General features: G+C 47.0%; 3 protein-coding genes across 9 annotated transcripts; 2 read left to right on the top strand and 1 right to left on the bottom strand.

The window, feature by feature from the left end:
* Positions 1–32384: 32384 nt before the first annotated feature.
* Positions 32385–39152, top strand: CD37 (CD37 molecule). Of its 3 annotated transcripts, none has more exons than XM_064293990.1 (8): positions 32385–32610; positions 32718–32790; positions 34052–34176; positions 34313–34387; positions 35171–35275; positions 36184–36420; positions 37431–37514; positions 37988–38350. In XM_064293990.1, exons 1-8 carry the CDS (start codon positions 32542–32544, stop codon positions 38333–38335), a joined length of 1116 nt encoding a protein of 371 aa, XP_064150060.1. In that variant the 5' UTR covers positions 32385–32541; the 3' UTR covers positions 38336–38350. The 3 variants fall into 3 exon arrangements, with proteins under 3 accessions (XP_064150060.1, XP_064150061.1, XP_023399013.2); XM_064293991.1 differs by lacking the exon at positions 37988–38350 and adding an exon at positions 38952–39152 and having other exon boundaries at positions 32391–32610; XM_023543245.2 differs by lacking the exon at positions 37988–38350 and adding an exon at positions 38917–39111 and having other exon boundaries at positions 32394–32610.
* A 276-nt stretch (positions 39153–39428) lies between these two features.
* TEAD2 (TEA domain transcription factor 2) lies at positions 39429–60897 on the bottom strand. The gene is made up of 11 exons (XM_064293989.1): positions 57268–60897; positions 56036–56100; positions 54763–54825; positions 52943–53050; positions 52784–52842; positions 51541–51605; positions 50150–50298; positions 45921–46094; positions 42179–42340; positions 41130–41282; positions 39429–40177 (listed from the first exon to the last, which is right to left on the bottom strand). The coding sequence occupies exons 1-11, from the start codon at positions 57497–57499 to the stop codon at positions 40064–40066; spliced, it is 1344 nt and encodes a 447-aa protein (XP_064150059.1). The 5' UTR covers positions 57500–60897; the 3' UTR covers positions 39429–40063.
* Positions 60459–69354, top strand: DKKL1 (dickkopf like acrosomal protein 1). 5 transcript variants are annotated; one of them, XM_023543250.2, is made up of 5 exons: positions 60941–61000; positions 61627–61801; positions 62544–62684; positions 62817–62909; positions 68967–69354. In XM_023543250.2, exons 2-5 carry the CDS (start codon positions 61646–61648, stop codon positions 69276–69278), a joined length of 702 nt encoding a protein of 233 aa, XP_023399018.1. In that variant the 5' UTR covers positions 60941–61000; positions 61627–61645; the 3' UTR covers positions 69279–69354. The 5 variants fall into 5 exon arrangements, with proteins under 5 accessions (XP_023399014.2, XP_023399018.1, XP_023399016.1 ...); XM_023543248.2 differs by lacking the exon at positions 60941–61000 and adding an exon at positions 61210–61332; XM_023543249.2 differs by lacking the exon at positions 60941–61000 and adding an exon at positions 61219–61352.
* The last annotated feature ends 1256 nt before the right edge of the window (positions 69355–70610 follow it).

Here is a 70610-nt window from a genome sequence, read left to right as displayed (position 1 = left end):
CTTGTGAGGTGTGGAACCTCTTTGCAGTAAACAATTTGGCCTGTGAGTCCTGGTTCCTGAGAGCAGAACAACACATGAGGCCAATGTGTACGGTCGACCCCACTAAGAGGAATAAATAATCAGTGGGCCCAACACTACTGAGCCTCAGGAAGCCACATGGCGAGGACAGTAAAGGCCTTGGAAGACAGAGGTACACTGGAGCTTCCGGTTTGAGGGTAAGCATGTACCCTGACGACATGGAACCTCTGTACTGAAGACCCCTTGCAGATGTCGTCCTTCCTGTTTGCATTCTTTTCCTGTTTATATGAAAGCTGTTATTACAGGTGGGTCTTTCTGTGAGTTCTCTGTGACTGTTGCAATGAATTAAACCCAGTAGAGAAAGTACCTGTGGTGGGGGGTGACCGGTGTCAGAAATAATGGAGAAGTTGGGAAGTTGGGATATATTTGATCTCTACCTCACATGAATCAGATGATTCTTATATTCAGTTATTTATTCAACACTGCACATTCTGTTCAATGCATTTCTCCATATATATGTAATGCTAGGAAAATACCATTACACACATGACAAACGTTTTAAAATTTTACCATATCAAATATTGTACAGAAAGTGGAAAAAAACGCAATTCTCACTCATTATTGGCAAATTAGAAAGGTAATGGACTAAAACCACTTTGAAAATCAAACATTAAAGGGTAAAACTGAAGATTAAATTAAAGGGTAGATACTCTATCCAGCAATTCCGTTCCTGAGTATACACCCTAGATATCTATAGCACATATATATCAGAAGACATGTATATGTCCAGGCTGCACCTGGAAAAAACTGGTGGTTATTGTGGGGATATCAATACTGGCAACAAATTCAGCTTAGGTTTGCCTTCTCTAGGAAGTCTTCAATGACTAGCCCAGGCAGAATTAATCAGTCTGTCCTCTGTCCTACCCCTTCATTCCTGCTACAGTTATCAAAAACTTATGACTGTCTGATACCATGTCTAATTCCTTTCTCCTCCTCCTTTCCTAAGCTGAAAATTCAGTGAAGGCAAGAACTGTGGTCTGTTTCATCTGTCCAAGTCTCTGTGGTACATAAACGGTATTTTTTTAATGTGTGATGAATGCTTTTGAAATTAATGCCTGAAGAATACAAATTAGGAATGGACACATGATAAATGCCCTAGTAATGAAGGTCTTATTGGGGTACAAGTATGCTAGATTGACAGAAGCATTGAAATTTAGGGGTCAACATTTAAGAATGGGGCATTCAGGTAGTCAAGGGCCTCGGAAGGTTCTCTATACTATCTATCTAGAACTAGGATAACCTTGAATATTGTCTACCTTTTCCACATCTCTGTGGTGATTCTCTGAAGTGGATACATAGTAATATATGAATTTCAAGATTACTATGGTTAAAAAAAGGGCCCTGAGAAGGATAATACATAACAGGGGATTCTACTTGCCCAATTTTAGCTACACGGGGGAATACAGGCTTGCAAGAGCACCTGAAGTTCAGATGTGTGAATGTGGGTCTTTCCAGGACCCTTATGGCTAGGGTTTCTGGGTCTTATAGTTGCCTGAAGCTGGGATCCTCAACGAAGGGGCTGGCCTTACTTCTCGCTGCAGCGATGTGCGATGACGGTGGCCCAGAAGCCCATGACAGCGAAGATGACTGGTGTAGCAATCAGCGAGGTACCCAGGTTGACAAGAGCCATGAGAAAGGCATCAGTGAGACAATTGTTGGACGGGTGCATGTATGTTGCGAAGGAGGCAATGATGCCAAGGCCTAAGCCCAGGGAAAGCAAAACGTACATCCCTACTTGGAAAAAAATACTTATGGAATCCTCAATCGATACCTAAAACAGAGAAGACAAGTATAAGGGAATATATAAATGAAGAAGGAGAAGAAAATTAGAACAGAAATGTACAGGACAGGGGACACAGAGGGAGATAATGGATAATGAGGAAAGGAGGCCCTAAGAATAGGCTGCTATGGTGTCTCCTAAAGGTTGATGGAGGAATGGGCAAGGTATACCTTCTTGAAAACCAACATATGCTGAAGGCCAAATGATGCACCTTCCAGCAGTGGACTCCGAATCAGGAAACACAAGAGGATGAGATAGGGAAGCAGCACCAAGACATATAATGCCTAAATTGAGAGTGGGACATATTAGCAACCTTATATTAGTAGGCATCAACTGTCAGCAAGAATCGGAAGCTCTGAGTCAGAAATTGGCAGAAGTTGGAAGACAGCTTTCAGCAGGGGTTAGGGGCTAGTGGGAGTAAAAGGCTAGAGGTAGTGAGAAATTAGGAGATCAATGACTAACAGAGTCAGGTGAGGGCCAGAGCATCTGAGAATGTCAAGGAAAAAAAAAGTAGAGGCTCACCTTCCCAGTGGACTTGAGCCCATTGATCATGATAAGACCAGTAAGAAACCAGATCAGTAAGAGGGACAGGGTCACACTGGGGATTAATACTCCACCATCCTCGATTGTGTCTGAGGCCTTCAAGGTCTTCCGGTACCAGAAGTACATGGAGGGTGTCGTCCGGGCACACTCAGGATCTAGAGATACCTGGCTTTGAACACGTCTGCTAAACAGGGTTACCCCTCCCCTCTTCTTTATTCCCTTCACTACCTCTTCTCTCTTCTTTCCACCTCCCATTTCTTCTTCCTTCTACTACCCTCCTCTTCCTTATCCCTTCACACCCCCTCCTCCTCCTCCTAATTCCCTTCCACCTTTCAGTTTTCCCCTTCTCCTCCTCTTTCTCTTCCATCTCACCAAATTCACTGGAGTTCTTCACTAAGGGACATGTCTCCCATGGAACAGGAAACTGGAAGGACTGGCTCAAATAGAGGAGGCTCCAGCAATTGACCAAATTGAAGACTAAGCCCTCGATGAAGCACACCTGGGGGCCAAGGAGGAGGCAGCTGGGGAGGAATAAAGTGGGCAGGAAAAAGGAAGGTATTTGACAGAGGATGGGGAACTGAAGGGACTTGACCCATGGAAGAAAAGTTATAGGACCCATTCCAGGAAAAGGGTTGGGATGGGGTTAGGTGTAAAGGGTAGGGCTGGGCAGCTCAGAGCTCCTTACCAAGAAGGTGGTATAACCCAAACCAGTCATCCAGGGGCTGGTGAGCTTCCATACACCAAGGCTACCCTGACGCAGCCTCTGACCAGATGCCATCTCCATGAAGAGGAGAGGAACTCCAATCAGGAACAGCATGAGGATGTAGAAGACGAGAAAAACGCCTGTGCAGGGGATTCGGGGAGGGGTTCTGAGAACCATCTTGCCTTTCAGAGTCTGGACTTCTCAGGGGTCCAGGAAAACATGTTTCCCACCAGTTACCTCCCTCAGGGCCACAGACATCAGAGTTCAACTGCTTCCTCATCCCTCACAGTCCTAGGTGTCCAGTCCCCTGGCCCCCAATTCCTAGAAGACACATATTCCTACTTTCCACCCCTGCCCCTGACTTAGGCCTCCAGCCCCACCACCTCATAAATATAAGTGTTCGGATACCCTGTTCCTAAGTGTTCAAGCACCTGGCTCCTTTCCTGCTCCGAGTACCAAGTCCAGCCTTGACATTTCTCAGAGGTCTTAGAGTTTGAACATGGACAGGCCACTATCCTGCCATCTCCTGGTGGACCCATGAGTACTGGCCCCCAGCATTAATACCTCCGTTTTGAATCCACAGGTTGGGAAAACTCCAGATGTTCATCGACCCCACAGAGTAGCCCACCTGGGCCAGGATGTACTCAACCTTGTTGGACCAGAGTGGACGTGTACTGTCTTCATTCTGTTTCTTCTTTGTCACCTGCATCTTCAGAGATGAAGCTCTGTGTCTCCGGGCTGAGACAGACTCCATCTTGGACAGAAAGTCTTGCTTAAGTTGGCTGCTCCTGGACTGAGCCTCCCAAGCCTGGGTCTCCCAGGCCCGGGCCTTTGCAACCTGGGTCTCCGAAACGAAGGTCACTGTAGACCAGGTCTCTGGACAACTCAATTCACAAGTTTGGATTTCTGAGATACACTGAGAAGGATTTGTCTCTGTAAATGAAGATTTTGCCAGTGAGGTTTCTGAAGCCTTGGCCTCTGTACTCATTCCAGGGAGATTGTCTTGAGAAGCTCCAGTTTCTTCAAGTGAAAGGTCAGACTTCTGAATAGACCTTAAGGACATCAAAAACTGTAGATTTTAGATGTTAGAGCCAAGTAATGACTGAGTTCCAAAGCAATCCCCAACACCTTCTTAAAGAAAACCTTTCATTTCTGTCCCTACTACTGAAATTCAAACACAGAAAAATCTCTTGCAAAGATTTATTTCTTAGAAATGCTTTGACACAGGGAATAGAGGTAGAGATAGACAATGCCTGTTAACATTCAGGAAGCCCACTTGCTGAGAGTATTGACGTGTACTCGCCAGAGGGAAAAAAAAAAAATTTTTTTTTTTTTTTTGAGAGGGAGGTACAATTTACAGTGGGCTTTTTTTTTTTGGAGTCAAAGGAACTAACTTAATCCTGAATCTGCGTTATAACCATAAGGAACCTGTTGTACCTCTCTGTACTTCAGTTTCTCATCTTCAAAACATTCAGGTCTCTGCTCAAGTATTATCTCATCAGAAATGCCTTCCTTGCTCATTTATCTAACATAGCAGCTATCTACCCGCCACTCTTTCCATCCTACCCACTTTTCTTTTTCTTCATAGCATTTCTCACCACCTGACATTACTATGTATTAGTTTTTCATGTATCATTGTCTATCTACCCCCACTGCTCTATTCAAAGCAAGAGGACAGTGCTCTACCTCATATCTGGGTCACTCTTTTCTCTGCTGTCTGTGCTCCCAGCAAACCAATCCTTTGTTGGATCCTCAAAAACTGTACAAGCGAATGGGCAAGGAGTGTGCTGAAAAACAAAAGAGAAAAAAAATCTGGTTGTAGAAGATGGGGAAGATAGAGAAATGAAGTTTTCTTTCAGAGGGGGTGGGGCTATGCTATCCAAAAGCAGAGGCAGCAGGTGGGCCTCAAGGCAGCAGGTGGGCCTCAAGGCAGCATGGTCACATCTAGGTCACATGTGGCCACACACAGTGTGAAACACACTGTTTCCAAAGAGTTCTTAATAGTGCAGAAAAATGCTTGTAATTCAATGATAGGTGCAAAAAAAAAAACTAAGATGAAATGCTCTCCTACAGTTCTATCTCTACTACATTTAAAAATGTAATGAAAGGAAAGGCTGAAAGGGAATACATCAATATACAGAAGATAATATGATTACATGATTTTTATATCCTCTCTGCTTTTTGGAAACCCTGGTGGTGTAGTGGTTGCGATCTATGGCTGGTAACCAAAAGGGTGGCAGTTCAAATCCACCAGATGCTCCTTGGAAACCCTATGGGGCAGTTCTAGTCTGTCCTATGAGGTAGCTATGAGTCAGAATCAACTCAACGGCAACAGGCTTGGGTTTTTTTTTGTTTGTTTGTTTTCTCTGCTTTTTGAAAATTTCTATAAAAATAAATGTATTACATTAATAAGAAAAATATGTATAAGTAAAAATAAAAAATAAAAGGACAATACTGAAGACGGTCAGATTTAGGGGATCCCATCAGCCAAATATGGGATAATCAGAGCATCAAAATACATAATAGTAGTAACAGATGGGAATACATAGAATAAAATAAGAATTCATTAATTCATACTGACATAAATATGAAGAAAAAGATCTTCATTACAGTAGCATGCAAACTGGTAAATGCACAGAGTGGTGAAAAAACCACTCTGTGGAAACAGAAAATCATCATTTAGAAACTATCAGTAATAACTGATTCAGGCAAAAATCATCAATGGTTGCTAACAGGAGAAGGTGGAAGTTTGATGGGGAATATATGTAATTACACAGTATTAATGTAGCTCCCCACTACTTTATTAATCACAAATGGAAAAGCAGTATCTTTACAGCATTAGATACTATCTTAACTAAATCATAAAAGTGAGGTGATAGCATGTGCCTCCTGATATGATGAACAGAGAAGAACGTAACATCACCCTGTGGGCCTCCTGCCATAAATGTATAATCAGAATCTAATCATGAAGAAACATCAGACAAACCCAAACTGAGGAACATTCTATAAAATCACTGGCCTGTACTCATTAAAAATGTCATAGTCATGAACATAAAAAAGATGGGAGAATTGTAAGTCTGAAATGACAACTGTAATTCTGAAGTTATATACACAGTTTAAAAATATTAGAACATTCCCTGCCACTTCTACTATTCACCGTCAAAACAAAGGAAGCATCTTCTAGTAAACATGGCCATGTGAACATCGACTTCCAAACTGACCCATAATCTCCCTTCCCCCACCAAGAAAAAAACAATTAAATGAATTTAAAATATTAAAAATATGGGGATTTCAGCATGATTTCTGAAAAAAAGGCTTCATCCTCAGATCAAAACAGAAAATTCGGCTACATACAACAAAAACAAAAACACCAAACCTGTTGCTGTCAACTTGATTTCAACTATAGTGGCCCCATAGAACAGAGTAGAACTGTCCCGTAGGGTTCCCAAGGAGCTGCTGGTGGATTCAAGCTGCTGGCCTTTTGGTTAACAGTTGAGCTCTTGACCACTGTGCCGCCAGGGCTCCAGCTACATACACAGTAACCAGAAAACCAAACCAGCTGCCACTGTGCCAATTCCAGGTTATGGCAGCCCCACGTGTGTCAGAGGAGAACTGTGCTCCACAGAGTTTGTAACGGCTATGACCTTTTGTCAGTAGATCACCAGGCCTTTCTTCTGAAGTGCCTCTGGGTAGATTTGAACCACCAACCTTTTAGTTAATAGCTGAGCACATAACTGTTTGCACCACCCATGGATTCCACATACACGGTAGACAGAAAAAGCTGTATTTACTGAGGGGTCAATTCACATCGCTACTCCTAATAAAGCTGTTCAATGTTTCAGGAAGTAAGTTAAAATTTTCCAGGCAGCTGGTGGGAGAGACAGAAACAACACTGCCAAAGCCCTTCTCCTCCAGTGAACCAACAGCATCCAGAAACTGTGCCAGAGGGTTCAGAGACATGTGGGCTACTCTAAAGAGAAAATCAGCAGGTGGATGGATCTGTCCCTGAGACAAACTGTGCCACTACAGCATTAAGAGGAAGGTATTCAAACCACAAATGTGCAGGAGAAACAAGGCTGAAAAAAAATTAAACACAGAAATACAGCTTTGGCAGTCTCTTTAGTTAAAAAGAAAAAAAGGGAGAACTCTACAGAGATAATGAGTTAAGTCTACTCATGGAACCAGCTCCTTCTCCTCTCCATCATGGAGTCGAAATCACTGAACAGGTCATATAAACCTAGTTACTGAGCCTTCAAGCTTAAGATACGTAAAGCGCATTCTACGCCAATAATCAGAGACCTATAAGGTACAAAAGGGAATTTAATGCCAAACAATTTTGGGAAAGTAGCAAGCTAGGACTAATCTTTCCTTATTCAAGGATAAATAAAAAGAGAAACAAAATAATAATAATAATCTGTATCCTAGTACATATGTACTCTCCTCTGGAAAAAAAAAGTCAAGGTCAACTAACACAGAAAACAAAGTAATAATTGGAATATAAATGGCCTGGTAATAAGCATAGGGGAATAATAGCAATCATTTATGAAGTGTCTACTATGCTTTCAACAATAAATAGAACATTTTTAAAAAACCTGTTCAAAGTAGTTACAAAAAAATTTATGTAATTAACTTCCTAAAAATATACAAGGCTCATATTAAAAAATACAAAAATGTATGGGGGAAACAAAATAAAACTTGAATAAATAAGGAGATACACAATATTCCTAACTTCGCCTCCAGTCTTCACTTCTCCCAGCTACTGGGTGGTAAAAAGTGTCCATCCAGTATTAGCCACCATCTCCCCAACCCCAAACAAATTAAATAATTTAGAAAATAAAAATATGCAGAAAATCTGCATCTTTTCTGTATACTAAGGTCCTACCATCACGTCAAAAACTAAATACGTTCTGATAGAACGAAACTGAACTCACTGAGGAACAATTCACAACTCACATTCCTAATAAAGTGGCTCAGTGTTTCAGAAAATAAATTTTCAAGCAGAACTGTATTAAAATTCTCTGGATGGTCTTAACAGCGTAATGGAGATGACAGAGCTAAGAGTTAGTAAACTTGAAGATGGACTGATAAATATCATCCAGTTTCTGAAGGGAAAAAACATGAGAAAAATGAACAGAGCCTTAGGGACCTGGGAAACAAAAGGTCTAACAATGCATAACTGGAGTATCAGAAGGAGAGGAAAGAAAATAGGGCTGAAAATATTTGAAGAAATAATGACAGAAACCCTCCAAAATTTGGTGAAAGGCATAGGCTTACAAGTTAAAGACATTCAGAGAATACCAAGTTGTAGCCTGTTACTTCCCTCAGTTAAATACGAACAGAAACATGTCTACACGTAGCAGTCAATCTGATAAAAAAACAAAAAGAAAGAGAAAATCTTGAAAGCAGAGAGAGAAAACCAGCATATATAAAAAAAAAAAAACTGATAAAAAACAAAAAGAAAGAGAAAATCTTGAAAGCAGAGAGAGAAAACCAGCATATATAGAGGGGAACAATATCATATATTGCATACTACTCATCAGAAACTATAAATGCCAGAAGACAGTGGAGCAACATATTTAAAGTGCTGAAAGAAAAAATCGAAAACAAAAAACTGTTAACCAGAATTCTATAATGAAAAAAAAAATCTTTCAATAAACACAGTGAAATAAAGACATTTTCATATAAAAAAACAACAAAGAAAACTATCACCAGCAGACCCACACTACAAAAAATGATAAAGGAAGTTCTTGAGTCTGAAGGGTAATAGTATCAGAAGGAAACTGAGACCTTCAGAAACAAATAAGGAGTATTAGAAATACCAAACATGTAGATAAATATAAAAAACTATATTTTTGCAGTGCAATGGATTTCTCTTTATATGTGGCTTTCTGGCCCTGGGTTTGTAGCTCTGCCAAGATGATTTACTAGGCCACAATCTTGCATGGGTTGGACAGTTCGCTATGCAAATAAGGTGTGTAAAACCCCTGATGGCAGAAAATGTCAGTTATTACACATAGAACCACTTGCAGTCCAGTGAACTGATTGGTCATTTTAGTCCAGTGAGAGGATTGGTCAGTTATTATGCAAATCACTATTTGTGGCTTGAAAATCCACTCAATAGAATCGAGCCACTTGCTTATCTAAGGAGCCAACACCACAGAGATGGTCAGAGGCAAGAAAAAGAGGCAAGGACAGAGGAGAAGAGAGAAGAAACAAAGAGTAAAAGAAAGCTGAGCGCCTTTGGGCAGAAGGCTTGCCAGTGGAGCTAAAAGTGCTACAAAACGACTCAAGCGTTGTAACACTGAAGATACCTATAAGGCCAAGAGAGAGAGTCCAGGGCTTGCACGTCGAGAGGGCATGCACTGCCAAGAGGAGGCCTGCACAGCAGAGAAGGGGGTGTGCATAGACAAGAGGAGATATGCAGGCCAAGGGGAGGACTGTTCTGAGGAGGCCGAAAAGAGGCCTGTCCCGAGGCGGTGTGCATGGCTAAGAGCGGGTACGCATGGCTAAGAGAGAACTGAGAAAGCTGTCCTTTACTGAAGGGAAGGATGTACTCTTCACTTTGGGGGAGCCTTCCAGACCTTGCCTGTGTACTTCCTAATGCAGATCCTGAGTTGTAGCCAGTTACTTCCAAGTTGATCCTGATCCTAATTTGTAGCCTGTTACTTCCCTAATAAACCATATAACTGGGAGTATGGTTTCTGAGTTCTGTGTGACTATTGCAACTAATTATCAAACCCAGCAGAGAAGTAGAAAGTGCCATGGGAGATGAGCAGTGTCAGAAATGCTGAAAAAGTTGGAGATTGGGGGTATGTCTGACCTCTACCTGACAGGAATCAGCTTTGTGATGGCTGATTCTCTCTCTTCTCTCTGAAGTTAGTTTACGATTTTCCTCTTTCTTTAAAATGCGCATGAAAGTTTAAAGCAAAAATTGTAACGTTAAATCAAAGATTTTACAATGCATGTAGATGTAACATAAAAAATGTATAGTATAAAGGAGAGTGAGAGGGCACAAATATTGGACCTATGAAGTTGCAAAATTTCTACATTTTACATGAAATGATAAGGATCCCTAGTGATGCAATGCTTAAGTGTTTGGCTGCTGACGAAAAGACTGGCAGTTCTAACCCATCCAATGGCTCCATGGGAGGAAGCCCTGGTGATCTGCTTCCATAAGGAGTATAATCAAGAAAACCCTATGGAGTTCTACTCTGTCACATGGGGTTGCTATGAGGTGAAAATGAACTGGTGGCCCCTAACAACAATAACATATGAAATGTTAAAATTTTAACTCTAAACAGATTATAAAAAGTTAAGGAACCACAATGAGATACCACTTCACTCCCACTAGGATGGCTAAGTTTAAAAAAATGGAAAATAAAAAAATGTTGGCAAGGATGTGGGAAAACTGCAACCCCTATCCATTGTTGGTGAGAATGTAAAATGGTACAGCCATTATAGAAAACAGTGCGGTGGTTCCTCAAAAAATTACACATAGAACTACCATATGACCCAGTAACTCCACTCCTAGATATATGCCCAAGGGACTTGAAAGCCGTGACAAACAGACACATGTACACCCATGTTCATTACAGCACTATTCACAATAGCCAATGGATAGAAACAATCTAAATGTCCATCAGTGGATGAATGGATAAACAAAATGCTGTACATACACACAATGGAATACTATTCATCCATAAAGAGAAATGAAATTCTGATACTGGTAATCCTGACTTACTAAAGTATTCAAGTGACCAAGAACCACACTTACAACCGTCCATTTTTTTTTTCTTTTGTACATCTTATGTTAGTGATATGTTGCAGTGCATAATCTGTATATCTGTAAGTTTACATAAAATGTTTCCAACCCCAAAAAACAAATAAAGATCAGGTTTATACAGACGTTAATAATAAAAGACAACAATAATGAATTTTTTTTTTTTAATTAGATATTCAATTTACATCAGGACCAACTCAAGATGGAGTCGTTGGAATGGAACCACAACATAAGCTGGGTACTACCTGTACTTGCTACAACACAGACCAACCTTGAAAACATTATGCTGAGTGACATAAATCAATCACAAAGGCACAAATGTTGTATGATCTCACTAATATGAAAGGATAAGAATAGACAAATGTATAGAGACTGAAGTTTATTAGTGACTATCAGGGGTGGAAGGGAGGAGGAAAGAGGGAGCCATTGTTGGGAAGCACCGAGCGTCTGTTTATCGCGATGGGAAACCTGGCATTGATTAAGGGTAATGGTTGCACAACATGATTAATGTAACTGATATCACTAGATACGGTAACATCTAACACATGTTGAATTGGCAACTGTTGTATTATATATATTTTTACAATTAAGAGAAACTAAAAAAAGGAAATGAATTGTAATCCCTAGAAAAACTGCTAATTTAATGTTGCAAGGAGCTATAGCCACAAAGACAATAGATAAATCAAAATGTAATACTAAAACTTATTCAAGCAATCAAAAGAAGACAGGAACAGAGAAATAAAGGAAGGGGGGGAAAAAAGCAAAATCGACAAACAGATAATAAAGTGGGGCACCAAAATCCAACCATATCAATCATTATATTACATGTTATTGCATTAGTCCTTCCAGATAAAAGGCAAACATTGTCAAAACAAGTAAAAAAAAAAAAAGCAAGATCCCACCACATGTTTCTCTAAGAGATACACTTTAAGTTCAAAGACACAGATAGATGAAAGTAAATTAATAGAAAAAGATGCACCATGCAAACAGTAAGCATAAGAAGGTTGGAGTGGCTGTATCAGTATCACATAAAATAAACACACCTCTCTCAGTAACTGATTACAAAAAAAAATGAAAAGACCAAAAAGCAGTAAAGATATAGAGGATCTGAAAAACACTATCAGCCACTTTGACCTACTTGATATCTACAGAACCAAAACCTACAGAAAACACATTCCTTACAAATGCCATACGCTAAGCCATTAAACAAAAAAAAAAGTCTCAATAAATCCACAAGGGCTCAAATCACACAGTGTCTTCTCTGACTACCATTAATTAAATTGAATATCAGTAACAGGATATTTAATGGAAATTCAGATATTTGGAAATTAAAGAGTATACTACTAAATAATCCAAAGATCAAAGTGGAACAAAGGTATTATAAAATATATTAAACTGAAGGATAATGAAGCTATAATATATCACAATTTGTGGAATGAAACTAAAGCAATGTTTACCAAAAAATGTATGGCTTTATATGCTTATATTTAAAAAAAAAAAAAAAAGAAGGTTTAAAACCAATGACCTGTAAGAAGCTAGAAAAAGAGGAGCAAATTAAATCCAAAGCAAAATAAAGGAAAGAATAAGTGTAGAACAAAAATTAATAGAATGGAAAACAGACAATAGAGAAAACTAACAAAATCAAAGCTGGTTCTTTGAAATATCAACAAAAGTGGTAAACCTCTAGATAGACTGATCAAGAGAGAAAAGATAGACAAATCACCAATATCAGGAATGAAAGAAGGGTCATGACTACATATCATACAGGCATTTTAACAAATCAAAACAAAAAGAAATTACATGGCTTTCCTAAGATTATGCTGCTAATGAGTGATAGAGTTAGAATTTAACTAAGTTGAGTTTCAGAAACAAAGCACTTACCAACTACATAATTCTGCCTATCACAGAATGTTGTCAGCAGCACTATTCATAATTGCCAAAATGGAGAAAAAACACAAATATCCATCAACAGTAATATTAATAAATTGTACAATAATCAAAGAAAGGAATGCTATAAAGATGTGAAGAAAATAAAGGAACTACAGCTACACTCAACAATATAAATTCACAGGAAACAACAAATGTTGGTGAGGTTGTGGGGAGACTGGAACTCTCATACACTACTTGTGGGAACATAAAATGGTACAACCACTATGGAAAACAGTATGGCACTTCCTCAAAAAGCTAGAAATAGAAATATCTTGTGATTCAACAATCCCACTCCTAAGTATATACCCGTCTTAGGCTGGGTTCTCTAGGGAAGCAAAACCAGTAAAGAGTACAGATATATAGAGAGAGCTTTATAACAAGGAAATGGCTCACGCGGTTGTAGTAGCTTCAAAGTCCCAAGTCCATGGGTCAGACAGGAGGCTTCTCCTGGCTCACAGGCTTTGAAGACTGACAAATTCTAAGACTGGCAGACAAGATGACGGGTAAGTTGCTAGCTCGAGTCCCAAGAACCGAGGTCAGTCAAACAGGAGCCAGCTACAGGATCCAGAGTGAGCAAAAGTCCACAAGACTTGCCAGAAAGTTCACCTATATTGGACGCAAGCCACACCTCCCAAGGAAACTCCCTTTCAACTGACTGGCTACTCACAGCAGATCCCATCATGAAGGTGATCATATATCAAATCTCATCATAGAGGTGATCACATCATTATGTAACTGCCAAACTACATCATAACTGCCAAACCACTGAGAATTATGGCCCAGCCAAGTTGACGCACAATCTTAACGATCACAATACCCTAAAGAACAGAAAGCCATGACACAGATAGACATATGCACACCCATGTTCACTGCAGCATTATTTACAACAGCGAAAAGGTGAAAGCAACCTAAATGCCTGTCATGGATTGAACTGTGTCTCCCAAAAATATGTCAACTTGGCTAGGCCATGATTTCCAGTATTGTGTGGCTGTCCACTATTTCGTCATCTGATGTGATTTTCCCATATGCTGTAAATCCTATCTCTATGATGTTAATGAGGTTGGAGCAGAACTCATCCTTTGGACTTGACGTTCCTATGCAAGGAAGCTCCGAGACCAGGAGAAGAATGATGACAAGGACCTTCCTACAGAGCTGACACAGAAAGCCTTCCCCTGGAGCTGACACCCTGAATTCAGACTTCTAGCCTATTAGACTGTGAGAGAATGAACTTCTGTTTGTTGAAACCATCCACTTGTGGTATTTTTGTTATAACAGCTCTAGATGACTAGGACAATGACATCAACAGATGAATGGATTAACAAACTGTGGTATGTACACACAGTGGAATACTATGCAACGATAAAGAATAATGACAAATCTGCAAAACATCTCACAGCATGGGTGAATTTAGAGGGCACTATGCTGAGTGAAAAAAGTCAAGAGTAAAAGCACAAATATTGTATGAGACCAGTATCATAAAGTAACGACAAACGGAGGGAAGGAAAATTACCAAAGAGATAGTAGACAAGTGTTAACGTTGGTAAAGGGAACAGCAATACATAGTATGAGAGAAGTAAACACAACATGACCAAGGCAAGAGAGGACACTGAGAAGAACACAGGAATAAAGGTCAACTATGGTAACTACTTTTTTTTTTTTTTTTATGGTAACTACTTTAGCGTCAACAATCCTGCAACAATAGTATTAACAAACAATAATCCACAAATGGATACACAGATAGATATGCCAAGGGGGGGTGGGTGAGGGAGCACACCCACCAGCAGATACAGGTTTGGTGGTGAAAATTTCTAATACATGACTGTAGGTGCTCCTCAAATATTAATACAGATAATACAGCACAAAAGTAGCAAAAGCAGGGAAGCCTCTTCGAGATAACTAAACACCTCACAGGATGAAGTTCCCAGGCTTGAAGGCAAAGGATCATAGGCTCTGGGAACATCTACGTCAATTGGCACAACATAGTTCCACTTCGGTGAATAGCATCTGGGGTCTTAAAAGCTTGCTAGGGGCCATCTAGGATACAGCTATTGATCTCTTTTAGTCTGGAGCAAAGGAGAGTGAAAAAATTAAAGACTCAAGGGAGCAATTAATCCAGAAGACTAATGGACTACATGAACCATAGCCTACACAACCCTGAGACCAGAAGAACTAGATGGTGCCCGGATACCACTACCGACTACTCTGACTGGGATTACAACAGAGGATCCCGGACAGAGCAGGAGAAAAACATAGAACAAAAGATCAAATTCACAAAAAAGACCAGACTTACTGGTCTGACAGAGACTGGAGGAAACCCTGAGATTATGGCCCCAGGACATCCTTCTAACTCAGAATTGAAGTCACTCCCAAAGTTCACCTTTCAGCCAAAGATTAGGCCTCCCTATAAAACAAACAATAACACACGTGAGGAATGTGCTTTTCTTAGATCAATCAAGTATACGAGACCAAACAGGCAACGCTTGTCCAAAAACAAAGACAAGAAGATGAGAAGGGACAGGAAAACTGGACAAACAGAACCAGAGAAACCGGGGTGGAAAGTGAAAGGGGGAGAGTGCTGTCACAATGCAGGGATTGCAACCAATGTCACAAACAATTTGTGTATAAATTTTTGAATGAGAAACTAATTTGCTCTATAAACTTTCACCTAAAGCACAATAAAAAAAGGAAAAAAACCAATATAAATTAATCTTACAAGCAATGTTGAACAAATGAATCATAACAAAATATCCCGTACAGAATAAGCCCATATATCAAAGTTCAAAAAGAAGTAAAACTTATTCGCATAGTTTAGGGATGCATAAATACTTGGTAAAACTCTAAAGAAAAGCAAGGAAATTATTATTGCACAAGTTAGAATATAGGTTATTTCTAGAAGAGTGAAGGGGGTACTGAAGTGGTAAGAGAAAGTCTTCTAGTGATGGCAACGTTCTATTTCTTGATCTGGGTGGCAGCTACACAGATACAAGCATTATAATTATTTGTTAAACACTCTATATGTTTTATTCACTTTTTTGGATGCACATTATATTTCACACTTTAATCTGTTGAAAATAAAATACAAATGCTGAGCAAAAGAAGCTGGACACACATACACAAACATGATATATAAATAACCCTATGAATAGCAGCAGTCCATGTGTATGTATATATACACACATACACACACACACATATACAACCTCCATGTATGTCTGTCACTTTGTTGTACTGTGGTGGTTTGCATGTTGCTGGGATGTTGGAAGCTATGCCATGGGTATTTCAAATACCAGCAGGATCACCCATAGTGGACAAGTTTCAACAAAGCTTCCAGACAAAGAAAGACTAGGAAGAAGAACTTGGCAGTCTACTTTAGAAAAAATTGGCCAGTGAAAGCCTTACAAATAGCAGTGCAACATTATCTGATATAGTGCCGGAAGATGAGCCCCTCAGGTTGGAAGGCACTTAAAATACCATTGAGTAAGAACTGCCTTCTCAAAGTAGAGTCAACCTTAATGACATAGATGAAGTAAAGCTTCCAAGACCTTCATTTGCTGACATGGCACGACTCAAAATGAGAAGAAACAGCTCCAAACATCCATTAATAATAGCAACATGGAATGTACGAAGTATGAATCTAGGAAAATTAGAAGTCATCAAAAATGAAATGGAATACATAAAGATTGATATCCTAGGCATTAGTGAGCTGAACGACATGTGCGAAGACCAGGAGTTACACAACCAAAAGGAAAGAACATGCTTGGCATTTCTCAAACTGAAAGAACTGAAGAGAAAATTCAAGCTACGAGTCACAATATTGAAAGGTCGCTATGAGTCGGAACCGACTCAATGGCAATGGGTTTGGTTTTGTTTTAGTATTTATGGACAAAATACTGAACAGCACAGGAAGCATCAAAAGAAGATGGAAGGAATATACAGAGTCACTGTTCCAAAAAGGATTGGTCGATGTTCTACCATTTCAGGAGGTAGCATATGATCAAGAACCAGTGGTACTTAAGGAAGAAGTCTAAGCTGCACTGAAGGCATTGGCAAAAAACAAGGCTTCAGGAATTGACGGAATACCAACTGAGATGTTTCAACAAACAGATGCAGCGCTGGAAGAGCTCACTTTGTGTATGCCAAGAAATTTGGAAGACAGCTACCAGGCCAACTGATTGGAAGAGATCCATATTTATGCCTATTCCAAAGAAAGATGATCCAGCCGAGTGCAGAAATTATCGAACAATATCATTAATATCAAATGCAAGTAAAATTTTGCTGAAGATCATTCCAAAGAGGCTGCAGCAGTACACTGACAGGAAACTGCCAGAAATTCAAGCCGGATTCAGAAGAGGGTGTGGCACCAGGGATATCATTGCTGATGTCAGATGGATCCTGGCTGAAAGAATACCAGAAGGATGTTTACCTGTGTTTCATTGATTATGCAAAGGCATTTGACTGTGTGGATCATAACAAATTATAGATAACATTGTGAAGAATGGGAATTCCAGAACACTTAATTGTGCTCGTGAGGAACCTGTACATACGCAATGAAGAGGCAGTCATTCGAACAGAACAGGGGGATACTGCATGATTTAAAGTCAGGAAAGGTGTAGGTCAGGGCTGTATCTTTTAACCATACTTATTCAATCTGTATGCTGAGCAAATAATCTGAGAAGCTGGACTACATGAAGAAGAACGCGGCATCAAGACTGGAGAAAGACTCATTAACCATCTTTGTTATGTAGATGACACAACTTTGCTTTCTGAAAGTGAAGAGGACTTGAAGCACTTACTGATGAAGATCAAAGACTACAGCCTTCAGTATAGATTACACCTCAACATAAAAAAAAAAAAAATCCTCACAGCTGGACTAATAAGCAACATCATGATTATCGGAGAAAAGATTGACGTTGTCAAGGATTTCATTTTACTTGGATTCACAATCAAAACTCATGGAAGCAGTAGTCAAGAAATCAAATGATGCATTGCATTGGGCAAATCTGCTACAAAAGACCTCTTTAAAGTATTAAAAAGCAAAGATGTCACTTTAAGGACTAGGTGTGTCTGATCCAAGCCACAGTGTTTTCAATCACTTCACATGCATGCAAAAGCTGGACAATGAATAAGTAAGACAGAAGAAAAGCTGACACCTTTGAGTTGTGGTGTTCGTGAAGAATACGGAATATACCATGGACTGCCAAAAGAACAAACAAATCTGCCTTGGAAAAAGTACAGCCAAAATGCTCCTCAGAAGTGAGGATGACGAGACTTCTTCTCACACACTTTGGGCATGTTATCAGGATGGACCAGTCCCTGGAGAAGAACATCTTGCTTGGTAAAGTAGAAGGTCAGCAAAAAAAACAAAGACCCTCAATGAGACAAACTGACACGGTGGATGCAACAATGGGCTCAAGGGTAACAATGATCACGAAGATGGAACAGGATTGGGCAGCGTTTCGTTCTGTTGTACACAGGGTCACTATGAGTCGGAACCAACTCAACGGTACCTAGCAACATTAGCAACAGTGAGCTGAAATGGACTAGTATTAGGCATTTTAAATCAGACAATCATATGGTCAGCTATGCCAGGAATAACAAATTGAAGAGGAATGGCATCTCATTCATAGTCAAAAATATTTCAAGATTTATCCTGAAGTACAACGATATCAGTGATAGTATAATATCCTTACACCTACAAGAAAAACCAATTAATGCAACTACTATTTAAATTTACAAAACAACCACTAAAGCCAAAGATAAGGAAATTGACTATTTTTGCCAACTTCTGCAGTCTGAAATTGATCAAACATGCAATCAAGATGCATTGAAAAATACTAGTGATAGGAATGCAAAAGCTGGAAACAAAGAAGGCTCTGTACTTGGAAAATATGGCCTCGGTAATAGAAATGACGCAGGAGATCACGTAACAGAATTCTTCAAGACCAACGACTTATTCATTGCAAATACCTTTTTGCAACAACATAAACAGCAACTATACACGTGGACCTCACAAGATGAAAAACACAGGAATCAAATCTGTGAAGGAAAAGCTCAATATCATCAGTCAGAGTAAGGCCAGGGGCCAACTGTGAAACACCATCAGTTGTTCATATGAAAGTTCAAGCTAAAGCTGAAGAAAATTAAAGCAAATCTTAAAGAACCAAAATATGACTTTGAGGATATCCCACCTGAATATGGAGACCATCTCAAGACTAGATTTGATGCACTGAACACTAATGACTTAAGACCAGACAAGTTGTGCAAGGACATCATACATGAAGAAAGCAAAAGGTCATTAAAAAGACAGGAAAGAAAGACCAAAATGGATGTCAGAAGAGACTCTGAAACTTGCTTTGGAACACAGAGTAGCTAAAGCAAATGGAAGAATAATGAAGTAAAAGAGCAGAACAGAAGATTTCAAAGGGCGGCTTGAGAAGACAAAGTAAAGTATTATAATGAAATGTGCAAAGATCTAGAGTTAGAAAACCAAAAGGGAAGAACACACTTGACATTTCTCAAGCTGAAAGAACTGAAAAAAAATTCAAGCCTCGAGTTGCAATTCTGAAGGATTCTATGGGCAAAATATTGAATGGTGCACAAAGCATCAAAAGAAAATGGAAGGAATATACAAAGTCGCTGTACCCAAAAGAATTGGTTGACATCCAACCATTTCAGGAGATAACATATGATCAAGAACCGATAGTACTTAAGGAAGAAGTCCAAGCTGCACTGAAGGCATTAGAGAAAAACACGACTCCAGGAATTGATGGAATACTGATTGAGATGTTTCAACAAACAGATACTGAGCTGGAGGTGCTCACTCGTCAATGCCAAGAAATCTGGAAGACAGCTACCTGGCCAACCAACTGGAAGAGATCCATATTTGTGCCCATTCCAAAGAAAAGTGATCCAACAGAATATGGAAATAATCAAACAACATCATTAATATCACGCTTAAGTAAAATTTTGCTGAAGATCATTCAAAAACAATTGCAGCAGTACATCTACAGAGAACTGTCAGAGGTTTAGGCCAGATTCAGAAGAGGATGTGGAACTAGGGATATCATTGCAGATATAGGATGGATCCTGGCTGAAAGGAGAGAATACCAGAAAGATGCTGTCTTAGTCATATAGTGCTGCTATAACAGAAATACCAAAAGTAAATGGCTTTGACAAAGAGAAGTTTATTCTCTTACAGTCCAGTAGGCTAGAAGTCTGAATTCAGGGTGCTGGGTCCAGGGGAAGGCTTTCTCTCTCCGTTGGCTCTGAAGGAAAGTCCTTGTCATCAATCTTGACTTGGTCTGGAAGCATCTCAGCGCAGGAACCTCAGGTCCAAAAAATGCGCTGTGCTCCCAGCACTGCTTTCTTGGTGGTATGAGGTCCCCTGTCTCTCTGTTTGCTTCTCTCTTTTATATCTCAAAAGATATTGGCTTAAGACACTACCAAAACTTGTAGACTTCATCGATATAACTGTCACTAATCCATCTTACTACATCATAGTGATAGGACTTACAACATATAGGAAAAGTACATTAAATGGTGGACAATCACATAACATGGTGGACAATCACGCAATACTGAGAATCATGGCCCAGCTAAATAGACAGATATTTTGGGAGGACACAATTCAATCCATGACAGATGTTTACCTGTGTTTTATTGATTATGCAAAGGCACTCAACTGGGTGGATCATGCACTCATGCAGAACTTATACACAGACCAAGAGGCTGTCGTTCGAACAGAACAAGGGGACACTGCGCGGTTTAAAATCAGAAAAGAGGTCTGTCAGTGTTGTATCCTTTCACCATACTTTTCAATCTGTATGCTAAGCAAGTAATCCGAGAAGCTATACTATATGAAGAAGAATATAGCATCAGGATCGGTGGATATGCAGATGACTCAACCTTGCTTGCTGAAAGTGAAGAGGATTTGAAACACTTACTGATAAAGATAAAAAACCACAGCCTTCAGTATGGATTACATCTCAATGCAAAAACACAAATCCTCACAGCTGGACAAATAGGCAACATCCTGAATGGAGAAAATATTGAAGTTGTAAAGGATTTCATTTTACTTGGATCCACAATCAATGCCCATGGAAGCAGCAGTCAAGAAATCAAACAACCTATTGCACTGGGCAAATCTGCTGCAAAACGCCTATTTTTAAGTGTTGAAAAGCAAAGATGTCACTTTGAGGACTAAGATGCACCTGACCCAAGCCATTGTGTTTTCAATCACCTCACATGCATGTGAAAGCTGGACAACGAATAAGGAAAATCAAAGAAGAATGATGTTGGCAAAGAATACTGAATATACTATGGACTGCCAAAGGAATGAACAAATCTGTCTTGGTAGAAGTACAGCCAGAATGCTCCTTAGATGGGAGCACGGTGAGACTTCATCTCACGTGCTCTGGACATGTTATCAGGAGGGACCAGTCTCTGGAGAAGGACATCATGCTTGGTAAAGTAGAGGATCAATCAAAAAGAGGACCCTTAAAGAGATACATTGACACAGTGGCTGCAACACTGGGCTCAAACATGGCAACGTTTGTGAGAATGGCACAAGACGGGGCAGGGTTTCGTTCTGTTGTACATAGATTCACTGTGAGTTGGAACCGACTCAACAGCACCTAACAACAACATACCTATACACGTATATATAGGAGCCCTGGTGGCACAATCGTCTGCTAATCGAAATGTCTGAATTTACCAGGTACTCCACAGAAGAAAAGACCTGGCCATCTGCTCTCATAAAGGCTACAGCCTGGGAAGCCAAATGAGTAGCTCTACTCTGTTACATAAGGTCACTATGAGTACAAATCAAATAGACTGCAGATGATAGATAAAAAAAACCCAAAACCAAACTCATAGTGACCCTATAGGACAGAGTAGAACTGCCCCGTAGAGTTTCCAAGGAGCGCCCGGTGGATTTGAACTGCTGACCTTTTGGTCACAGCCATAGGACTTAACCACAACGCCTCTAGGGTTTCTATATTCAATTTGTTCAAGAGTTAACCACATTGAGGAAGCTGAGACATATGTCTAATAGTTGTCACCTTATGTAAGAAGCACAAATCTTCACTACTACTGGATATCTTGTCAGCCACTGAGCAGTAGCATACCTCAAAATAAAAAAGAATACTTCGCTGATTCTCATACTGAACACTGACCCTGACTCTGTTCCACTAAAAAAACGGAAATTGTATTCATGAAAAATATAGTCACCTTTCATGAGCACATTCAGGAATACTCCTTCAAACAACTTTTCCGGTGAAGTGATAAATCTGATCCTTTGTTGTTAGATCTGAGTTTTGGCAAATAGATTCTGCAAAGTGGCCACCTCTGATTCCTACAAAGGCCCTGGAAGCCCTTAGAGCCTTCCTCCCAGGCTAGGAGTGCTGGTGGGGCCCACCCTGAGAACCCCACAACCTCACATCACCTGGGGCACGTCTCTATTTACCTCCTTCCCTGGAACTGGGGTCCAGATCCTCCAGGACCGGGCACAGCTGTCCCTAAAAGGCTGGAGAGGAGTCCCCGCCGACAGAGAGCTAACGCCTGCTTTCCCCAATGGCAGGGGCTGAAGGCTGGGTCCCTGTGAGAGCCGGGCTGACAGACTTGTTCAAAGTCAGATTCGGTGGATGAAGGGACTGGAGCCAGTTTCCAGGATCCTAAAGCAAAAAACCGGAAGGACCCCAAAGACCTATTTGATCCCTCAGCTCCACGGCGCTGGCGGCCTGAAGCCTCGGGCTTCCCGGTATGCCGCCCAGCCTCACATACCCCAGATTTATTAACACTCTGGGCTCCTCAGAGTCACAGCTACCCTGGACTCGAGGCCCTTACAGGGCTCTTCAATCAGGTCAGTCGAGCGAAAAGGACGGTGAAGAAGCCTCAGCCGCGAAGCCTACCAACCTTCTCGGGCCCCTTCAGGCCTCGCGGGACGCCAGCGGCGCTCCTCGCCCTGCCCCGCCTCGCGCTCCTCCTTTCCCGCCATTTCTTCGCGCATGCGCTGCTGCTTCTCTCGCGCGCGCTCTACTGACCAGCGGGCGATTCCCTCTCCCGACCCTCCCCCGCAAGAAGCCCTGGTGGTGTAGTAGTAAAGAGTCTGGCTGGAACCCAAAAGGTCAACAGTTGGACTACACCAGAAGCTCATTGCAAACCCTATGGGGCAGTTCTGCTGTCCTATAGGGTCGCTGAGTCGAAATGGACTGACAACAACGGGTTTGGTTTGGGTTTTTTTGTTTTTGCCCTCCCCCACGTAGACATAGACTGGCTCCACTATACCCTGCTGTGCATGCGCCATTGCTCCCCTCTGCCTCCTTTCTGACCATTTTAATGCTCCACTTTCTCCTCAGCCCTCTCTCACTTCGTACAAGTTCTAAGCAAAGGCGATGGTCAGGCACCTGGGCTTTGCTTGCGCTCTCCCTAGCGAGATGAGGGTGGGGAAGGAGAGGTATAGCCAGGGTAAGGAGCGCCCAGGCGCAGTCTCTAAATTGCGCCCACCCCCTCCAATTTCAAGAAGAATACCCATTGAAAGCGGGGATGCGTCGGCAGAAACGCCTTCTCCCCTCTTGTCAGGCTGCCTTAGTCAGGTGTCTTTCGTATTTGTGGCGCCTCAGAATGTCATTCATTCTGCATCTCTCTGGCACCCCCTTGGACTTGAGGGGGAAGGAGGTGCCCCTTATTGCCCCCTTCACCCCCCCCATCGCTAACCCTCTGTGGGAAAGAGGTGGAAGGCTTGATCTTCTGACACATTCTTTCTTGCCTTCAAACCTTTGACACTTACATGAGGATCCCTTAAACCCGTTGCCGTCCAAGCGATTCTGACACGTAGCGACCCTATACGACAGAGGAAAACTGCCCCATAGGGTTTCCAAGGAGCAGCTGGTGGATTTGAACTGCCCACCTTTTGGTTAGCAGCTGAGCTCTTAACCACTGCACCACCAGGGCCAGTACTAGACCACACAAATATGCATCCAACAAGGTAGACAGGCACCTTGCCTTCACAGAGGTCTCAGAAATCTACTGTAGTTGCAGATAGATAGACAGGTAGATGATTCATAGATAGATAGATAGATAGATATAAAGTTTGTATATCTATAAGATGCATTGATAATCACTGGTGATTAGAATGCAAAAGTTGGAAACAAAGAAGAAGGATCGGTAGTTGGAAAATATGGCCTTGGCCTTGGTGATACAAATGAAGCCAGAGATCGCATGATTGAATTTTGCAAGACCAACGACTTCTTCATTGCAAATACCTTTTTCCACCAACATAAACAGCAACTATACACATGGACCTTGACAAGCAGAATACACAGGAATCAAATCGACTACATCTGTGGAAGAAGATGGAAAAACTCAATATTATCAGTCGGAACAATGCCAAAGGCTGACTTCGAACCAGACCATCAATTGCTCATATGCAAGTTCAAGTGGAAGCTGAAGAAAATTAGAATAAGTCCACAAGAGCCAAAGTATGACCTTGATTATATCCCACCTGAATTTAGAGACCATCTAAAGAATAGATTTGATGTGTTGAACACTAATGACCTAAGACCAGATGAGTAGCTGGACAATGGATAAGAAAAGACTGAAGAAGAACTGATGCCTTTGAATTATGGTGTTGGTGAAAAATATTGAATATACCATGGACTATAAAAGAACAAACAAATCTGTCTTGGGAAAAATACAACCAAAATGTTCCTTAGAAGCAAGGATGGCGAGACTATGCCTCACATACTTTCGACATGTTATCAGGAGGGACCAGGCCTTGGAGAAGGCCGTCATGCTTGGTAGAGGGTCAGCAAAAAAGCAGAAGACCTTCAATGAGGTGGGTTGACACAGTGGCTGCAACAGTGGGCTCAACTATAACAATGATTGTGAGGATGGCACAGGACCGGGCAGTATTTCATTCTGTTGTACATAGGATAGCTATGATCAGAACCAACTCGACGGCACCTAACAACAATAACAGTGAGAATGTAAACTGATATAGCCACTTCAAAAAACTGCTGGCTGCATCCACTGACGGTGAACAAATGCGTATCCTGTGTGTGACCCAAATATTCTGCTCCTGGACATAGCCCCCAAAGAAACAAGTGCTTACGTTCAACAAAAGATACATAGGAGAGCATTTGTAGTCATGTTACATGTAATAGCCAAAAACTGGAAACAATCCAATTGTCCATCAACAGTTAAATGGATAAATTGTGGTATATTCAGACAATAGAATACTATACAGTGGTGAGATACAAAAGCTATTGTTATTCTATTGATGAATCTCACAAACACAATGCTGAACAAGAAAATACATACTGAATGATTCCATTTAAATAAAGTTAAAAAAAAATAGGTCATGCCAAACTATAGTGCTGTAAGTCAGGATAGTGGTTACCTTCTAGAGGACGAAAGGGCTAGCGATTTGGGAGGAGGTAAAAGGTAGGTTTCTGGACTAATGGTAAGATTGATCTTGGTGGTAACTACATGGGTATTTGTCTTCTGATATTCGTTAAACTGTACATTTTTGTTTCATTAACATTACTGTATTCAACAAATACAGTATTCAACAAATCATGGAGAAACCACATGGGTTAGGAGATATGCTTAGTGCTGGAGGAAAGAAAAAAATGATTAATAAGACATGATCTCTGTCTTCAAGGAGTTCACAGGCTAGTGCGGCACATAAACAGATCATTCTAAGTTACATTTCCCGGGTTTCCCTGCAGTGAGGTTGGGGCCTGTGACTGGTCTTGGACCAATGGGGTGCATGCAGAAATTATGTCACTTCCAAATAAAATGTATAAGCCTCACCCTTTCTCTATGAAATGTGAAAAGACACAACAGAGCGCCATGAGAGGAAATAGTAAGTCCTGAGAAGAAGGCGAGGGGCAGAGGGTGGAGAGACCTCAAGAGGTCTTGAGACCGAGAGGGTGCTTGAGCTGAATCTTAGAGATAAGTAGGATGTAGCCCCACAGTGAAGAGAGGATGTCCCTGGTAAAGATAATAGCATGACTAAAGAGTGGGGGAAGGAGCTTAAAAAGTTAAAAATAATAATAATTTTACACATTCAAAACTACTAAAGGAAAATTAAAAAGCACTGATCTGAATTTTGGTGCTGGCTTCTGAAAAATCATCCAAAAGGCAGTCACAAGTATTCTACCTGTAGTAGTCAGGATTAGTAAAGCTACCTGCTGTAACGACCCTAAAATCTCTGCAGCTTAATGGAATAGGTGTTACTTACATAAAGTCTGAAAGGCTCTCCTCTAAGAAGAGATGGGGGACAAAGCCAATGAGGGAAGGGCAAGAGAAAGGGTGAGGCTTACATCATTTCTGCAGTCACTCCATTGGTCCAAGACCAGTCATGTGGCCCCAACTTCAATGAAAGGAAGCCTGGTGTCTTATTTATTTGGTACTGCTATAATAGAAATAACACAAGTCGGTGGCTTTAACAAACAGACATTTATTTTTCCACAGTTTAGAAGGTTACAAGTCCAAATTCAGGGTGCTGGCTCTAGGGGAAGGCTCTCTTTCTCTGTTGGCGCTTGAGGAAAGTCCCTGTCTCTTCAGTTTCTGCTTCCTGGTTCCTTGGAGATCTCCATGTATCTTGACATCTATTTTACCCCATCTCTCTCATTAATCCTGCCTCATTAACATAAAAAAGACAAGCCATTCCCAAATGGGATTAAAACCACTGGCAGAGGTTAGGATTTACAGCACATATTTGAGGGGGATATAATTCAATTCATAACACCTGGGACATGTAGTCTTGCTGTATGTCTGGGAAAGAGGAAACCAGATTGATGAGCATCTAACAAATCTTTGCCACCTACTCTTGGACATCCAGTTACTTGCGTACACATCTCTGAGGAAGGGATCAGAGGGTAGAAAAAGAGAGATCAGCCAGGAGGCAGCTGTAATTACTTTTATGGAAAATAATGGCAGCTTGGATTATGATGGAAGCTTTAGAGTTGGAGAAAAGTGGATGGATTTGAAATGTATTTTAGTGGTAGAACATAGAGGAGTTTGTGATGGTTTAGAAGTGGAAGCTGAGCCATTATTCACAATGAGTATGGAAACAACCTAAATGCCCATCAATGGATGAATGGGTAGACAAAACGTGGTATATACATACAATGGAATATTACTCAGCCATAAACAGAAATGAAGTCCTGATACATGCTACAACATGGAAAAACCTTGATAACAGTATGCTGAGTGAAACAAGTCAACCACAAAAGAATAAATATTGTATGATCTCACTTATATGAAATAACAAGAATAGGCCAATGTTTAGGGACCAAAGTTTATTAGTGGTTACCACGGGCAGGAGTAAGAAGGAAGGGAGTGGTCATTGTTTAGGAAACAATGAGTTTCTGTTGATGGTGATGGGAAATATAGCAACAATTATGAAAATGGTTGCACAACATGATTCATGTAATTGATGTCACTAAATTGTACACCTGAAAAATGCTGACCTGGCAAATGTTATTATATATCTTTTTACAACAATTTTTAAACAAAAGTGGAAGCTGAGGAAGTAGGACGGGGCTGGGTGGTGTTAAGAATTTAGTTGTCTATTTCCTTTCCTAAGGTCAAAGACTGGAGTCAGTATCTGTCTTAGTTATCTAGTGCTGCTATAACAGAAATTAACAAAGGGAACTTTATTGCCTCACCGTTTAGGAGGCTTAAAGTCCAAATACGGGGCACCAGCTCCAGGTGAAGTCTCTCTTTTTCTGTTGGTTCTGGGAGAAAGTCCTTGTTATCAGTCTTCCCCTGGTCTAGGAGCATCTCAGCGCAGGGACTCTGGGTCCCAGAGGAAGTGCTCTACTCCAGGCTCTGCTTTATCCATAGTAGGAGGTCCCTTCTCTTTTCTGCTGCATTCTCTCTTTTATATCTCAAAAGAGATTAACTCAAGATACAACTTAATCCTGTAGATTGAGTCCTGCCTCATTAACATAACTGCCTCTAATCCTGCCTCATTAACATCACGGAGGTAGGATTTACAACAAATAGGAAAATCACATCAGATCACAAAATGGTGGACGACAACACAATACTGGGAACCATGGCCTAGCCAAGTTAACATACATTCTGGGGGGGCACGATTCAATCCCTAACAGTATCCAAACTGGGCTTTGGACCTAGGACTATATGACCCAGGTCAGGATTTCAAAAAGATCCTTCTGGGACATGTTAGGGATGGGCTGCAGGGAGAGACTAGAGGGCAGGAGGCTGTGGTGAGGGTTGAGGTATAAGAGGATGAGTCCTGAGCCATGAAGGACAGAGAGGAGAGGACCAAGTAGAGAATCAGGGCACAGGAAAGACAGGGCTTGAGCACTGACGAAAGCAGCCCCGGTGGTGCAATGGTTAAAGTACTCAATTCCAAAGGTCAGCGGTTCAAACACACCAGCAGCTCCGTGGGAGAAAAGACCAGGCAATCTGCTCCCATAAAGATTACAGCCTTGGAAACATTATGGGGCAATTCTACTTTGTCCTATAGGGTTGCTGGAGTAGGAATCAATCCCGCAGTGTGATGGTTGAGGTTGTGTGTCATCTTGGCTGGGTGATAATTCTCAGTGGTTTGGCAGTTACGATGTAGTTTGGCAGTTGTATAATGATGTAATCACCTCCATGATGAGATTTGATATGTGATCACCTCCATGATGGGAACTCCCATGAGTAGCCAATCAGTTGAAAGGGAGTTTTCTTGGGGTTGTGGTCTGCATCCAATATAGGTGGATGCCATGGATTGTATTGTGTCCTGAAAAAATATGTGTCAATTTGGTTAGGCCATGATTCCCAGTATTGTCCTCCATTTTGTGATTTTCCTATGTGTTATAAATCATAATCTCTGCCTGTGGTTAAAGAGGATGAGGGTGGGATGTAACATCCTTGCTCAGGTCACATCCCTGGTCCAATATAAAGGGAGTTTCCCTGGGGTGTGGCCTGCACCACCTTTTATTTTACAAGTCAAAAATAAATTAATTTCTCTTTGTTAAAGCCATCCTCTTGTGGTATTTCTGTTACAGCAGCACTAGATAACCAAGACAGAATTTGGTACTGAGAGAGTGGGATGCTGCTCTAACAGATACCTAAAATGTGGAAGCAGCTTTGAAACTGTGAATGGACAGAAGACTCAGAAGGAAGTGAGGAGAGCTGTCAACATCGGAGAAGGGGCAGATGGTGAGAAATAGCATCAGAGGACTGGCAGCAGCAGCAAACTGGTAGCAACAGAACCAGGAGACCAGCACCAGACACTGCTAAAGCCAACCCACAGAGCTAGAGAGCTGAGTGCCTGCGTGCAGAAAGCTTCCTGGCGGAGTGGGGTGCCGCCGGGCACTTAACGGTGGAGCTAAGCTTGCCAACCCATGGAGCAAGAGAGCTGAGTGCCTCCCAGCCGAAGTTATTGGTGGAGCTACATAGCTTTGGAACACTCGCCCCAGCAAGGCAGATGTAGGTATGAGGCCCGGGGGCCAAGAGGCCAAGGAAACAGGAAGCAGAAGCTGAAGAGACAAGGAACACAGGAAGCCAAGCTGCCTCAGTCTGAAAAGATATGGCTACAACCTCTGGGGTTTCAAAGGGTAGAGTCATGGCCTCTGGTGTTTCTAAGGGTGGAGTCACCACTCAGATGGACTAGCAGAATGATGCGCCTAAAGCTGAGGGAGAAGAGTTACCATCCCAGTGGGACTGGAATGTGGAGCTGAAGCCCAGTGCTGAGGGGCCTCCATTCAGAACCCAGTGTGGCCAATACGTGCCGTCTGGAGGGCAGGGCCATTGTGTAAGCAGTCTCAGAGAAGAGAGGATTATTATCAGAGCCTTGAAGGCTAATGTAATGTGTTCTGCTAACTTGCTTGGTGCCTGTTATGCCTTCTTTCCCTTCAATTTCTCCCATTTGTAATGGAAATGTGCCGGTTTTGCTATTGTACTTTGGAAGCAGATAACTTGTATTCTAGATTTCACAGATGAAGAGAAATTTTTGGATTTTGGACCTGGAGTTGATTTAAGACTTTTGCTGGGGTGAATATGTTTTATGTGGCAAGGACATGAATTTTGGGGGGCCAAAGGGTGGAATGTCATGGATTGAATCGTGTTCCCCCCAAAATACGTGTCAGCTTGGTTAGGCCATGATTCTCAGTACTGTGTGCTTGTCTCCATTTTGTGATTTTCATCATAATCGCAGTCCATGGTTAAAGAGGATTAGGGTGGGATGTAACACCCTTGCTCAGGTCACATCCCTGATCCAATGCAAAGAAAGTTTCCCTGGGGTGTGGCCTGCACCACCTTTAATCTTACAAGAGATAAAAGGGAAGCTATCAGAGAGTTGGGGGGACCTCACACCACCAAGAAAGCAGTGCCAGGAGCACAGTGCATCCTTTGGACCCAGGGTTCCTGCCCAGAGAAGCTCCTAGTCCAGGGAAAGATTGATGACAAGGACCTTCCTCCATGGAGACCTGGCAGGAGCTGCCTCCTGTGTCTTTGCTGCCCACCAATGCCAAGAGACAGAAAACCTTCCCCTGGAGCTGATGCCCTGAATTTGGACTACTAGACTGTGAGAAAATTAATTTCTCTTTGTTAAAGCCATCTACTTGTGGTATTTCTGTTACAGCATTACTAAATAACTAAGACAGTGGACTTTCTGGCAAGGCTTGTAGGCTTTTGCTCGCTCTGGATCCTGCAGCCAGCTCCTATTCCTCTGACCTCCAGTTCTTGGGACTTGAGCTAGCTGCTTACCTGCTGTCTGGCCTGACAATCTTGGGATTCATCTGTCTCTGCAGCCTGTGAGCCAGAGCCCTGCTGTCCAACCTGCTGATCTTAGGTTCACCTGCCCCTGCAGCTACATGAGTCAGGAGAAGCCTCCAGTCTGACCCATGGACCTGGGGCTTTCCAGCCTCTACAACACGATGAGCCATTTCCTTGATATAAATCTCTCTCTAGTATATACGACTTTATTGGTTTTGCTTCTCTAGAGAACTCAGCCCAAGACAGACAGCAGTGGGGGCTCAGATAGGTGGTGGGGAAAGGGGAGGAGAAAGGGAACCAAAACATCATCTGGGTATCTGGCCCAGTGACTGGTTAGACCGTGGGGCTGCCCCACATGAAAAAAACCAGAAGAGGGAGTGAGTTTGGGGGTCCCAGTGGGGGGTGGGGGGAGCATCCAGGGGACAATTGACTGCACAAGACTAGAGCTCAGAAGACAGATTTAGATAGTGGATGAGATTTCCCAGAAGAGGGTGGGGCGCTGGGTCTCTGAGAGAGGCCAGTTTCCTAGGATTTCCCAAGGTCTGGGCAGACGACTAGATAGTGGGAACGTCCCTGAAGTTGGGAATCTGTGAGGAATTTGAGATTTGGCAAGAATGGTGTACCTGTAGTGGACATCAGGAGAGACTTTAGAAGCTGCTGGGTACACAGGTCTGGCCTAAAAAGAATCAGGTACTGAAGACCCAGATCTAACTGCCAAGGTGTCAGGCTCAATCCTGGCACCTTATAACCCGAGGCAGAGGGTGGAGAGACCTTCCCGGAGTAGAGGGTACTTGAGCTGAATCTTATAGATAAGTAGGATGTAGCCCCACAGGGCAGAGACAGGAAGTGCTGCCGGGGCTCAGCTTCCGCTGGGTGTGCAGTTACTGCCCAGATACCCTCCACCCCCAGGGACCTTCCCACTTCCCACCTACAGCACTTTCACTTCCCCAAGATGTCCACCTCAGCCCCAGCACGTGGGAACACCTTGATACAGCACTGAGACTCAGAAAGAGGGGCAAAAATGGGGGAGGGGGAGACAGAGCCCCAGAGAGAGGGAGACAGATTCAGAGGGTCAGAGTCCCAGAAAGAGGGGGACAGAGACACAGAGGGAAAGAGATACAGAGAGAGGGGACAGAGACTCAGAGAAAGGGGGACAGAGACACAGAGGGAGAAACATAGAGACCTGGGGGGTCAGGGACCCAGAGACCCAGAAAGAGGGGGAGAGACAGAGATAAAGGGGAACAAAGACTTGGGGGGGACAGAGATCAGAAAAGGGGGGACAGAGACCCAGAGAGAGAAGGGGACACAGACCCGGGAGGGGACAGAGACCCAGAAAGAGAGGGGGACAGATCAGAAAAAGGGGGACAAAGACCCAGAGGGAGAGAGGGACAGAGACCCAGGAGGGTGGGGGATGGAGACCCAGAGAAAGAGGTGGACAGAGATGCAGAGAGAGGGGACAGAGACACAGAGGTGGGGGACAGGGACCCGGGGCCAGGCCAGGTAGGGGAACAGAGCTGGAAGCAGAAATGGCAGAGCTTAGCAGGCCATGAGGTCAGAGTGTCTGTGAGGTCGACTGCTGTCCAGGGCCAGTCCTGGGGTCCCAGTGACCAGAGTAGGCAAGTGCAGGTAGACCTGGAATGCCCCAGGCTGAGCCATGGAGACCTGGCAGGAGCTGCCTCCTGTGTCCTTGCTGCCCACCAATGCCAAGGCCCCGCAGGTACTGGCGTGTGTGTTGCAGTGGCCTAGGTGAGGGGCCAGGGACAAAGATACAGACAGGGAGAGAGAGTCACTGCTTGTGAGGAAGGAGGGGGTGGGGCCCAACCCTGGAACTTCCTCTTTCTTGGTGTTCTTCCTTTCTCTCGCTCCCTCTCAGCCTCCCCTGTCTCTTTTTCAGACTCGGCCTCTGTCTTTCACCCTGTCTGCCCCCCACAGCCAACACCTTTCTGTCGTGTCTCTTGTGTTGGTCTCTCCCTCCTCTAGGAGAAGATGTCGGCTCAGAACAGCTGCCTCAGCCTCGTCAAGTACTTCCTCTTCGTTTTCAACCTCTTCTTCTTTGTGAGTTCCCTCATGGCTACCCAGCCTGGGCCCCAGCCCCTGCTACAGCACCCCCGTACCTCACCTCCACCCTGCCCACCCACCATCTTCTCATCTCCTCTCCCCAGGTCCTAGGCAGCCTTATCTTCTGCTTCGGCATCTGGATTCTCATCGACAAGACCAGCTTTGTGTCCTTTGTGGGTGAGGGGGGCCGGGGCAGTCTGGGAGGGCCTTTCTGGAACAGCCATGGACCTGTCTTCCCCCCCGCCAAGTGACCTCCTGAGGGTCACCCCAGGAAGGGTCCCACGTTGCCTAACTCTCTAGGCAGGCCCCAGGCTGCACTCCTCTGCTCACCACTGCCGCCGCTCTCTGAACCTCAGTGTCTTCCTCTGGCAAATGGGGTTGTGCATATGGATCATAACAACTATAGCAGTAATAACAGCAGTCATTTCTCCAGCACTTCCTATGTGTCTGTTCTGGTGCCGGAACCCATCAGATCCTCCCACAATCCTTCCCCTCTCCTGAGGTTCTCAGAAGGAAAGTCACTTGCCAGTTGTCACAAAGCCAAAGAAGTAGAAGTGCAGAAATAATACTAATTGTAGGAAAATCATAATGGGGTAATAATGAAAATCATAATAGCTCATACTTAATAAGCATTTACCCTGTGTTAAGGAGCCCTGGTGGCACAGTGGTTAAGTACTAGCTGCTAAATGAAAGGTCAGTGGTTTGAACCCACCAGCTACTATGCAGGAGAAAGATGTGGCAGTCTGCTTCTGTGAAGATTACAGCCTTGGAAACCCTATGGGGCAGTTCTAATCTATCCTATACAGTTGTTATGAGTTGGAATCAACTTGACGGCAGTGTTTTTTTGTTTGTTTGTTTTTTACCGTGTGTTGAGGACTGGATTGAACACATTTGTCCCTCAAAACAACCCTAGGAAACAGGTATTATTCCCTAGGCCTCAGAGAGGTTAAGTGACGAATTGAATGCCACAGAAAAAGTGATGGAGCTGGAACTATTAGGGGTGAGGAGGAGCAGAAGGAGGAAAGAAGGACTGACAGCCAGAGAGATGGACAGAAACTCAGGGGAAAAGAAGGACAGAGACCCAGAGAGAGGGGGACAGAAACTCAAGGGGAAAGAGGGACAGAGATCCAGAGAGGGGGCAGAGACCTAGAAAGAGGGGAACAGAGACCCAGGGAAGGGGGATAGTGACCCAGAGGAAGGGGGAAAGAGACCCAAGGACAGGGGGACAGAGGCCCAAAGAGAGGAGAAGAGAGATCCAGAGAGGGAAGGATAGAGATCCAGAGAGAGGGGGTACAGAGACCCAGAGACAGGGGGACCAGGAGCCCAGAAAGAAGACCCAGGATGCTGCTCCCTACTTAGGTGGCTGTGTGAGTGGGGGCATGGGCATCTGGGAGTCATGTACCCCTGGACTCACCATCACTGCCCCTCGCCTCCCCAGGTTTGTCCTTCATATCCCTGCAGATCTGGTCCAAGGCCCTGGCCGTCTCAGGAATCCTCACTATGGGCCTCGCCCTCTTAGGCTGTGTAGGCGCCCTCAAGGAGCTCCGCTGTCTCCTGGGTTTGGTGAGTGGCCCACCCCTTGGCCTCCCTGGAACCTCATTCCCATAGGTCTCTCCATTCCCAGGACCATGCCCCTAAGTGGCCCCAAATAGGGACACCAGCAGTCCCCGCAGCCTGACCTCTCCACTCTGCCCGCCAGTATTTTGGGATGTTGCTGCTCCTGTTTGCCACGCAGATCACCCTGGGAATCCTTATCTCCACACAAAGGACCCTGGTAAGTGGGACTGGACAGCTGGTGGTGGTGCAGAAGGAGGTGGAGAGAGACGGAGACAAAAACAGGAGCTGACAGGGACAAAGAAAAATAACAGAGACAGGAAGGCAGAGAGGAACAGAGAGACAAAAAGTGGTACATAGATAAAAAGACTGACAGAGAGAGACAGAGGCAGAAACAGACACAGAGAATCAAAGAAAGACAAACCAACAGGAACACAGCGGGAGAGAGACATAGGAAGAGAGAAGATACTGGAATTCAAAGGGAAGTAAACAGAAAAATGAGAGAAAAACATCTGGAGAAACAGAAAGTCCTCAGGAAGTTAGAGACCTAATAATATGACCCCTAGAGATAATGAAAAAAAAACTAGAAAAGAGATAATGAAAGGAGCCTGGATGGGGTAAGCAGTTTGTGACAGGCTGCTAACCCAAAAGCTGGTGGTTCCAACCCGTCCAGTGGTTCCACGGAAGAAAAGACCTGGCCACGTGTTCCCAAAACGTCACAGCCTTTGAAACCCTATAGAGCAGTTCTACTCTGCACACGTGCAGTCGCCATGAGTCAGAATCCACTGGAAGGCAACTAACAACAACAGAGATAGTGACAGAATCAGAGACAAACCGGCAGAAAGATTTTTAGGAGCAGTGAGACATTCAGAGGGGAACCGAGGCAGACGCCAAGATGCACGGGGGCTGAGAAGGCCGGGAAGGGCTTGAGCGGGCGGGGCAGGTGTGAACGGAGAGGCGGGGGTGGGGTGGGATAAGGTCGGGCCTCACCCCTGCCTCTCAGCTGGAGCGGAAGGTGCAGGAAATGGTGCTGAAGACGATCCAAAACTACCGCGCCGACCCGGAGGAGATGGCGGCCGAGGAGAGCTGGGATTACGTGCAGTTCCAGGTGCATGAGCCCCAGCACACCCTCGAGGTGGACCACTCCACTAGCTCCCACGCCCTGACCGGCCCCGCCCCCGCCTCCACCAGACTCGGCTCCCTACACCGAGGAGACTCCGCCTCGCTTCCGCCCTCCCCCGGCCTCAGGACTCTAACGTAACCCCCCCCAATCCCTGTATCACCCCACATGGCCTCAAGCCTAGATAACAACCTCGCCCTGATGTGGCCCCCTCCCTCAGGCTCCCATACCAGGACTGGCCCCTTCTCTGCCTCGATCAGGCTCCGTCCCCTACACCGAGGAAACTCCGCCTCGCTTCCACCCCCAGCCCCAGCCCCAGGATCCTAACGTGACTTCCCCACCCCCAGGACCCTAACGTGACCTCCCGAACCCCGCCTCACTCGATGCTGCCCCAATCCTGCGTAAATAACCTGCCGTAGCCCCAATGCGGCCCGGCCCCTTACTCAATCAGACTCCACACCCGCCCCACGTGGGCCCATCCCCCAACTCCAGGACCCAAACGTGATCCCACCCCTAATTCCCAAACCCCGGCAAGGCCCTATCCCCTACCCTGAAGAAGCCTGCAAGAAGCCGCCCTCGACGAGACTCTCCTCAAGTGGCCCTGCCCTACCATCCACCTGTCCCCTACCTGAGGCTAGACTGCATCACCCATTCGACTTCCCGTCCACAGCGTGATTCTGCGGCTCCTCTCCCAGCCCCAGGTCCCCATGTGACTTGTGTCTCTCTCAACCCCAAGTTCGCTTAATGTCCCCTGCACCCATGGTGTCCCCGCCCCAGCTCACCGCTCCCCGCGTAACCCCGCACCCACCACTTACACCGATAAGATCTTACACCCATCGCCCCGTCCCCTTGCATCCCACCAGACCCAGCCCCTCTGACTCGCGTCTCTTTCCCAGCTGCGCTGCTGCGGCTGGAACTCTCCGCAGGATTGGCTCCAGGTCCTCAGCCTGAAAGGCAACGATTCGGAGGAATCCCGCGTCCCCTGCTCCTGCTACAACTCGTCGTCGACCAACGACTCCGCCATCTTCGATAAGGTCTTCTCTCCCCAGCTCAGCCGGCTGGGGCCGCTGGCGCGACCCAGACACAATACCGACATATGCGTGGTACCTGCGAACAGCCACATCTACGGAGAGGTGGGGAGGGGTGTGGAGCGGCTCCGTTGAGGCGGGGTCTGCGGGAGGGACTCTGCTGCGGGAGAGGGGCGGAGTCTCCAGAGGGCGGGGCCATTTGGGAGGTGGGCGTGGTATAAAAGAGGGATGGGGCTGCATGAGAGGGAGGGGCAGGGTCTGCCTGCTAAAGAAATGACAAGGGCTGAAAGGGCAGGACCTGCATAAGCCAAACCAAACCCACTGCCTTTGAGTTAATTCCAACTCACAGCAACCCTATAGGACTGAGTGGAACTGCCCTATATGATTTCCAAGAAGGAGCTGGTGGATTCAAGCTGCCGACTTTTTGGTTAGCAGCCATAGCTCTTAACCACCACACCAGCAGAGTTTCCAGGACCTGGATGATGACATCTAAAACCCTTTGCAGTCCAGTTGATTCCAGGTCATGGCGACCCTATAGGACACAGTAGAACTGCCCCATGTGGCTTCCAAGAAGCAGCTGGTGGATTTGAAATGCTGACCTTTTGGTTAGCAACCAAGCTCTTAACCACTGTGCCACCAGGGCTCCAAAGGCTGGGGTGGGGAAACATCCTTCTCCCATGGAGCACCTGGAGGGTTTGAACCACTGACCTTTCAGTTAGCAGCCAAGCGCTTAATCACTGCACAAACAGGGCTGACATCTAGGGAGGTGCAAAACTTGGGAGAGGTGAGTCCGAGGCACAGAACCAAAGAAACTAGAGCCAGTTGCCCCGGAGTGTGTGGCCAGAGTAGAACTGTGCTCCACAGGGTTTTCAATGGCTGGTTTTTCAGAAGTAGGTTGCCAGGCCTTTCTTCCAAGGTGCCTCTGGGTGGACTTGAATCTTCAACCTTTCAGTTAGCACCCCACCGACTGCACCACCCGGAAACTCAGATTAGGAAGATCTGGTAATTAGGGACGCAGCACGGCAAGGTCCAGGCCTGAAATAAAGGAGTGAGGACTAGACTAGAGGGCGAGTCCTATAACGAGCCCTATCTTTAACCGTTCTCTACACCCACAGGGCTGTAAGCGGAGCCTCCAGAACTGGCTGCACAACAACCTCATCTCTATAGTGGGCATTTGTCTGGGCGTCGGCCTGCTAGAGGTAATGTTGCTCCTTCCCCATTTGCTCTTGGCCCCATAATCCCTAGATGGCCCTGCCCCAATTGTGCGTGTTTTCCCACTGACGGGGAACGGCACATGCGTAAAGGGAATTTCAGTGTATCCTACCGCCTCCGCCGATCTACCTGGGTTAGGAACCAAACCAAAAACCTGTTGCTGTCCAGCCAATTCCGATTCATAGCGACTCCATACGACAGAGTAGAGCTGCTCCATAGAGTTTCCAAGGAGCGCCTGGTGGATTTGAACTGCTAACCTTTTGGTGAACAGCCATAACTCTTAACCACTGTGCCCCTAGTGTTTCCGGGATGGGAGGGAAAAATCTAGCCTCTGTGAACTCTTATTGGCCTAAAGCAGAAAGCAGGCGTTCCCGCCCTTTGACGCGTATCCCATTGGCCCCACTCGGTGTACCAGGGTCCTGCTATTGGCCGCTATGTCCCCCACCCTGTTTCGCCGCAGGTTAGTGTGGTGGGGCTAAGCCTGCTGCTACCGCGCAGCGCGCTCCATCGGGAACCTCAGGCTCAGGTGCCTGGTACCAACGGTTCGAGCCCCGGGCCCGGCCTGAGCGCTGACGGCGGCGGCGGGCGCAGTGGCATGCTAAGCAGCAGCGGACGCAGCAGCAGTCTGTGGGGTGGCTGGGGCATGGCGGGTGCCTGTCCCAACTGGGGAGACAAAGCCCCGCAGGGCAAGCTACCTATGGCCCTGGGCCCCTGGCCGCTGTGGGACCAAGACGAGGAGCAGCGCGAGACGGGGAGCGTAGGCGCAGAGGGGGAGGCCGAGGGGGAGGCAGACGAGCATCTGGAATAAAGGAGGGCGCTTTGCACAACTGTGGCTCCACACTTGCTCCACCTCACTCCCCAGGCTATATACCGCAGTCCCTCCGCTCCCAGATTACCTCACCCCACCTGTTCCACCTCCAGCTCCCACCCTTTCCAGGCCCGCCCCATGCCTTTGGTACTCTTAACCGCACCACATTCTCTTTGGGCTTAATTTCCCCAAAAGCTGTCCCTTTCAGGCTCCCCTGGGAGGCACAAACGGTTCAGCGCTCAACCACTAACCAAAAGGTTGACAGTTTGAACCCACTCAGAGGCACCTCAGAAGACAGGTCCACAGCCTTGAAAACCCTATGGAGCAGTTCTGCTCTGCACACATGGAGTCAGAATTGACTAAACAACTGCCCTTTCTGACACCTCCCTCTCCCTTTCACAATTTAGCCCGGTTCTAATCTCCCCCCGCCCCGCCCCCCTCCCCTCTCCCTAATTTCCTGCAAGTTTCACCCCGCCCAATTCGCCCAGTGCCTTCTTTTCTAACCCTGCCTCTTCCCCAGGCTTCAGCCCCCTGACTAGTCTCCCTGGCGCCCGCTCTGACCGCATCTCCTTTCTCTGTAGCTCGCCTTCATGACGCTCTCAATATTCCTGTGCAGGAACTTGGACCACGTCTACGACCGGATCAATCAATACCGCTAGGCCCAGCCCCGTCTCAAAGCCCCGCCCCACCCGCTGACCCTTTCAGGTGTCCTGGGCACTCCCCTGAGAGCTGTAAATACTTGTTTATTCCCAATATACAAGCACTGAGTCCTCCGCCTCCTCATTCCCCTGGGGACCCAGGTGTCTGCCTGCCCTAGGCTGTGGCCTCTCTCACGGGGCTTCTGACCACCAGCTTTCTGTCCCCAAAGATAATCTTCGTTCCTTGCCACATCTGGTGGCCTACCACCTCCCCGCAAGATTATTTTCCGCCCAAACCCCAAATAAATTCCCTGCGTTTTGGTAAAATAGCTTTATATTCTATCAAAACACAACCAACATACTTTTTGGGGGGAGGGAGCGGGCAATACAGCCTAGCCCGCGGCTCACTTATAAGAAGGGGGGATGAGATTAGAAAGCCTAACCCAACCCCTTGCCCAGCTGAGATAAAGTCAAGACCCTAACACCCATTTATAAATATCTCTTGTTATATTAAAAAAAAAAAAAAAAAAACTATTTTCAGGGCCCACCTGGCTGTGCACCTGCACAGAAAGGGTTAACCTTCGATTTGGCCTATCACACATCATGGGGTGGAGGGGAGAGATGGGGGAGGTAGACGATGGTTGGGGGCTGGAAAATGGGCACGGGGTGACAAGCCAATGTGTAACTGTTGTTGTTGTTAGGTACCGTTGAGTCAATTTCAACTCATAGCAACTTCAAAACAGATTGGGGGTCCCTGTCAAGAGGCTGGGGGTTGTCTCACTCCTGTGCCCAATTCCTGATGCTCTGGAGTGATCTGTCCTTTCAGATGCTCCTAGTGAGATAGATCCCAATACTGGAGGCCTATCCATTCCTCCCAATCCCAGCCTATTCCATCAAGACAATGGAGCATAAATTAAGCTCCCAGGTTTTGGGGTCCCCTTTAACTTCAAGTTCAGCCCCAGTCACTTAGGCCTCTGAGGCCAGCCCCCTTTCATCACAGCCCCCTCCCCAAATAAGGAGCCTGGGAGAGCTGAAGGGTCCTTCCTGGGAGGGGGATGCTTTGGGGGTGAGCCAGTTTTGGGGTCCCCCTTCATTCCCTGACCAGGCGGTAAATGTGGTGCTGGGCCCCACGCTCACTCGTAGAGACCTCGAAAACGTAGGCAGTGCACAGCAGCAGCTCCTGGGTGTCCCTGTTTGTCACCACCTGCCAGGGAGATCAGAAGAACAGGCTTATGCTTGGAAGGGAGGGCAGGGAGGGGCTGCTGTGCCCTCCCAGTATATCTTAGGAGATCTAGGCGGCCTCTTTAGAACCTGCTAGGAAAGGAGTTGGTCCCCACCATGTCATGGTCCCCACGTAAAGGGGATGCCCACCATTTCACATTCCCTGGGCAATGGGGTTTAGAGTCTGCCATAGGGGACTCAGAGCAGACAGTGGTCCCAACTGTATCATGTTTCAGGGTCCAGGGAGTCCAGAGTCCCCACCACATCCCATTCCTCAGATAAATGGGGTCCCCACCATGTCCCAGGTAAAAGGAGTACTCATCACCTCAGGTTCCCCAGTAAAGTGATCCCCATCTCAGTACATTCTCCAAAGTTCAAGGGGCTCCTACTATGTCATGTTCCCTGGACCAAGGGGATACCCATCAGGTAGGTTCCCTGAAGGGAGTCCCCTGAGGATCTGCTGTAGAGTGTCCAGAAGGGGTCCCCAAGGCTAAGGGTCCACTCTGGGGTCCCCACTCAGTCAATTCCCTGGGTAAAGGATCCCCTAGCCTGAGGATCCACCCTGGGGTCTTCATCCTGTCAGTTCCCCAGTTGAAGAGGTCCCTTAAGCTGAGGTCCACTGTGGGGCCTTCATCATGTTAGTTTTTGGATGAAGGGGTCCCTGAGGCCGAGGGTCTTCAGTGGGGTCTTCGCCACATCAGTTCTGGATGAAGGGGTCCCTGAGGCCGAAGGTCCTCTGTGGAGTCCTCATCATTTCAGTTTCTGGGTGAAAGGGTCCCTGAGGCTGAGGGTCTGCTATGGGGTCTCCATCATGTCAGTTCCAGAAAAAGGGGTCCCCAAGGCTAAGAGTCCACTCTGCAGTCCCCACACGCCAGTTTCCACATGAAGGGGCCCCTGAGATTGACGTCTGCTCTGGGCACTGCCCAGCCCCTTACCTGGAGGATGGTGAAGTTCTCCAGGACGCTGTTCATCATGTACCGCTCGGGCAGCTGCCGCAGCTTGTGCAAGAAATTCACCAGGTACTCGCACATGGGCGAGCGCAGCAGGCGGTACACGAACCGCCCATCCTCCAGCTGTGCACGCTCCGTCTACACCGGCGGGGGGTTGGGGGGGAAGGACGGTGGCTGAGACACAGGGTCACCCAGGGAACCAACCCTCACTCCATGCCTCTCAGATGCCACACCCATACCCACTGCCATCTCCCTTCCATCACCCCACCCACAGCAACCAGAGATGTGACCCTGTTTCGCTGGGGTATCCAGCTCATGATCACCAAACCTATAAACCTGGAACCCCTCCAGCCCTCAAAGCCGTGCTCAGAACCCTTAATAACCTCTTCATCTGATCTCTGACTTCCAGAGCAATGACCTTCAAGTCCTCAGATATTCTCCAAGCCCTCCAGAGCCTCTATGAACCTCAAAGACCCCTCTGTCACATCTCCAAACTTTATATGGCCTCTGAACTCAAGAACCCCCAAGTCCTCAGCAACCCCCAAGTGTGACCTCTGAACCTCCGTGCCTACGAATTGGTTCATATCCATTTTGAATCTTGTCAGTCACCATCATGTCAACTCGACTCAGGGCGATCTTACATATAACCCAATGATTTGTTGCCCAGTCCTGCACCATCTTCACAATCACTGGTATATTTGAGTCCATCGTTATGGCCATTGTGTTAATCCATCTCACTGAGGTCTTCTCTCGTTTTTGCTGACCCTCTTAGTGACCCTAAATCTCTGTACCTAAATCAATGTCCACGTTACCTTTGAAGACTCAAAATGACCCCTGCATGTGACTCTTGAACCATGTGTTAGTTTCAAACCCATGCACTAAACCCTTAAAGAGGCTAGGACCCCTCCTACCATGCAGATGCCCCAAACTCCAGACCCACCATGGCCCCCTGGCCCATGTAGTCAACACCCCTCAAAGTGGCAGGTGGCTGGGTACTCACCTACCCAGCAACTTCTCCCTGCCCCCAGCCTCACCTCTACCTTCTCCACCACTTGCTTGCCAAAGGAGCAGACCTTGGAGGAACAAGTGAGGGTCATGTGCTCTAGGCTCTCATATTGGCTGCTCACTCCATAGAAGCCACCACTGCTGCCGCCGGCCCCTGCCTCCTCACCACTCGGGCCCCAGTTCAGGTCCGCCTGGGGGATGGGAAGACATGGATGAGTCAGAGGAGACATACTTTATAAACAGCCGTGACTCTTCTTAGGTGAGAACTCTGCCCAGGCCTGGTTCCTCCCACTGGCCCTGCAGTCACCCACCTCTCTTCCTGTGTTCAAACTTCCCCCCTCTCTGTGACCTGGTTGCTCGAGAAAAACCCACCCTTGCATCAGTGTTGGATAAGTTGGGGTCTCCAAAATAGTTCCAACCTTCTCCCAGTAACTCCCCATACCCAGTGAGCTCTGGAATTCAACTTCTCTCTCCTGAAGCCCCCAACTCAAGAACCCAGCCCCTTCTAAGGGTCTGGTTACTAAGGAGGCAGTTACTCCCTGGCAACCAGTTGAAGCCAGAGACTCTGTCAGAGCCCGGGCCACAGACCCCTTCACAATGCTAGTTGCTAAGGCAGGTGGCTACTCCCTAGCAACGGGGCCTGGTGTGGCCTGAGGAAGCCTGACTCCCCTCTAGAACACTCCTCAGGACCTTTCAATCAATTCTCAGAGGGTAGACCCCTCCATGAAGTCTTGGAAGTCCAGAGAGGATTACTTGCTCACTCACGTAAGACAAAAAAAAAAACAGTTGCCATCAAGTTGATTCTAACTCATGGCGACCCCATGTGTGCAGTGTAGAACTGCTCCATGGGGTTTTCAAGGCTGTGACCTTTCGGAAGTAGATCACCAGGCCTATCTTCTGAGCTGCCTCTAGTTAGGTTCAAACTATCAACCTTTCAGTTAGTAGTCAAGTGGTTAACCATTTGTGCCACCTAGGACTCCACACCAGGCCAGGTGGTACCTAAGGAAGCCGCTTGGTCTCAGTGGTCACCTCCTTGGGAGCACACCTCTTCCTCTTCCTACGTTGTGTTGTTGACACTTTCTCAGGCTGCTCCTCTGGGTGATGTAGGCCTCTCCTCAGAGGCCTGACTCCATCTATCACCCTGGCAATAGGGCCTTGTGAAGCCAGGCAAAACCAAAGACCTTACCAGCCACATCCCTGAACCCCTTCAGATGGTGTTCTCCTAAGGGGGCTAACTCTCCCGACCTGAGACCTGGCGAGGCCTCTCGTGAACCGTAACAAAGCCTAAGACCTCAGAGAGCATACTCTTTGAGCTGCCTTGGCTTCTTCACATGTCAGAGCCCTTATAACTGTGGTAGCTAAGGGCCCAGTAAGGCTGTAAAGTTCAAGCCCTCACCAGGCTCCTTTTTCAGATTCTAGATCCTTCCATGGCCTGGGTTACCACAAGAATTAACACCCCTCTGTTACTCAGCCATAAAGAGAAATGAAGTCCTAATACATGCTACAACATGAATGAACCTTGAAAACATGCTGAGTAAAATAAGTCAGGTACAAAAGGACAATATGATACCACTTATCTGAAATATCTAGAATAGACAAGTGTATAAAGACCAAAGTTTATTAGTAGTTATCAGGAACAAGAGGGAGGGAGGGGGAAAAAGGGACTCATTGCTTAGGGAACACTGAGATTCTGTTAAGGGTGATGGAAAAGTTTGGAAATGGATAATGGTGATGGTAGAACAACATGATAAATGTAATTAATGTCACTGAATTGTACGTGTGAAGAATGTTGAAATGACAAATGTTTTGTTACATATATATTTACCACAATTTTTTAAAAAAGAGTTAACATCCCCTAAACATTCACTCAACATTTATTGAGGCCCTATTAGCATCAGTCATTGTACTAGGCACCAAACAAAAGAGGCCTAAGAAAGGCCCAAGAGGGTCCTTTTAGTCACCATTATACACAGCACCTGGCATAACAAAAAATAAGAAGACGGAGACCCATTGTCATCCAGTTGATTCTGACTCATGGCAACCCCATGTGTTACGGAGTATAGCTATGCTCCATAGCCTTTTCTTGGCTGTAATCTTAACAGAAGCACATCACCAGGTTAGTAGTCAAACGCAAATTATTTGTGGCACCTAATTTTTTTTTTAAGAACCTAGTATAGGGCTTATATATAGTAGGTGCTCTATATAAACCTGTTGCCATCCAGTCAATTCTGACTCACAGCAATCCCATGTGACAGAGCAAAACTGCCCCATAGGGTTTCCAAAGTTGTAATCTTTATGGAAGCAGATCACCAGGTCTTTCTCCCATGGAGCCACTGGTGGATTTGAACCACCAACCTTCCAGTTAGCAGCTGAGCGCTTTACCACTGCACCACCAGGGCTTCCTGGTGCTTTATATAGCGATTGTTAAATAAACACTTGACTTCACAAAGCCACCCTCCAGTTCCTTCCATCTTTCCTCAAGGCCAGATGTTCCCTAGCAATAGGGTTTATGGGCACTTGCAAAGCCTCAGTCTCCTCTTTAGAGACCAGAACTCTCTGTGATTCCATTTGCTAAGAGGAGGGGGCCATTTGTTATGGATTGAATTGTGTCCCCAAAAAGTTATGTTGAAGTCCTAAACCCTGGTACCTCTGACCGTGACCTTGTTTGGAAACAGGGTCTTTTACGATGTTATCAGTTAACATGAGGTCATACTAGAGTAGGGTCAGCCCTTATCACATAGTGGAATATGACCGATGCCCTTATAAAGAGTGAAGAGACACAGATACACAGGGAAGACTCCACATGAAGATGGATACAGAGATTGGGGTGATGCATCTATGAGCCAAGGAAATCAGGATCACCAGGAACCACCAAAAGCTGGAAGAGAGCTTCCCCTAGAGCTGTCAGAGAGAGCATGGCCCTGCCAATACCTTGATTTCAGATTCCTCGGCCTCCAGAACTATGGGACAACAGCTTCGTATTGTATTAAGCCACCCAACTTTGTGGTACTTTCTTATGACAGCCAAAGGAAACTAATACGCCATTCCTTAGCAGCAAGGCTTAATGTGCTCAGGTTTTCAAATCTAAAACATCACAAGTCAATCCCCAGAGTTATATCAGTCCCCAGCGACTGGTTTGTCAAGGTCTAGCAGGATCTGATGGAGTCCCCTGGTGACCCAAATGGTTCAGAGCTTGGCTACTAACCAAAATGTTGGCAGTTTAAATCCACCCAGAGGTGCCTTAGAAGAAAGACCTGGCAATTTACTTCCAAAAGATCACAAACGGTGAAAACCCTGTGGAGTTCAGTTTTACTCTGACACACATGGGGCCGCCACGAGTTGGAATCAACTCAACAGCGACTTTTTTTTTTTGATTAGTGAGATCTGGTCCCTGGGTGGTGCGAATGGTTTACACTAGACTACTAACTTAAAGGTTGTCAGTTCGAACCCACCCAGCAGCGCTGCAGAAGAAAGCCATGTTGATAGCCAAGAACACCCTGTGGGACAATTCTACCCTGTAACACATGGGGTCACCATGAGTGGGAATCAACTCGACATCAATGGATTTGATACGTTTTGCTTTGGGGATCTGGGGAGGCCCCAGTCCTATCCCTATGCCTTGCTGGTCCCTTCCACCCCTCTTTGGGTGCAAGACTTGTCAGTGTTCCATAAGTCTGACCTGGTGGGTACTGAGACCGTACCCTTCAAGCCAGAGGCCTCAGCCTGGGATGCCACATGTTTTACGAGCACTTTTACTTTGGTGGAACTTACCCAGAACTTGACCAGGAAAAAGGCGTGGGGGGGGCCACGATCATACAGCTCCCGCAGACCGCCTTTTTTCTCGGGGAATTTGTCGTAGATCTGTCGGACGTCCACGCTTTCGAGTGGGGGAGCTCCAGGGCTGGGACAGCGCTGGCTGATGTGTACGAATAGATGCCTCTGGTACTGAGAAGGAGCAGCTTTGAGTGAAGAGTGGAAGGTGGACTGGGCCCCTCCCGTGTCCATCTCCACAGCTCCTCACTAGCCATGCCACACTGTCCACCCAGTCATGTATCCTAGACACTGTTCTCGCTCCCTTCAACCCATTCACCCCCACAGTCCTTCAGTCCTTCCTGCCCAGCTCTTGTTCTGGCCCCTCTTCCTGTCCCACACCCCCAGACCCAGCTCAGGTCTCATCCTATCACACCTAGACCCTTGACTCAGCCTCCTCCCTGCTGCCCAGCTTCCAATCTCTCCTCTCCAGTTCATCACACACGTAGCTCCAGAGCTGACCCTGGTCCTCCCCTACTCACAGCCCTTTCATGGCTCCCCAGTAGCCCCAGAGCAAGGCCCACACTCCTCAGCGTGGCCCAGTATAGAATAGGTGCTCATGAATGTTCATTGTATGGATAATGGATGGATAGATAGATGGATGAATGCTGATGGATGGACTGATGATAGATAAATGGATGGATGGTCCATGCTGGTAGATGGATGGATGATGGATGGATGATGAATGGATAGGCAGAAGGGCAAATGGATGGATGGATGGAAATCCACACAGCCCACATCTAAAGACTCTCCTTCTGTCCCAATCCATATCACTTCTTGTCTGTATCATTGAAACTCTCCCTATCTCCTCTAATGTAAATCCTCCCTCCATCTTTCTAGGCTCACATCCATCCAAATCTGCTTCTTCCTGAAAGCCTACCTTGATCACAATCAGATACAATCTCTCTACCCCACCCTTTTGATGGATCCCCATGACCCTTAGGAGAAAGAAAGTCTGTGTCTCTCAGCTTGGCATGCCAACTCCTCCAGAACCAGCATCTGCCCACCTCTCTCCAGGCTCACCAACTCCCACCATATCTAATTATCTGCTTCCCTAAAAACTCCATGCTATCTCCACCTCTATACATGGAACATCCAGTCTGCACACAGCAAACTGCTATATAAATCTCATAGCCCAACTCAAATATTTTCATCTCAGGGAAGCCCTCACTGACTCCCCAAGTAGAATTATTACTCTGTACAACCACAAAAACTTAAGCTTTCCCTATCCCAGCACATATTCATTATTCAACAGCCATCTATCGAAAGACCTACTGTGTGCAGGCACTTTTCTGGGTCCCAGGGCTATAAGACAAAGTCCCTGACCTCCTGGATCTCACAGTTTACTGGCAAAGACAGAAAACAAACAGATCAGTCTATGGCTAATATAAATGTCAGCAATGATATGTGCTATGGAAATAATAACAAAGCATAGCAAAGGGGTCAAGAATGATGGTAACTGGTGCTTTCCATGAGGTGATCTGGCAAACCATATCTGAAAAGATAACATTTGAGCAAAGACTTGAATGAATACAGGAAGTGCAACATTGGGATGTCTGGGGAAAATGCATTCTAGGCAGTAAGATCAGCAGGTGCAAAGGCCCTGAGGCAGGAGCAGGCCTGGTGTGTTTGAGAAACAGTGAGGAGGCCAGTGTGGCTGGAGCAGAGTAAGCGATGAGGAGAGAGGCAGGAGATGTAGTCAGAGTGAGAACAGGGGCCAGATCATTCAGGGCCTTGAATGGGCAACTGAAAAGACTTTAACTTTTACTCCAAGTGAGATAGGAAGCTTTTGACCTGGTCTAAGTTTTCCCAGGATCACCACATACAGCAATTGGTGTTTATGTGGCTGTGGCAGAGATTGGTCTGTGTTCACAAGCCCTGTTTCCTTTTCACCCAGATAAACTACATTTCCCAGGCTCCTTTGCAGTTAGGTGAGACCACATGGCTAAGTTCTGGCCAATGGGATGAGAGCAGATTTGAGCATTGACACTTCCAAGCCAGACTCATAAAACCTCTTGTGTAATTCTTGACTCTTTCTTTTCCTCCATCTATTGGCCCAAGGCAGAGAATCCAGCAGCAGATTCTGGGAACTAAGTGGTGCAATGGTTAAGCACTCAGCTGCTAACTGGAAGGTTAGCTGTTCAAATCCACCCAGCAGCACTGCAGGAGAAAGATCAGATGATCTCCTTCCATAAAGATTACAGCCTAGAAGATCCAATGGGGCAGTTCTACTCTGTCACCTGGGATTGCTATGAGTCGAAAATCAACTCTACAGCACCTAACAACAGCAACAGGTGGCACAAACGGTTAAGCACATGACTACTAACCAAAAAGTTGGCAGTTCAAACCCACTCAGAGGCACCTTGGAAAAAAGGCCTGGTGATCTGATTCCAAAAGGTCACAGCCTTAAAAACCCTGTGGAGCGCAGTTCCACTCCATACATATGGGGTGGCCATAAGTCAGAACTGACACAACAGCAACTGGTTTGAGAAAGACAGAGCCATAAAATGGAAGAGGTCTGGTTCCCTGAATCACTGTGTGAAAGGTTCCTGCTGAACATCCACACTGAAATGTTACGGAAGAAACAAACTTCTATGGTGTTCAGCCATTGAGAGTTGGAGATTGTTTTTCTAACACTCAAGCAACCCAACTAACATAGCATCTGTTTCCACCCTACCCCAGGAGAAGCCCAAACCCAGAAACAAAATCTGCTTTTCCAGGTTCCCAGTATCCGCTACAGCCTGGCACAGAGTAACGCGTTGCCATCGTGTCAATTCTGACTCATAGCGACCCTACAGGACAGAGTTGAACTGCCCCATAGGGTTTCCAAGGCTGTAATGTTTATGGATTATTCAATTTGTATGCTGAGCAAACAATCCAAGAAGCTGGACCATATGAAGAAGAACGTGGCATCAAGACTGGAGAAAGATTGATTAATATACCACGATATGCAAATGACACAACCTTACTTGCTGAAAGTAAACAGGACTTGAAGCACTTACTGACAAAGGTCAAAAGCTGCAGCCTTCAGTATGGGTTACACCTTAACATAAAGAAAACAAAAATCCTTACAACTGGACCAATAAGCAACATCATGAAAAACAGGAAAAAGACTAAAGTTGTCGAGGATTTCATTTTACTAGGATCCACAATCAGTGGCCATGGAAGCAGCAGTCAAGAAATCAAACAATGCATTGCACTGGGCAAATCTGCTGCAAGAGACTGCTTCAGAGTTTTAAAAAGCAAAGATGTCACTTTAAGGACTAAGGTGCAGCTGACCCAAGCCATGGTGTTTTTCAATCACCTCTTATGCATGCAAAAGCTGGACAATGAATAAGAAAGACTGAAGAATGGATGCATTTGAGTTGTGGCGCTGGCAAAGAATATTGAATATACCATGGACTTCCAGAAGAATGAACAAATCTGTCTTGGATGATGTACAGCCAGACTGCTCCTTAGAAGCAAGGATGGTAAGACTTCGTCTCACATACTTTGGACACATTATCAGGAGGGATCGGTTCCTGGAGAAGGACATCATGCTTGGTAAAGTGGAGGATCAGCAAAAAAGAGGAAGACCCTCAGTGAGATAGATTGACACAGTGGCTGCAACAATGGGCTCAAGCATAACAATGATTGTGAGGATGGCGCAGGACCGGGCAGTGTTTCGTTCTGTTGTACACAGGGTCGCTATGAGTTGGAACTGACTCGACGGCACCTAACAACAACAATCTTTATGGAAGCAGACTACCACATCTTTCTCCTTCAGAGCGGCTGGTGGGTTTGAAAAGCTGACCTTTCAGTTAGCAGCAGAGCACTTAACCACTGCACCACCAGGGCTCCTTGGCACACAGTAGGCACTCAAAAATGTTTGATGAAAGAATAAACGATGTCCTGGGGAGTTTCTCTGACCTTCCAAATCTGTGACCCCATTACCTTCCAGTTGCTTTATGCCAGTAGTTCTCAAAGTATGACCACCAACATCAGCATCATCTCAAAGCTTATTAGAAATGCAAATTCTCAGCCCCACACCAGACCTACTGAATCAGAAACTCTTGCGGTAGAGCCCAGCCACCTGTTTTAAAAGCTCTCCACATTATTCTGATACACACTAAAGTTTGCTTTATGCCCTCCCTCTCTACTACCCTCTTACATTCCAAACCCCCCAGTGACCATCACAAGGTTTGACTCACAGAATCAACAGCATCTGGTGGTTCTACAAAGGCTGAGAACTCCACCAGCTGCAACCGGGCAGTGCCCAGGGCCCGAGTCTGCCAAGCTGGGGGTGACGGGGCAGGTGGGGGCAGGGCCGGGGGTGAGAGGGCTTGTGGGGGCTCGTACCCTAGAGAGAGAGAAGAAAGAATAATCAAATAACTAATATTTATGGAATATATAACACACTGTTCTCTCTTGCCTACCTCCACTTAGAGGCTGAAAAAGCTAAATACTCACTTTCCCAGCCTCCCTTGCAGCTAGAGGTGGCCATGTGACACAGTTCTGAACAATGAGACGTTAGGGGGAATCTGCTGGGGGGCTTCTGGGAAGGAGTTTCTTCCTGAATAAAAAAGACAGAACTTTGGAAGGAGAAAGATTTTGGCCCTGGCCAAGTCCTACTTGGGATGTAATGCCTGGAGTCACAATAGCCATCTTGTGACAATGAGACAGAGGCCAAGAGAATAACAGAGATGCAAGTTCTAATATCGCTGAGCTGCTGAACCAGCACAGGAGCAGGCCACCTCCAGACTTCTTGTTATGTGGGATAACTAAAGCCTTTACTATTTAACCCATTGCCATCAAATTCTTTCTGACTCTGAGTCCTGATGGCACAGTAGTTAAGAGGTCAGCTGTTAACCAAAGAGTCAGCAGTTCGAATCCACCAGTCACTCCTTGGAAACCCTATTGGGCAGTTCCACTCTGTCCTGTGGGGTCACAGTGAGTCAGAACTGACTCGGAGGTAATGGGTTTGGTTTTTTTGGTTTTACTATTTAACGCAGTCTTAATTTGGGAGTTCTGTTACTTGCAGCCAAAAGCATTCTTAATTGATGAATCTGTGGACCCTGAGGGAGAAAGGGAATCCCTCTTTCACTGAAGGAGTGATTGTGAGTTCTCAGGGTCACATAGGCATGGATTGCTGGGAGCCATCTTTGCTGCCAGTTGGGCAGAGCCACCAAAGAAGAAAGAGGGACAAGCAAATCCTGATGCTATGATTTGAGCCCCTGGATCTAGCCATGCCTGAAGCTATCACCCCGGAATATCAGTTACCTATGCCAATAAGTTCTTTTTTTTCCTTTTTAAACTAGCTTGATTTGCATTTGTATCACTTGCAACTGAACAAATTCTGATTAATACACTTGCCCAAGGTCCCATAAGCTAGTGAGGCACAACGTAAACCCACCATGTCTAACTACAGAGGCTACAGTCTTAACCATCAAAACTTCTGCCGTTCAACTTTCCATCCTCCCTCCCAGAGCTGGATCTCAGACTGCGAAGACTGTGTCCCCTGATTAAAGGAAGGTTGAAAAAAAGGCAAGTGGGGTTGAGGAGAGAGAGGAGCAACAAGGGAGGAAGGAAAACAGGCTCTTACCTGGGAGGTCAGTGGATGGAGGAGTCAGAGACAAGGAGAACGACGTCTGCGAGAATGGCTTCACACTGAGGAAGGAAGGGAGTCGGGGGGATCGGTATGGTGGAAACGTGCTGTTTGTGCCAGCTAATGTTTACTGAAAGGAACCCTCGTGGTGCAATGGTTAAGCACTCTGCTGCTAACCAAAATGTTGGCAGTTCGAACCCACCCAGCAGCTCCACAGGAGAAAGACCTGACAATCTGCTCCCATAAAGATTACAGCCTAGAAAACCCTATGAGGCAGTTCTACTGCGTCACGTGGGGTCACTAAGAGTCAAAACTCAACTCAATGGTATCTAACAACAACGTTTACCGACGGACCACAGCAAACTAGACATTGTGCAAAAATACATTACATGCAAGACCTTATCAAATCCTCATAGCCTATAAGGTGGGAGCAACTACTCTTCTTCTCGTTTTGTAGGTGAGAAAACTAAGGCACATGGAGGTCAAGTGATTGACCCAAAGTCACACAGTTGGGGTGTGGTGGAGCCTCAATTCAAAATCTAGGTCAGTCCCAACCACAAAGTATTGTGCTCTTGACTATGACATTTTGGTAGTTCTCAAAAAATGGCAGAGAGATACAACAATTGGTCTCTATTTGCCTGGAGAAAGAGTCAGGAATAGGAGGAGGATATGGAATGTGTGGCTAATTGCCTCCATGAACAACTATGGCATGAGACCAGAACTGGATGGTGCCCGGCTATCATTACTGAACATTTTGATCAAAGATTCTATGGAAGGATCCTGATCAAAAGGGGGAAAATGTAGAACAGAATTTAATATTCTCATAGACTGTAGACTTTCTGGAGCCATGGAGGTGGGATGAACCCCCCAAAACTAATGCCCTGAGATAATCTTTAAACCTTAAACCAAAACAATCCACTGAAATCTTCTTAAAACCAAACAATAGTTTAGCTTAACTAGTAAAAAATGGCTGCCTTAAGCATTATGTTCTTTTAAGAACTATCTATATGGGATCAAATTGACAACAGCAACTCAAAAGATAAGATAGGATCCTTAAGGGCAGTGAGTTTATGTTTATGGGGGAGGACCAGCTCAGAAAAGGAGGGTGAGAATGTCTGCACAACTCAAAGAATATAATCAATGTCACTGAATTGTACGTGTAGAAACTGTTGAATTGGTGTATGTTTTGCTATGTATATTCACAACAACAACAAAATAAAAAAATAAAAAAAGTACTCACTCTGGAACATTCCAGGGAGTCCCAGAGCCCCCTGACCAAAACTGGAAAATCTCAGCAGCCTGGAGAAGAAACAGAGAAGGAGCTGAGTCAGTTTCCCTGTTGGCAACAAGTGCCCCACCCTTCCATCCCCAAGCCCCACGAGCCCCAGTCCAGGGCCACCTGAGGACCAGCGGGACCCAGTTTGGCCTGCAGGGAAGGTGCTGAGATGAGCTGGGCTGAGGACATGGTGGCCATTGTCTGGAAAGCCTTGTCCTTGGAAACCTGGTCCTGTAGGAAAAGTTGGAGGCCCATGTGTAGAAAGAGCAAGGGTGGAACAATGGCAGGGCAAGGCAAGCACAGGAAGATGCAGGGTCAGGGGATCAAGGCAAAGGGTTGGGGGTGAGTCTGAATCCCTCTCACAACAGCCCCCTGCCCCTCCTTGCGTCCTCAGGGAAGGGGCGGTTGTCCTAGGGTAAAGGAGTAACAACAACCAGAGTATGTGGGAGGATGGGCAGGGGGACTTACCACATTTAGGGCCTGCCCGATTGGGCGGGGGAGGGTGCCAAAGGAGGAAAGAAAACATGACTTAGGAAGTGACCCCTGGCCTCCCCCACCTCCCTGCCCTACCAGGTCCACAGCCTCCCACACTGACCTAAGGAATGAGGGCAAGATGGTAGAGGGAGAGGGATGGCTACAGAATAGGAAGTAGAGGAATCCAGGTCAGGAGAAAAAAAGGTTTCTAGGTCCCCTCCAAAAAAGAAGACAGGAAGGAGGGTTTCTAGGTCAAGAAAGGACAGGAAGTGAAGTTTTCCAGATGCCCAGGCAACAGGAAATGAGAGTTTCAGACCCAGAGGGAATAAGCAGAAACATTTCCTAGTACAGACAGGACAGAGGGGGAACACTGGAGGTTCAGGGAAGACCGGAAGTGAAGGTTTTAGATACAGAGAAAGGGAGGGAAGGCTCCCAGGTACAAAAAAGTCCAGGAAATGGTTGTCCCCAAGCCCAAAGGAAGAGGCAGAAGAGACTTCGCACCCAGAGGGGGAGAAAATGAGGGTCCCAGGATAAGTCGTAAGTTGATTCCAACTCATAGTGACCTTATAAGACAGAGTAGAACTGCCCCATTGGGTTTCCTAGGCTGTAATCTTTACTGGAGCAGATTGCCAGGTATTTCTCCCATGGAGCCACTATGTGAATTTGAACCACTAACCTTTCGGTTAGCAGCCAAGCGCTTAACCATTGTGTCACCAGGACTCCTTCTCAGGACAAGAGGTAACAGGATATCCAGAGGATCCAGAAGAAAGGGAAAGGAGGCAGATATCTTGGACAGGAAATGAGGGCTTCTGGGTGCAAAAAGGGCATGGAGGCCACATGGGGACACAAAAAAGGAAAGGTGAGCCAGGGGAAGGCCAACAGGGGAAGCTCAGAGCATGAGAAGAAAAAGAAATGAAGAGTCTGGAAGGGCAAAAGGAAGGAGGGGAGGAAGAGGACAGCAGCCTGCGTAGAGACCTGACACCCCATCCTACTTACCTGTCCTAAGCATACCCAGAATAGGGTCTCTGATGCCTCTTTCTCTGGGCTTCTGCCCCCTCCCCCAAAAGTATCCCTTTCTCCCTGGGCCTCTGTCCCCTCTTTTGGTCTCTGTCCTTTTCTCTCTCTAGGTCTCGGTGTTCCTCTCTCTCGGCCTTTGTCCCCCTCTATCTGGGTCTCTGTCCCCCTCTCTCTGGGACTCTGTAGCCCTCTCCCTCTGGGTCTCTGTGTCCCTGTCTCTGAGTCTGTCCCCCTTTCTCTCTGGGTCTCTGTCCCCCTTTCTCTCGGGGTGTCTCTCCCCCTCTATCTGGGTCTCTGTCCTCTCTCTCTCTGGGTGTCTGTCCCCTACTCTCTGGGTCTCTGTCGCCCTCTCTGTGGGCATCTTTCCCCTCTGGGCCTCTGGCCCCTCTTTCTGGGTCTGCCCACCCCCTAGGTCTGTCCTTCTCTCTCAGGGCCTCAGCCTTGGTCTCTACCTTAAGCTTGGACTGGATTTCCCTCGATTTTCTTCGGGCCAAAACCTGGATGTGACTAGAGACCTGGAGGGGGCGAGGGAGAAATGGATTCAGGCCACAGCCACTTGCCTTTAGGTCCCCACCCTTCCCTCCCTCTAGTAGCCTCACATAGAACACGCTAGCACTCTCAGGAGCGTGCTACTGTCCATATAAGCTACTTTTTCCAGGATCTTGCTAACACTCCTGATCTTCCCCCAGCCTGGCAAACCCAGCCTTTCCCTTTTTCTCCTCCCGTTGTCTCGTTTGCTCTCTCTTGTTCTGACTCTCTCTATGGTTCTAACAAAAGTGCTAGACAAACTATATCTGCTATATAACTATGCCAGTACCAAAACCAGTTGCTGCGAATCAATTCTAACTCATGGCAGACCTATGCGTGCAGAGTAGAATTGGGCTTCGTAGAGTTTTCAATTGCTGATTCTTTGGAAGTAGATGGCCAGGCCTTTCTTCCAAGGTGCCTCTGGGTGAGTACAAACCATCCACCAATTTTTCAGTTTGTAAGCATAGTCTTAACCATTTGCATCACCCAGGGACTCCTATATATACCTATCCTAAAACCCAAACCAAACACATTGCTGTCAAGTCAATCCTGATTCATAGCAACCCTATAGGACAAGGTAGAACTGCCCCCATAGGGTTCCCAAGGAACCAAGAGGTCAGCAGTTTGAATCCTCCAGGCGCTCCTTGGAAACTCTATGGAGCAGTTCTACTCTGTCCTATAGGGTCACTATGAGTCGGAACTGACTCGATGGCAGCAGGTTTGGTTTTTGTTTTTAATCTTTATGGAAGCAGACTGCCACATCTTTCTCCCCCAGAGTTGGTAGTGAGTTTGAACCACCATCCTTTTGGCTAGCAGTTGAGTGCTAAATCACTGTGCCACCAGGGTTCCTTATATCTATGCTAGATAAAGCATATTAATCGACATGCCATAAAAGACAGGCAAAAGTGCATGAGCTCAGATCTTCCTCCAACTTGAACCTGTCCATACTATCACCAGTTGCCGATGAGTCAAATCCAACTAATGGGTTGTGTATCAGAATAGAACTGAGCTCCATGGGGCTTTCAATGGCTGATTTCTTCTGAAGAGGCTCTGAGTGAACTGGAACCTCCAGCCTTTCAGTTAGCAGCAAGGCGGGTTAGCCTTTTGTACCACCCAGGGACTCTCCTTGCCCATACTAGGATGCCACTAAGAAGATAAGCCCTTCCCAGACCGAAATTCACAAGTCAGTCCTGAAACCTGTTTGCGAGTTCGGGTCTTCCCCGTTCTCAGCTTGATATAGCGGGCAATCAGTTCATTCCGACCTGACAAGTAAAAGATGGAACAGAGTTAGACCTTCAGTAGAACTTCCCAATAGAGAGGACACTGGGGAAAAAGAGAGCAGCAAAAGTCCCAGAGGTCTGCAACAAGCTGGGCCACGAGGCTCCTCAGCTTTATGGGAGTGTAGTTAGGAGCACAGGATTTGGAGGCAGACCACCTGGGTTCAAATCCCAGTTCTACCACATACTAGCTCTGTGATGTTAGGCAAATCATTTAATCTTTGCATGCCTCAGTTTCCTTATCTGTGAAAACAGTGACGATAGTCCTATTTCAGAGTCACTGTGAGTATACAATATATTTTTACATGAACGGTGCTTAAAAAAAAGAAGTTGCCACCAAGTTGGCTCATGATGACTCCATGTGTGTCAAAGTAGACTGCTCCATAGGGTTTTATTGGCTGTAATCTGCACGGAAACAGTTAATCCACTGCTGTCGAGTCGATTCCAACTCATAGCGACCCCATAGGGCAGAGTAGAACTGCCCCATAGAGTTTCCAAGGAGCACCTGGTGGATTCGAACTGTCGACCTTTTGGTTAGCAGCCGTAGCTCTTAACCACTATGCTACCAGGGTTTCCAGTGAGCCAGGACTTTTCTTCTGTGGAGCTAGTGGGTGGGTTCAAACTTTTGCCAACCTTTAGGTTAGCAGCCAATCGCAAACCAGTTGCGCCACCCAGGCTCCTATGCCAAGTGCTTAGAGTTCCATTGTTGTTGGGTGCTGTCAAGTCGATTCCAACTCATAACGGCCCCATGGTGACAGGGTAGAATTGCCCTATAGGGTTTTCTCGGCTGCAATCTTTGTGGGAGCAGATCACCAGGTCTTCTCTCCTGTAGAGCTGCTGGTGAGTTTGAACCACCGACCTTTCAGGTAGCAGCTGAGAGCTAACTATTGAATCACCAGGGCTCCTATAAAACCAAGGCCACTGCCATCAAGTCTATTACAACTCATAGCGACCATATAGGACAGAGCAGGACTGCCCCAGAGAGTTTCCAAGGAGCACCTGGTGAATTTGAACTGCCGACCTTTTGGTTAGCAGCCGTAGCTCTTAACCACTACGCCACCAGGGTTTCCGGGCTCCTGTACAGTTCCGTAAGTGTTGGTTATTATTATTATTCATGGGTGGGAGCCAGAGCAGAAGATAGCATGGACTCACCATACATCTTGCCTTCATCGGACAGGATGATCTTCCGCCGGCCGCAGGGTGGGTAGATGGCCAGGGCCTCCTGGAAGCTCTGCTCGATATCTGGGCTCCAGACACCCTCCGCATCTGGGCCTCCATCTCCCCCAGCCCCCTCACTGCCACCAGTGCCCTCCTCACTGCCCTCCTCACTGCCCGTCCAGCCGCTGCCATCGTCCAGGGGGGCCCCAGCCCGGGGTTCTCCCATCTGGGCCTGAAGAAAACAGAGCTCACCATGGTTCCTCCTACCCACCCTGAGGGACCTCAGGGCTGTGAGGGCTGAGGGCTGTACTCTTAAGTCTGGGGAAGGAGGGGGCGAGAGGCCTGAACACCTGGGTCTGAGTGGGAGGCTGGGATCCAGATTCCTGGATCTGAGTTAGGAGGGGACTAGGGGCCCAGACTGCTGGGCTTAAGGGAGGAACGGGCCGGAAGGCCTGGAACACTGGATCCCTGAGAACGGTGTTGGATTTCTGGTGAAGTTGAAGGTGGGCATGTTCTCCTCTGAGTTTCCAGTGGAACCTGGATTGTGATGAAGTCTAGAGCACCCCAGGGTAATGCCTAGGACCCATGAGGGCTGAATTTTCGGGTATGAATTACTGGTTGTAAAGAACTCAGGATTCAGAGCCTAGTTGAGGGGGAGGGGAGGCATGGGCACGACCTTCCCAGTTCCACCCCAAGAACAGGTGCTAAGATTTGAGCAGCAGCTCCTAGAAATGGAGGAGGCAGGGCACAGGCTCTAGCAAGGCTGAGGGGGGACCCAAAGATAGAGGAACAGAGACTCAAAGTGAGAGGGAGAGAGACTCAGAGAGGGGACAGAGACCCAGAGAGAGAGGGGGACAGAGACTCAGACAAAGAGAGGGACAGAGACCCAGAAAGAGGGGGACAGAAACTCAGATAGGGACAGAGACCCAGAAAGAGAGGGACAGAGACCCAGAGAGAGGGGGACACAGACTCAGAGAGAGAGTGGAACAGAGACGCAGAAAGAGAGAGGAACAGAGACCCAGACAGAGAGGAGGATAGAGACCCATGGAGAGATGGACAGAGATCCAGAGAGAGAGGGAGACAGCCCCAGAGAGAAAGGGACAGAGATCCAGAAAGAAGGGGGACAGAGATTCAGGGCAGAAACTCAAGCCGAGGCCAGGGAAGACCCACGGAACCACAGGCTAGGGGGTAGAGGCGCCCTGCCATCAGGAGATATAGAACAAAGGGCCCAGGCGTCCCCTCCCCCAGCTTCCCACAACCCCCATCAGAGGAGGGGCTGGCGGGAAAGGGGCCTCCCCCTCTGGTCCCCTCCCCCTGCGCTGTGGGCTCTGCTCCAACTCGAGTTCCCAGTGATTTTCCGAAGGCCGGGGACAGGGAAAACTTTTTCCAATACAGTCAGATCCCGCCTTCTTATCGGCTCCTGGTCTTCCATGGCTTTCCCAGGACCCCAAAGTCCAGGCCCCAAGCCCCTCCTCCTTAAACCCAGGAGTCCGGACCCCCAGCCCCCTCCACCCTCGGATCCAAGAGCCTGGGCCCCAGCGCCATCCTCCCTCTGACCTAGGAGTCCGGGCCCCGCCCCCTCCTCCCTCAGACCCTAGAGTCAGTGCCCCCAGACTCCTCCTCCTCCCTCAGACCCTAGAGCCTGGGCCCAGGCAGACAAAGACCTCAGGCCAAACCTAGTGGCGCTGCAGGGCTCGGGACCCTCGTAGGCCAAAACCCCAGCCCAGCCCTCCCCCATGTGACCAGACAAAGAGATGGAGGCGCTGGGTGAGAAAGGTCCCCCTAATTTCCCGCCCCAGAGCTCAAACCTCCGAAGACACAGGCTTTATTTCCAGAATACATCACAGTCCCCTTGTGCCACCCCGGAACCCTTCCTTGCGCCCACAGATCACACACGCAAACCCATTCGGTCACAAATACACACGAGGTTCTTCTCACTCCCAACTGACGCAGCCCCAGACGCCCACACACTCCCACGCCCCCGCCAGCGTCCCCAGCCCTCCCCAACACACGGCGCCATCTCCCCAACTCAGACCCATCCACAGACACCCTAACTCCGGCCAAAGTTCAACTCCACACTTCCACGCGGGCCCGCATGCACAAAAGAGGGTGGCCAGCAAGGCAGAGTCCGTCCCACAAACACACACCACAATTCCGAATTCCTAACTTCCCACACCAACTCACACACCCCAAAGCAGGACTCCCGGCTCCCGCAGGCGCCTTCTTACCTCCCGGCCTAGGCTGGGGAGCCGCGGGCGGGGCGCTGCCGGGGAGAAAGTTGCCCGGAGCTTTGTTTGGGAAAAGGGGGAGGGACTGGAGGGGGGGCGGGCCCGGCGTCGGACAGCCGGGAAGGGGGTCCGGCCGTGACAGTTTGGGGCAGGATTTTTGCTTTGGGAGAGGAGAGATGAAGTCTAACTGGGGACTGGTAGGAACTGAAGATTCAGAAGCTTGGGCCCCTGGGAGAAGACCTGGCTGGGGGCCCGGTCTCCTGGGTCTGGGGAAGGAGAGGGCTGGGGGTCTGGACTCCTGAGTCTGAGGGAAGAGGGGGCTTGGGGTCCGGACTCTCGGTTCTGATGAAGGAGGGGACCCAGCCCCTGGACTCCCTTTAGTATGTGTCGCATTTGTGTCTTGGGGTGTGGAAGTGGTGCGAACCGGTAAGAATCGTTCCTGCTCACCTTCAAGTATATTTTTGAGGGTCGGGGTGTGCGAAGGGGCCTTGATCGATTTCTGTACCTACAACCTCACCAGGGTCAACAGGCGTGGGCAAGGCGTTTGGGAATGTATTCGAGGTCCAATGAGGTGCAGACTCCTGAGTTCACCGGCACTAGCAGACTAGTGGTCGCCACTGTCCCGGGGCTGGGAAAGAGCCTCGGTGCTTGAGGGAAGAGGGACTAGGGTCCGGACACCTGGGTCCCTTAAAAGTGAGAGGCTGGAGCTTCGAGCTCCCAGGACTTGAGGGGGCCTGGCAGGGGAGAGAGCTCGAATTCCTGTTTTTTGGAATACGGAGCAGATCAAAAAAAAAAAATCGTTGCTGTCAAGTCGATTACGATTCACAGCGACTGGAAAGCTGAGATTTAAGGTCCCAGAGAGCTCAGGTTCTGGAGGGGGCGGGGCTTTTTAGTGGACGTGAAGAGGGGCTCGCGGTTCAGCGTCCCTACACTGCCCCCTGTTGAGTGCATTGATTGTTTTAAATTCTGGAGAAGAAAAGGACAGGCAGAGACGCTCAGAGACAGAAACAAAACTAAAGAGTGAGCGAACCAGAAATGTTTCTCGAACTCTAGCGTTTCCCCAGAAGAGGGTGCCTAGGAATGGAGCTGAGGACGCTGGGGGCCATACTTTGCAGCAGAGGCGAGGCCCAGGTGAGGGGCTGTGGCTGTAACTCAAGGGGCGGTCATCTGCGATTGGGGCGGGACTCCAGTTGAAGGGCTGGGACCAGAAAATAGAGGCAAGACTGAATCTCCAGGGCGAGGTCTGTCGATAGGGGCGTGGCATGCTGCAAGAGGCGTGGCCAGGGGAAAGAGCTGGGTATTGACTTAGGGGCGTGGTCAACGAAGGATGGGGACGTGGGTATGTTCAATCAGGGCGTCGCTCTGTCCTTATAGGCGTGGCCATCGAATAGAGGCCCCAGCTCCTGGGCGAGGTTAGCATACAGTGGTGTAGTCACCTGCGATCGGGGCAGAACTCCAGCTCGAGAGCTGGGATCGGAGACTGGGTCTCTGGGGCAAAGGTCTGTCAACAGGGCCGTGTTCTGCACATAAAGGCGTGGTCGACCTATAGAGGCGTGGCCAGGGGAAAAGCGTGACGTTAACTTACCGGGCGTGGTTATTGAAGAATGGGGCTTGACTACGTCCTTGGGGCGTGAGGCCCCAGCTCAGGGGCGTGGTCAGATAATAGGGGCGTGGCCAGGGCTCGCGGAGCGTATCCAACGCCCCAGGTTTCCGGCCTGGGCTCGAGGCTAGAACTGTTTGGATTTAACAGTCCGTGGACGGCCGGAGGAGTCCGGGAGGCGGGCGACTTGACTGTGGGCTGGCATAAGGGCGAGGCCTAGAAGACGGGGTGGTGCGTGGGCGAAGGTCTTGGTAGGAGATCTGGGTAGGAGGCAGAGCCCAGAAGGAGGGGACGGAGCCTGGCAAAAGGGAGGTGGGATGGGAGTAGAAGAAACGAGGGTGAAGGGAGGAAATGGGCGTGGCGTGGGACGTGTGGGACGTTGCCGGGACAAGGGACTGTACCCCAACGAGAGGTGGGTCCCGGCATTAAAAGGAGGCCGAGTGAGGCGTCTAGATGGGGGCCTGGCCACCTCGGGGCAGGGCCTTGGTAAGAGGCGGGGCCTCTGACCCCTTACCCTTGCCGCAGCCTCCCCACCCACCCCGAAATGTGGCGCCCGCTGGTCCTACTGCTGCTGCTCCCCTCTGTTCTGGTGCCCCTCTCCACTGCCGCCCCAATCCGCGATGGTGACTCCCAGGAGAGCTCCTCGGGCTTCCTCGGCCTCCAGAGCCTACTCCAAGGCTTCAGCCGGCTTTTCCTGAAAGTGAGCGACGGCAAGGTTGAGGGAAGAAGAGATACAGAGAAGAGGGATGGGGGAATATGGGGATAAAGGGATAGAAGGGGTTCAGGGAGACAGACTGGGAGATGGGTCGGGGCCAGGACAAACTGGAAGAGAGGGAGATGAACAGACAAAAACGACAATGACAGGGACAAGAAAGACACAAGAGGTTGAGAGATGGAGAGAGTGGAACAGGGTCGGAGAGACATTAAGCAAATAACCCAAAAATCCATTGCCGTGGAGTCGGACTCATAGCGACCCTATAGGACAGAGTAGAACTGCCCCATACGGTTTCCAAGGCTGTCATCTTTATGAAAGAAGACTGCCACATCTTTCTCCCGAGGAGCAGCTGGTGAGCTCAAACGGCCAACCTTTCGGATAGCAGCCGAGCACTTAACCACTATACCACCAGTGCTCCTTATGATAGATATAAATATGGAGGGAGGGAGAGAGAAGAACGGGGGGACAGACTGCAGGACAAAAGATGAGACACAGGAATAGGAAGGTAATGAGACAGAGAATAGAGACAGGACAGAGGGACCCGGCTAGTCAGGAACCTGGAACACAGGCAGATAGGGGATGGGGGCAGGAGGTGGACTGGTTAGGCCCTAAGGGGCAGAGCACAGAGAAGGAAGGGGATGTGAGGGACATGGAGCAAGACCTGGAGGGCATCCTGGCAGGGATGCAGATGTACTGGGGAGTCATGAAGTCCCTTCTCCTGCCCCAGGATGACCTGCTTCGGGGCATGGACAGCTTCTTCTCTGCCCCTATGGATTTCCGGGGCCTCCCCAGGAACTACCACCAAGAGGAGAACCAGGAGCGCCGGCTGGGGAACAGCAGCCTCTCCAGCCACCACCAGATCGACAAGGTGCCTATTTTGTGAAGTGCCTCCCGGAGCCTCACCACCATCCCTCATGCTACAACATTCATCAGGAGGGGAGGAGGGCAGGGCAGAGGAGAAAATCGAGTTTGCTCTCACTCTCTCCTCCTGTCCTCACAGATGACCGACAACAATACAGGAGAGGTGCTGATCTCTGAGAAGGTGGTGGCATCGATTGGGCCAGCAGAAGGGAGCTTGGAGGGTGACTGGAAGGTTAGGACATGCTCCCCAAAGTGTCTGTTGTAGTTGTTAGGTGCCATCGAGTTGGTTCCAACTCATATTGACCCTATAGGACAGAGCAGAGCTGCCCCATAGGGTTTCCAAAGAGCAGCTGGTGGATTCAAACTGCTGACATTTTGGTTAGCAGGCAAGCTCTTAACCACTGTGCCACCAGCGCTCCCCAAAGTGTCTAGGCCCCAACATTTTCCTTAGTCTAGGAGGAGAGGGAGCTGACCCTTCCGTCCGCTATGTGTGGGATTTCTTCTGCGTCTCAGCTTTCTCATCTGTCAAGAGGAAAAAAGCAGCTCTTAGAGGTGAGATTTCCAAACTCAGAATACATCCCAACTGTCTTATTGTTGTTGCGTGCCATCGAATAGATTCTGACTCATAGTGACCCTACAGGACAGAATAGAGCTGCCCCGTAGGTTTTCCAAGGCTGTAATCTTTACAGGAGCAAACTGTCACATCTTCCTCTCATGAAATGTCTAGCGGGTTTGAACCGCCGACCTTCCTCTTAGCAACCTAGCTGCTTAACCATTGAACCACCAGGGTTCCTTCCAACTCTCTTAGTAAACCCAAAAAGGTTTTGTGAGCGCCCAAGTATTTTGTAAACCAAGAAGTGCTTTCAATTCAAAAGTGCTTGGTAAGCTTCACCCTTGTAAACCTCAGCGTGTGTTTTTATCTCAAAGTGCTGTGCAAACATCAAGAGTATTTTTTAATCTATCCCAGAGTGCTTGGTAAACGTCACCCTTGTAAACTTCAAACTGTGATTTTTCACCCCAAAGTCTTTGTGTAGCTCCCCTTCGTAAACTTCTAAAAGTCATTCGTCTGATTGTAAAGTGCTTTGCAAATGTCAGAAGTTTTTTTTGTTTTTGTTTTTTACAGTTAAATCGTTTATTAAGGAAGTGATAGGGTACAACTTGGGGTTAGGATCAACGGGCTACAACTCAGGATCAGGATCAGGAAGCATGTAGGCAAAGTCCCCCTTCTTCAGTGCAGAACAGCTCTCTCAGCTTCTCAGTTGTGCAGGCCTCCTCTCAGCCCTCTCAGGACAGGCTCCTCTTGGCCCTGCTGTCTCTCACTGCCAACTCTGCTGCAGGGTTCTTTCTGGGCCTCTCACTGCCTTCAGTATTATAGCCCTTGGCCCGTGTTACAGCTCTTCTAGGAGGTGCCTTGCCTCCTTTCTCTCTCTCTCTGTCTCTGTTTCTTCTCTCTTCCTTCTGCTTCTCTTCCTGTTTCTTTCTCTCTGGCACTGGTTGCATATATATACAGCTCCTTGTCAATTTCAAGGCATGGACCCTCCCAGCAGGGGCCACAAACTGACCAATCCCCTCTTGGTAGGCCACAGACACTTGTCAGAAGTTTTTTTAATCCTAAAAAGTTTAAGAATCCCAAAGTGTTCAGTAATGCCATGTGGTTTCTCTTCAACCCCCCAGGTTTTTATTTTGGAAAATTTCAAATGTACAAAAAATTGGGAGGAAAATAAGACAGTAGCTGTAGTCTCTTTCCCCTAGAGCAGCTTCTCAACCTTGGGACCATTGGTATTTGGGGCCAGATAATTCTTCCTGATGGCACAATGGCTAGACGCTGGGCTGCTAACTGAAAGGTTGGTGATTTGAATCTACCCAGTGGCTCCGTAGGAGAAAGACCTGGCAATCTGCTTCCGTAAAGATTAACCAAATCAAACCATACCCAATGCCATCAAGTCGATTTTGGCTCATAGTCAAAATTGTGACCCTATAAGACAGTAAAACTGCACCATAGGGTTTCCAAGGCCATAATCTTTACTGAAGCAGGCTGCCACATTTTTCTCCCATGGAGCAGCTGGCGGGTTCGAACTACTGACCTGTAGGTTAGCAGCCAAGTGCTTTAACCACTGCGCCAACAGGGCTCCTTCCATAAAGATTACAGCCTAGAAAACCCTATGGGGCAGTTCTACCCTGTCATGGGGTACTATGAGTCGGAATTGACTTGAGGGCACACAGCAACAGTTCTTCCTTTTTAGGGGATGGGGCTGTCCTGTGTGTTGTGGGATATTTGGCAGTATCCCTGGGCATCTACCCAGTAGATGGAAGTAGCACCCCCTTCCTCAGTAGTGACGATCAAAAATGGCTCCAGACTCTGTTTAAGAACCATTGGCCTACTTCATTCCTGGAACTGAAACTAACCCCTGAGGTCACCTTGTAGCTGGCTAACAAATTGGTTCCCAAAATAATGAATATCACCCGTGAGTATTGTGCTTCTTTAAAAAAATCACCAAATGAGACCAACCAGTCAACAATTACTTTCAAACAAAGATGAGACTATAAGGGGGCAGGGAAACTAGATAAATAGAAATGGAACAACCAGAACAGGAAATAATGGGAACATCCACGCATTGTGAAGAATGTAACCAATGTCACTGAACAACACGTGTAGAAATTGTTGAATGGGAGTCTACACTGCTGTGCAAACAAACACAATAGAATATTATTTTTAAAAAATAAAGAACCATTGACCCAGATCCACCACTTGCTAACATTTGGCCACATTTCCTTCATCTGTTTTTACCTTTGTATTCCTGAACTATATGAAAGTAAGCTGGTCCCTCACTTCACCCTTAAATGATTCAGCAGGTATCACCTAAGAACAATCCATTCTCCCACATGATCACAGTAGTGTTTTTTAAATAGGGATTTTTTTGTGTGTGTGATAAAATGTATATAACAGAACACTCGCCACTTTAACCATTTGTAAGTGTACAATTCATTGACATGAATTACGTTCACCACGTTGTGCAACCATCACCATTACCCATTTTCAAATGTGTTTCATCACCTCAAACAGAAACTCACTGCCCCTTAAGCAATAACCAACCCCAAACACAGTTACTCCATTTTTACACCCATGAAATTTAACATTGATGTCAAATTATTGGGGCCCCTGGTGGCGTAGTGGTTAAGTGCTACGGCTGCTAACCAAAAGGTCAACAGTTCGAATCCACCAGGCACTCCTTGGAAACTAGGGGGCAGTTCTACTCTGTCCTTGCTATGAATCGGAGTCAACTCAACAGCAACGGGTTTGGTTTGGTTTTTGGTGGTGCAGTGGTTAAGCATTTGGCTTCTAACCAAAAGGTCGGTAGTTTGAACCCTCCAGCTGCTCCTTGGAAACCCTAGGGAGCAGTTCTACTCCGTCCTATAGGGTCGCTATGAGTCAAATAATCAGAAGTCACTGGGTGATACAAAGGGTTAAGCGCTCAGCTACTAACCAAAAGTTTGGAGATTGAGTCTACCCAGAGGTGCCTTGGAAGAAAGCCCTGGCAATCTTCTTCCGAAAAGTCCCATCCATTGAAAACCGTGTGGAGCATAGTTCTACTCTGACACACATGGGGTTGCCATGAGTCAGAATGACTCCATGGCAACTGGTTATCAAATTTGTGTCTCCCATAAGTCTTCTCAGACTTGTTAAAAAGTAGATTCTGATTCAGTAGTTCTGGCTGTAACTCTAAGGATCTTCCAAGGAGCCCTGGTGGCACAGTGGTTAAGCGCTTGGCTGCCAACCGAAAGGTCGGTGGGAGAAAGATGTGGCAGTCTGTTTCCATAAAAATTGACAGCCTTGGAAACCCTATGGGGCAGTGCTGCTTTGTCCTATAGGGTCACTATGAGTCAGAATCAACTAGATGGCAACTGGTTAAGAAGCTTCTTAAGTCCCTGTGTGGTACAAACAGTTAAGCACTCACTACTGAATGAAAGGTTGGTGATTTGAACCCACCCAGAGGCCCCTAGGAAGACAAGGCTACCAATCTGTTTCTGAAAGGTCACAGCCTTGAAAACCTTATGGAGCACCGTTCTACTCTGCACCCATGAGGGCATCATGAGTTGGAATCGACTCACTGGTAACTGACAAGAAGGAGCTTTCAGGTGATGATGCTGCCGCTGGCCCCCAAACCACACTTTAAGTAGCAAGGATGCAATACGCGTTCAGTCCACATTCAAATTTCCCCCTGACCCCAAACTGTCCTTTAGAGCTGATTTTATTTTTGATCCAGGATTCTAATCAAGGATCACACATTGCATTTGCGGTCACAACTCTTCAGTAAACCCAAGAGCTCTTAATCCCAAAGTGCTTTGTACATTTTAAAATGCTTTCTAAACCTCAGAGTACAATTAATCCTAACGTGTTTGGTAATCCCAAGGGGCATTATAAACCCTAAACTGCTTTGTAGACTTCCCTTTTGAAGCTCCCAAAGCGTGTTTTCAATCCCAAAACATTCCAGGAACCTCAGAGTATTTTTTTTAATACACAATTTTTTAGAACAGTTTTAAACCAAATGAAACCAAACTTGTTGCTGTGGAGTCGGTTCTGACTCATGGTGACCCCGTGTGTTACAGAGTAGAACTGCTCCGTAAGGTTTTCTTGGCTGTGATGTTTACAGAAGCAGATCGCCAGGTCTTTTTTCCACGGAGCCACTTAGTGGGTTCAAACTGCCAACCTTTAGGTTAGTAGTCAAGCACAAACCGTTTGTGCCACCAGGGACCCTTAGGCTTAGAGAAACCTCAGAGTATTTTTCATCCCAATGGGCTTCTAAACCTCAAAGTGGGGCTTTTAACCCTTAAAGGACCCTGTCACTTACAAAGCAAGGACTGAGCACTGTAGGGTTGCCTTTTGCAGTATGACACAGTCTCCTTGTCCCTTGTCTTAGGTACCTAGTGCTATCCCTGGGTAGTGCAGGCAGTTAACACACTTGGCTGCTAACCAAAAGGTTCGCAGTTCGAGTCCACTTAGAGGCACCTCAGAAGAAAGGCTTGCAGTATGCTTCTGAAAAAAATACCCATCAAAAACCTTATGGAGCACAGTTCTACTCTGACACCCATTGTAACCCCATGGAATAACCATGGGTGTCAGAGTAGAATAGAATCAACTCAGCAGCAACTGGTTTTTTGGTTGTAACAGGAAAACACTACAAGTGGGTGGCTTTAAAGAACTAGGATTTATTTCCACAGCTTTGGAGGCTAAAACGGTGGCGGTCAGTAGAACTGCACTCCAAAGGATTTTCAAGGCTGTGACCTTTTGGAAGCAGATCCCCAGGCCTTTTTTCTGAAGCACCTCTGGATGCATTCAAACCACCAACCTTTTGTGCTTAACCAGTTGCACCGCCCAGGGACTCCTACCCATTGCCATCAAGTCAATTTTGACTCATAGCAACTGTACAGGACAGAGTAGAACTGCCCTATAGGCTTTCCAAGGCTGTAGCCTTTATGGAGGAGCCCTGGTGGTGCAGTGGTTAACCAAAAGGTGGGCAGTTTGAATACACCAGCGCTCCTTGGAAAGCTCTGGGACACTTCTACTCTGTCCAATAGGGTTGCTATGAGTCAGAATCGACTCGAGAGCATTAGGTTTGGTTTTGGTAATCTTTATAGAAGCAGACTGCCACATTTTTCTCCCATGGAGCGGCTGGTGGGTTCGAACTGCTGACCTTCCGGTTAGCAGCCCAGTGTTTAATCACTGCACCACCAGGGCTTCTCTCAGGAACTCCCAGGAGTTCGAATTTAGGGCTTTGGGAGGACCGGGCTCTTTCTCTTAGTGGGCTCCAGGGGAAGAGCCTTTTCTCTTTCAGCTTCTGTAGCTCCAGGTGTTTCTTGGCACTCCTCAGCTGCTGGTAGGTGTATCTTCACGTGGCTTCTGTCTTCTGCCTGTGTATGTGACTCTCCCTGCCTGTTTCCCCTTTGTATAAGACACCACTCAGAAGGGCTTAGGTTTAGGACCCATGTGACTCCAAACCCGTTGCCATCGAGTCAATTCTGACTCATAATAGCAACCCTATATGACAGAGTAGAACTGCCCCATAGGGTTTCCAAGGAGCCCCTGATGGATTCAAACTGCTGAGCTTTTGGTTAGCAGCCATAGCTCTTAACCACTACACTGCCAGGTTTTCCCATCTGACTCCAGTGTGGCCTCAATAACATAACAAAAGAAAGGCTGTACTTCCCAAACAAGTCATATTCAGGGGTTAGGACTTCCACATATCTTTTGGGGGGACACAATTCAGTCTGTCACTTTCCTCCTCCCCAGGTGCCCAAGATGGAGGAGAAGGAGGCCCTGGTCCCGGTGCAGAAGGCTGTGGGTGACTTCCACATGGAGCCCCATCCCCGGGTGGCCTTCTGGATCATGAAACTGCCCCGGCGGAGGTCCCACCAGGATACGCAGGAGGGCGGCCACTGGCTCAGCGAGAAGCGGCACCGGCTACAGGCCATCCGGGACGGGCTGCTCGAGGGGACCCACGAAGATCTCCTTGATGAGGTCCCCCAGGGCTCCTTGCGCCCTAGGCTACCCGCCCGCAAGGCCCACTTCCTATACATCCTCAAGCCCTCCCAGCAGCTCTAGAATGGGGACTTGGAGCATGTATCCCCACAGACCCCACCCCCAGCACCATATAGAAATAAAGTTTTTCTTACATCCAGCAGCACTGTTTCTTTTCGAGATCGAGCCCCAAGCTTCTGCCAACCAGGCTATGGCAGGTCCCCCCAACCCTCGCCCTAAAGGTGATGCCTGACAGCACTAGTGTTTGCCAAGGTCTCCAGACTCCTTTTCCTCATTCAGACACTCTCTGTCTTTTGACTGAGCAACTCTTTCACTTCCAGCCCCATCTGTCCACCCAGGCCCCTGACTCTGTCATCTTCAGCCCTGTCTGACCACTCAGTCCCTGACCCTGTCACCTCCGGCCCCATCTGTCCACCAAGTCCCCGACCCTGTCACCTCCAGCCCTGTCTGACCACCCAGTCCCCGACCCTATCACCTCCAGCCCTGTCTGGTCACTCAGTGCCTGACCCCGTCACCTTCAGCCCCATCTGTCCACCAAGTCCCGACCTGTCACCTCCAGCCCTATCTGCCCTCCCAACCCCTGTATTAGCTTCCTAGGGCTGCCATCACAAATTACCAAAAACTTGCTCAGACTGACTCGATGTATAAACATGACAAAACATATTGCCTGGTCCTGTGCCATTTCCATGACTTTTGGTATGTTTGAGCCCATTGTTGCAGCCATTGTGTCAATCCATCTCACTGAGGGTTTTCCTTACCTTCACTGGCCCTCCACGTTCCCAAACATGATGTCTTTCTCCAGCAATTGGTCCCTCCTAATGACGCATCCAAAGTAAGCAGATTGAAGTCTCTGACAATATTTTGTGACCCAAAAGTCAGACTAGAGCTATGTTTAGGGTAAATGAGTGAGTATCTGATTCTTTAGCAAAATGTTGCATTTCCACACTGTTCTGGCCCTTTTTCCATGGCAATGTATAATTACCAGCAATAAGATGGGATATAAGAATCTTTGGAATGGACCACAACTACCACAACCTCCACCAGACTGCGCCCAGAATAACTAGATGTGGGCAGGGATCACAATAGAGGGTCCCGGACAGAGTGAAAGGAAAGTGTACAACAAAATTCAAATTCGCAAAAAAAAAAAAAAAGACCAGGCTTCCTGGTCCACAGAGACTGGAGAAACCCCAAGAGAACAGCCCCCGGATATCCTTTTAACTCAGTACTGAAGTCACTACTGAGGTTCACCCTTCAGCCAAAGATGGAGCTCTAGTGGCACAGTGATTAAGAGCTACGACCGCTAACCAAAAGGTCGGCAGTTCAAAACCACCAGTTGCTCCTTAGAAACCCTATGGGGCAGTTCTGCTCTGTCCTATAGGGTCACTGTGAGTCGGA

The sequence above is a fragment of the Loxodonta africana genome, chromosome 11 (assembly GCF_030014295.1).
Source record: "Loxodonta africana isolate mLoxAfr1 chromosome 11, mLoxAfr1.hap2, whole genome shotgun sequence".
Classification (NCBI taxonomy): Eukaryota; Metazoa; Chordata; class Mammalia; order Proboscidea; family Elephantidae; genus Loxodonta; species Loxodonta africana.
This window is presented reverse-complemented; position numbering and strand designations above follow the sequence as displayed.

Coding starts and splice junctions, on each gene's coding strand:
- TEAD2 (XM_064293989.1), bottom strand. CDS start 57,499: ATGGGAGAACCCCGGGCTGGGGCCCCCCTGGACGATGGCAGCGGCTGG. Junction 54,826..56,035: donor AGACCCGAACTCGCAAACAG/GTTTCAGGACTG, acceptor CGCCCCCTCCAG/GTCTCTAGTCACATCCAGGT. Junction 50,299..51,540: donor TCCATCCACTGACCTCCCAG/GTAAGAGCCTGT, acceptor CTCTCTCTCTAG/GGTACGAGCCCCCACAAGCC.
- CD37 (XM_064293990.1), top strand. CDS start 32,542: ATGTCGGCTCAGAACAGCTGCCTCAGCCTCGTCAAGTACTTCCTCTTC. Junction 34,177..34,312: donor TCCGCTGTCTCCTGGGTTTG/GTGAGTGGCCCA, acceptor TCTGCCCGCCAG/TATTTTGGGATGTTGCTGCT. Junction 35,276..36,183: donor GGGATTACGTGCAGTTCCAG/GTGCATGAGCCC, acceptor TCTCTTTCCCAG/CTGCGCTGCTGCGGCTGGAA.
- DKKL1 (XM_023543250.2), top strand. CDS start 61,646: ATGTGGCGCCCGCTGGTCCTACTGCTGCTGCTCCCCTCTGTTCTGGTG. Junction 61,802..62,543: donor TCAGCCGGCTTTTCCTGAAA/GTGAGCGACGGC, acceptor CTCCTGCCCCAG/GATGACCTGCTTCGGGGCAT. Junction 62,910..68,966: donor GCTTGGAGGGTGACTGGAAG/GTTAGGACATGC, acceptor CCTCCTCCCCAG/GTGCCCAAGATGGAGGAGAA.